The 72,089-nt window shown below is 35.7% G+C and overlaps 2 protein-coding genes and 1 pseudogene across 3 annotated transcripts; 1 reads left to right on the top strand and 2 right to left on the bottom strand.

The window, feature by feature from the left end:
* Positions 1-35,499: 35,499 nt before the first annotated feature.
* Positions 35,500-40,244, bottom strand: LOC133816767 (probable peroxygenase 3). Of its 2 annotated transcripts, none has more exons than XM_062249088.1 (7): positions 40,059-40,244; positions 39,800-39,928; positions 39,359-39,444; positions 38,608-38,702; positions 35,976-36,101; positions 35,687-35,863; positions 35,500-35,632 (listed from the first exon to the last, which is right to left on the bottom strand). In XM_062249088.1, exons 1-6 carry the CDS (start codon positions 40,174-40,176, stop codon positions 35,704-35,706), a joined length of 714 nt encoding a protein of 237 aa, XP_062105072.1. In that variant the 5' UTR covers positions 40,177-40,244; the 3' UTR covers positions 35,500-35,632; positions 35,687-35,703. The 2 variants fall into 2 exon arrangements, with proteins under 2 accessions (XP_062105072.1, XP_062105071.1); XM_062249087.1 differs by having other exon boundaries at positions 39,800-39,949; positions 40,059-40,240.
* Positions 40,245-46,780: 6,536 nt separating this feature from the next.
* On the bottom strand, positions 46,781-57,489 carry LOC133819653 (probable peroxygenase 3). Its single transcript, XM_062252952.1, has 6 exons — positions 57,265-57,489; positions 57,030-57,179; positions 56,795-56,880; positions 55,676-55,770; positions 55,262-55,387; positions 46,781-47,115 (listed from the first exon to the last, which is right to left on the bottom strand). The coding sequence occupies exons 1-6, from the start codon at positions 57,380-57,382 to the stop codon at positions 46,959-46,961; spliced, it is 732 nt and encodes a 243-aa protein (XP_062108936.1). The 5' UTR covers positions 57,383-57,489; the 3' UTR covers positions 46,781-46,958.
* Positions 57,490-58,510: 1,021 nt separating this feature from the next.
* Positions 58,511-63,849, top strand: LOC133815634 (UDP-glycosyltransferase 88A1-like; annotated as a pseudogene).
* Positions 63,850-72,089: the final 8,240 nt, after the last annotated feature.

Raw genomic sequence — 72,089 nt, 5'->3', positions numbered from 1 at the left:
CAGCTAAAACTAATCGACAGCAAGTTGGAGCATAACCCACTTCGTTTTAAGCCGAGATCGTGGCTGGAGTATCTTGCAGAACCATAGTTTCGACCTCATAACCTCGGAGAACTAACCGAGGATGAGAAAAAGTAACTAAAAAGTAAGATACAACTAAACCATTTGCATTACACGCCATATAAGTACCTTTGGGTGCATGGTAAAAGTAATATCCGACCTTGAGAAATAACAAGGTCGGAAGCGGATAATTCGAGCAACTGTGCATGAATGCATTGAACCTCGAGCTTAAATCCAAGTTATATCTGTATGGTTAAACAGCCATATATGACACTTTAATATAAAATGTGCAAAATATTTCAACTCGAGAAATGTAAAGCATATATATTAAAATGAAGTCAAAAAATAAAAATAAAAATTGTATCAGCCCAATGGGTATAAAAAATACTACATAAAAGGCTTATTACAAAAAATTCTAAGGGACGCAGCCCCGAGGCAAGAATTAAGAAGGAGGAACATTATCCTTGGCCCTCTCAGCAGTCTCCTTAGCCTTCTTAGCATCAACAGCGCTAGACTCACCAAGACGAATAGCATGACTATCCTCCTGAGCCTCCTGATCAGCCTCCTCTGCTTCAAGCTGAACATGCCATTTGTCCACGAGGTCTGCTTCAAGATGGCCTAAGAAGCTGGTGTCGAGGTCGATGTTGTTGGCCCAGATTCTGTACATGGCCATGTCGACTGCCCAATCCTTTTTCTCCTTAAACTCTTGAAGAAGACGAGCCTTTTCACCCTCAATGATCTCAAAAGTGGCGGCCTTCTCTTCTTCAAGCATGGCATTGACCTCCTGGAGTCGGGCATTATCCTTCTTAAGCTCGGATATCTTGGCCTTAAGCTCCTCGGCTCCTGTCACTTAGCTTAAGCTGAAGGTCCTTTGCCTCCTGAGTAAGAGCCATGCTCGAGTGAACTTCGTTGTTCAGCCTATAATTAAGCTGAGCATCGACAGCAAGAGCCTGATATATGGTGAACACACAAAATTAGTATATGGGCTAAGTACAAATGCAACTAACTAGCGAGAGAAAAAAGATTACCGCAGCATGGAGCTCAACACTCTTCTCATAAAGAGTGTTGCAGTCTTTGGCATTGTTCAGGAACTGCCAGTGAGGAGCGTCGAAGCTCCCGAAGCTTTGGCCTATCCTAGACATGATGTCTGAGCCTAGTGTAGCCTAGTGGGATCCAGCAGCACTGTCGATCACATACTCATCAACATGAGTAGAGATCGAGAGCAGTGGCGTCTTCGAGGACGAGGGTTTCTTCGGAGGCAAGCCAACCGAAGGATTGACTTGGTGTGCATGAGGAGTAAGAGGCAGGGTCGACGATGAAGTCTCAAATGAGCTTGGGGCTACCGAAGCCGGGGGAGGTGGTGTCTTTTTGGTCCTTTTAAGAACCTTGGTAGGCCGGTCAGTTTTTCGCGACCCTCTGAGACGCTTACTCCTCTGGGCTCCGCCACTCCCAAGAATGTTGTCGAGATCGGAGTCCGTCTCGCCTACACAGTTATACCACAGTAAGTTATCGAAAAATAAAGTAACTCAACATAATGCAAACATACATGGGATAAAAAGACAAGTGGAGAGAAACCTAACTGGAACTCTCCCCCGAGCTTGTGCTCGGCGACCACGAAATTCCCCCATCTTCAGAAGAGGCGGGCGGAGTACCTTCCCTATAGGTGGATGTTAACCTTGAAAGGTCCCCATAGTCGTTGGTCCCATATTGGACGGCTATTCCATTCCATACCTCATTCAGGCTATACATGGTGTCGTATTTCCTGAGCCAGCTATCGAACCTATGTACCTATCTACCCAAGACGATTCGTAAAAATGGTTCCTATCGTCCTTACATAATACTAACCTATTGGGTTTATGCTTTAGATGCATGAGATATATTGCATATGATGCATGAGAAACATGTGATTAGGACATGCTTTGTATACTAAGTATGATATCGCTCAGAGCTTGAGCCTCTGTGGTTGTGCATGGACCTAATTGTACTAGTGCTTGTTTAGTAAGCATGCTGAATACCGTGTTTATGAATATTGATCATGTAATATATGTTTGGTGGCATGACTTACTTGTGTATGGCACTGACTAGTCAGGGACCGACCCTAAAGTCGATGAACATGCATTGAATGGCTCTATGGCATTAATGCTGGACCGACCCTAAAGTCGAAGAACTTATAAGCGCTTGCTTGGTCTAAGACTAGATGTTCATAGCCAAGGTGTATGACCCCGGTGACTGTTTGTCACATGGCTGGAGGACGTTGTCCTTAGTTACGACTCTAGAGTCGGGAGGATGGTTATGTTGGTGACCAATCACCATGCACCTATCCTGATCAAACTTATGAAAGAACCACTTATCAGTTAAGCCCTGGTGACCCTATCGTCACATGGCTAGAGGGTGATGTACCCGCTTTTGTGACTTTTGATTATTGCCACCTATTTTTTTGGACCGTTGGTCCTGGATGATTATTATGATCATTGTTGATATTATATCATGCTTTATTGTGTTTTCTTGCTGGGCTTCGGCTCACGGGTGCTACGTGGTGCAGGTAAAGGCAAGAGGAAGCTGGACCATCCTTGAGTTGGAGAGCTTAGGTGATGATGTGTACATATGCAGCTGCTCCTCCACCACAGCCGAGGTTTAAAGTGGAACTAGGGTTAAACCCTGTTTTGCCGCTAGAACGGCCTGTTGTAAATGTTTTCTGTAATAGACTCTGAAACTATATTTTCGGGATCCCAATGTATATACTAAACATTCTAGTGAAACGTTACATCTTAACCAAAATGTTTAATCCCTAAACCGCTAATCATACTTAGTTCACGATTTTGGCCAAATGACTCGATTAGCGAGTTTAGCACTGTTTACAAGGCACACCGTAACGGTCCCTAGAGTTGGGGCATTACAAAGACCCACCCATAAAATCCAACACTCCCAGCACTCCAAAAGTCATTTCCGAAAATCCACCACTCAATGCCACTCCAAAGGTACCATTTCCCCAGGCGTTGAAACCTATTGGGAAACTTCCTGATATCCGAGCTGAAATCCATGAGCACTTGACGCAAGTGAAGATTAATCTTCCTTTGCTTCACATGATAAAACAGGTGCCCGCTTATGCCAAAATCATCAAGGATCTATGCACTGCAAAAAGGAAGCACCATGTCAAGAAGACTACTTTCTTGACTGAGCAAGTGAGTCCGGTGATTGAACAAAAGGCACCGCAGAAATATAAGGATCCCAGTTTTCCCACCATTTCCTGCCAAATTGGGACCCATGAACTCAGCCAAGCCTTACTTGATCTTGGCGCAAGTGTAAATCTCATGCCTTACTCTGTATACTCGCAACTCGATCATGGAGAAATGAAGCCAACATATGTTGTGCTACATCTTGCTGATCGTTCCACCAAAAAGCCTAGGGGTCTTGTTGAGGATGTATTAGTTCAAATTGAAAATTTCTATTACCCCGTGGATTTTCTTATTCTTGATACCCAATCTGTGGTAAACATGGAGTCTAAAATTCCTATTATCCTCGGAAGACCATTCCTTGCCACTCCAAATTCTTTGATCAATTGTCGGAATGGTATAATCAAGATATCATTTGGAAACATGACTCTTGAAGTCAATATCTTCCACATCGAGAAACAACCCCGAGAAGATGATGAATGCTATCAAACATTCATGATTGACTCTTTAATTCCCAAGGAAGTTCAATTGTGAAGAACCTTTGATAATCTTGATGAACTCCTCCTTCTGTCAAACAATGAAAGTCCTAGTTCTATTGAGTCTACTCTTGCAATATCAGATCGCATAGACTCACGCAATAGAAGGACTCGGTTTTGGCAACCTCGCTTTGAAGAGCTACTTCGTGAGAAGTCACAACCAAAAACTTCAGCCGAAGAGGTTCAAATTGTTCAATTAACCCAACTTCTTGAGGGTTTGAAACATTCCTTCTTGGGGTGCCATGGCCCTGCTTCGAAGAAGCAGAAGGAAGTTTTTGTACCTGCTGGGCGCCGCGGCCCTTGCTTCAGAAAACTCTGGGGGCCGCGACCCAAGGTGCCAAGGTCGCAGCCCTTGCCTAGTTTTCGCCCCGTATGCTCGTTTTGACCCGGGGAAGTTAGCTATGGGCCTCGGGAGTGTCCCTACTACTAGGATTAGTTTGGATTGATCTCTTGGAGGCTAGATATTGGTTTGGAAACCTATGTTGATCATTATTATTAATGATGTCCCGTGTTTGGTTATGATTAGGTGACCGCTAAAGGACTAAAGGTTGATTGTTCTCACGGGTCGTTCTTTTAATCTTTCTAGCTCGAATCTGAGGTAAGAAAACTGCACCATGTGTATATGTATGACATGCGTGGCTATTCTTGGTGCATGTCGGTTGATTATTACGTATGACATGCATGGCTATTCTTGATGCATGTCGGTTGATTATTAAGTGTGACATGCATGGCTGTTTTTGATGCATGTTGGTTGACTAGTGAACGTGACATGCATGGCTAATATTGGTGCATGTTGGATTGCTGGATATATTGCATATGATGCATGAGAAACATGTGATTAGGACATGCTTTGTATACTAAGTATGATATCGCTCAGAGCTTGAGCCTCTGTGGTTGTGCATGGACCTAATTGTACTAGTGCCTGTTTAGTAAGCATGCTGAATACCGTGTTTATGAATATTGATCATGTAATATATGTTTGGTGGCATGACTTACTTGTGTATGGCACTGACTAGTCAGGGACCGACCCTAAAGTCGATGAACATGCATTGAATGGCTCTATGGCATTAATGTTGGACCGACCCTAAAGTCGAAGAACTTATAAGCGCTTGCTTGGTCTAAGACTAGATGTTCATAGCCAAGGTGTATGACCCCGGTGACTGTTTGTCACATGGCTGGAGGACGTTGTCCTTAGTTACGACTCTAGAGTCGGGAGGATGGTTATGTTGGTGACCAATCACCATGCACCTATCCTGATCAAACTTATGAAAGAACCACTTATCAGTTAAGCCCTGGTGACCCTATCGTCACATGGCTAGAGGGTGATGTACCCGCTTTTGTGACTTTTGATTATTGCCACCTATTTTTTTGGATCGTTGGTCCTGGATGATTATTATGATCATTGTTGATATTATATCATGCTTTATTGTGTTTTCTTGCTGGGCTTCGGCTCACGGGTGCTACGTGGTGCAGGTAAAGGCAAGAGGAAGCTGGACCATCCTTGAGTTGGAGAGCTTAGGTGATGATGTGTACATATGCAGCTGCTCCTCCACCACAGCCGAGGTTTAAAGTGGAACTAGGGTTAAACCCTGTTTTGCCGCTAGAACGGCCTGTTGTAAATGTTTTCTGTAATAGACTCTGAAACTATATTTTCGGGATCCCAATGTATATACTAAACATTCTAGTGAAACGTTACATCTTAACCAAAATGTTTAATCCCTAAACCGCTAATCATACTTAGTTCACGATTTTGGCCAAATGACTCGATTAGCTAGTTTAGCACTGTTTACAAGGCACACCGTAACGGTCCCTGGATTTGGGGCGTTACAACTTGGCATCAGAGCGAGCCAATGTTTATGGTTCCTGAAGACAAGTTGGGCATGTACACTCATCACTGAAGATAGCTTCACTCAAGGAATGGTAATTATTTATGTAGTTATGTGCATAGTTGTTAAATAGAATGTAAATGCTTTACCTGTACATTGTATTAGGGAGCATGACATTCTGATAGAGCCTGGCTCTTGACAATATGATTATATGCTCCATGGAAATGTTTATGAACATGATCATTTGATTACCTGCTCCATGAATATATATATATAACTGTGATATTTGCATGCTGGAGTTGGAGGCATGGTGTGAATGTTGGAAGAGCAGGGAATATGAATAATGTTTGAATGTTGTGGGCATGTTTTGGCACTGCAAATGGTTTATGAATGTGGTGTGGTAAGATTTATCCCGTGGGGGAAATCCATTGATATGCTTATGGTGATTAATTGGTCAAGTTATTGACTGCAGATTCAATCAGCAGGTTTATATCCAAGGCAGATAATGAGGCCTGGTGGTGGCTATACAGGGGCTGGGAGTTACAGCCAGGGCATCAGTTCCTCATCTTCTCCCATGAATGTTCAGCAGATGCTTACAGATTTGCAATTAAGATTGCAGAGGCATGAGGAAGAGATTAGGTATTTGAAGCAACAGCGGAGTCTGTTGGGTAGTACCCCTTCCTTTGCTATGCCAGGGGTGGCATCAGTTTCAGCTCAGCCTAGGGTTGAGAATAGATGGGAATTCCTCTGTGGAAGATTCTTGAAGTTTTATCCTCCAGTCTTCGAGGGAGGCCTAGATCCATTCAGAGCTGAGCAATGGATGGGCATGATCAGTTCCATTCTTGATAGTATGGGGCTGGTAGGTCACGATAGGGTGATCTGTGCTACATGTGTACTGCGGGATGATGCACGGACGTGGTGGGAGGTAGTATCCCAGACACGAGACACAACTGTGATGGACTGGAAAGAATTTAGGCAGCTGTTTAATGAGAAGTATTACTGTGATGTAGCTAAGACCGCTAAGATGAATGAGTTTCTGAATCTTGTCAGGGTAATGCGTCGGTGACCGAGTATGTTACTGAATTTGATGGGTTAGCCAAGTTTTCCTTTGACACGGTACCCACAGATATAGCTCGAAAGGAAAGGTTTATTCAGGGGGTTGAATCCTGGAATAGCTCAGGGCATTAGAGTTGCCCCAGTGCATGCAGTCTCTACCTATGCTCAGGTGGTAGAGAAGGCTCTTGCTGTTGAGAGTATAGTAGTTGGGCAGCAGAGTGCTGGAGAGCATGGAGCTCAGATAGTGGTATCTCCAGTTATTGGAACAAGTAAAAGTGAAAGCTGGAAGACTCGTCCAAAATGCGCTCGGTGCAAGAGGCATCATTTGGGAAAATGCCAAGCAAAGGCGTGTTTCGCATGTGGTATGGTTGGGCATATTGTGAAGAGGTGCCCCATGTTAAAGGGTGAGCAAAGGGGGATGGACAGCTCGATTCCAACTCGAGTGTTTATTCCAGGGCAATCAGGGTCTGAGACCGAGACTAGTTCCTCAGAGATGACAGGTTAGTTTTCCTAGTTCTGAGTTTTGAGTTATGTTGTTTGGATTTGGTGTCATGTTATTCCTTTGTTAGTATTTATAGATAAGGATATAAGATGGTGTCTATAGATCATATGGCTATGATGTGATGAGAATGCAATATGGTATTGGCAACCTAAGAGATGAGTTGGGTTATGATAAAAGGATTCATCAGTGGTTTTTATGAGTTAGTTATGACTAGCTTGGGTTTGATCCAGGGTATGGAATGGTTAAGTAATTGTGGAGCAATTTTAAATGGCAAGGAAAGTATAGTAATCTTGGGCTTGAGAGTGGAGAGCCTTGTGTTGGTTAGTTTGGTGTATGGTTTTGTGTGCTTATGAAACTTGTAGCGAGAGCTAGAGTTTTGTGCAGGGGGGATGCATGGAACTCTTAGCTAGCGTGATAGATATCACTTGGATTGTAGCAGTGAGGTTAGGACAGACTGGATTAGTCTGTGGGTTCTGAATGTGTTCCCAGGTGGTCTGCCAGGGCTCCATTTTATGAAAAAAGACTAGAATGGTGATTGGTTTAGTGCCAGAAATAGAATCAGATGTAAGTATTGTTTTGAGTGGCTCAGTGGAGTTATAAGAATTAAAGGGTTAGTTGCTGAGTAAGATGGAATCCTTTAAGGTGGATCTTGGATCTGGTTAAGACCAGTTGGAGATCAGAGAGAGGAAAATTATGTAAAAGATTGTGCTGGTATTAGATTAGAGCACTGCGAGTGCTTAGTATATCTTGAGAATTGGTTTGATGTTAAGTGTTTGTGAATAAGATGAATGGTGCATTCAAAGGTTTATTTGAATAAGATTTGTGATCGTTTGGGACGATGATATTGTGGTATTTTCTCAACGGAGATTTTCCAAGGTTGAAGAGTGCCTTGGGGACAGGAGTGTCCATTGTGGTAAAGATGTTTCCGGTGCCTTGGGAAAGTGTTCTGGGTCTTTTATGGACCAGGATCCGTTAGTGGATTGTTATGACATCCTAGTGATAGAGAAAAGTAATTGCCTATACAATATGTTGATTAGAGGATCTAACCAGAACTAGAGTAGAGTTCCTGGTGGGCCAGGTGGCCAGCTTATTGTTTGAGATTATCATCTCAGAGAAGATAAAAAGGAAAGACGGATAAGTGAGCCACAGGTGGAAAAGATTGAATGGAAAGCTTTAGCTGGATTAGCTAAGAGTTGTACAGTGACAGATATGAATTTATTATGGTATAGAGATCGGACTTGGGATCCGATGGACATCGAGATTAACTGAGAGATTCTGGATGAATCCCATGTTATTCTTCTTTTCGCTTCATTCAGGCATCGTGAAGATGTAACAGGATATGAAAGCTTCATAGTGGTGGCCTGAGGTGAAGAGGGATATATTGAGGCATGTGTAAAGTTCTTAACCTGCTAGTAGGTCAAGACAGAATATCAGGAAACAGCAAGGCCATTACAGCCTTTGGGTATTTCATAGTGGGAATAGGAGAGCATCGCGATGAGTTTCGCAGTGGGATTCCCAGGTTGATGGATCGGTATGAATTGGCATTAAGTCTCTGTGAACTGGTGGTCCAAGTGAGTTTATTTTATCAGTAAGGATCGGTGAATAGTATGGCTGATCGATATACGAGTCTCCTTGTGAGAAGGATAGAGAGTCTTCGTGAACTCAAGGTCTATCTTATCAGATGAAGACTTTATTGTGTCTTCCAGGTTTTGGAAGGCGATGAGTATATAGATGGAACTCAGTACAGTTTATTACTCTTAGACTGGTGGTAAATCAGAGAGAGAGAGCGTTATCCAACTATTATTGGGGGAAACATCTTATAAGATGAATGCGTTGATGTATATCTGGATCCTGAGGTGGTTCAGGAGATTTATGAAATTGCTGAAGCTTGAATTTTGGTTGCTCATTTCTCAGAATAAGTGGGACAGTGTTATTGAACTGGAAAGTAGGAATGTGGAATTCCAGGTAGGAGAGTGTATCTTCTTTAAGGTATCGCCATGGAAGGGGGAGGAGTTGGGGCAAGCTAAGCCCTGGATTATTTTAACAGCTTGAAATCTGGATAGGACTGCTTAGGTTGATTTTGGATCAGCCTCTTCTTTGGCACTGTTAGTTGTACACAACGTATTATGTATTTCCATGCAGTGAGCATGGGTTAAAGGAACTTATGAGTTGAGTTATGAGAATCTGAAAGTTAAGGTTAAGTATTCTGATAAGGAATAGCCAGTTCAGATTGTGACAGACGTAATAGGGTTCCGATGAGCAGAATATACCATGGGTTAAGGCAATGCTATAGAGATGGTGAGGTCGAGGAAGCGACCTGAGAAATTTGAATCAATTGAGCGGAATTGTTATTCCGAGTTGTTTGAGTAAATTTCGAAGACGAAATTTCTGTAAGGAGGGGATAGTTGTAATGCCCCAAATTTCCTAATAAGGTTTAGGACCTTGATTAGGAGGCCGGGAGGGCCATAATTGATTTATTATGATATTAAATGATCATATGCATGTTAATGTGAATTATATTATTATATGATGATAAATGCATGCATATGGGTGTATTTATAATCATAGGGGCATTTTGGTAATTTGGCCTGTTGAGGGCATATTTGTAAATTTGGTGCATATTGTAACTCGTGAATGAGATTTTATTATTATGGAGATATATTCGAGCTATTCAGCATGAGACGGTCATATTTAGTGGATTAGCGGTTTTGTCATAACGGGGTCAATTTTGGGGTAATAGAAATGTTTATTTGATGATAAATTGGGAATATTTGAGATCAGGGTGAAGTTTCGGAGGTTTTGACTATAATGTCCCCGGGGGTATTTTTGGGACCCCAAGCATTAGGTTTTATTTGAGGTTACTTAAGTTTGAAGTAGTTGTCAGATAGAATGTACGATCAGAAAACCTCTCGTTCTCTCTTTTTAGTTCATTTTCGCCACCCAAAGCATTCTTGAGGAAATCTTGAGTTTTAGGAGTCGGAATCAAGCGAGGATCGAGGCATAGCAATCCTAGGAAAGATTAGAAGCTTCTTAACCAAAGGATTTGATGGAAAACAACCCAATCAAAGGTAATCTAAGTTTGAAGTTTTGAGTTTCTAAAGTTTTTAAGCTTAGAATTGGACTTTGTGAATTGTTGAGTTTTTGACTGGTTTGAACCTTGGGTTTTGAGGGTTTTGGAGTATTGGGAAGCTTGGGAACCTTGTTTTGATGATTGGGGAATGTTTAGGTTTGATTTTGGAGGCTTTGGAGTGTTTAAAATACGTTTGGGAATGGCCCAGAGTTGAGGGCCGTGGCCCTGTTCTTGGGGTGCCATGGCCCTGCTTCGAAGAAGCAGGTGGAAGTTTTTGTACCTGCTGGGTGCCGTGGCCCTTGCTTCAGAAAACTCTGGGGGCCGCGACCCAAGGTGCCAAGGTCGCAGCCCTTGCCTAGTTTTCGCCCCGTATGCTCGTTTTGACCCGGGGAAGTTAGCTATGGGCCTCGGGAGTGTCCCTACTACTTGGATTAGTTTGGATTGATCTCTTGGAGGCTAGATATTGGTTTGGAAACCTATGTTGATCATTATTATTAATGATGTCCCGTGTTTGGTTATGATTAGGTGACCGCTAAAGGACTAAAGGTTGATCGTTCTCACGGGTCGTTCTTTTAATCTTTCTAGCTCGAATATGAGGTAAGAAAACTGCACCCTGTGTATATGTATGACATGCGTGGCTATTCTTGGTGCATGTCGGTTGATTATTACGTATGACATGCATGGCTATTCTTGATGCATGTCGGTTGATTATTAAGTGTGACATGCATGGCTATTTTTTATGCATGTTGGTTGACTAGTGAACGTGACATGCATGGCTAATATTGGTGCATGTTGGATTGCTGGATATATTGCATATGATGCATGAGAAACATGTGATTAGGACATGCTTTGTATACTAAGTATGATATCGCTCAGAGCTTGAGCCTCTGTGGTTGTGCATGGACCTAATTGTACTAGTGCCTGTTTAGTAAGCATGCTGAATACCGTGTTTATGAATATTGATCATGTAATATATGTTTGGTGGCATGACTTACTTGTGTATGGCACTGACTAGTCAGGGACCGACCCTAAAGTCGATGAACATGCATTGAATGGCTCTATGGCATTAATGTTGGACCGACCCTAAAGTCGAAGAACTTATAAGCGCTTGCTTGGTCTAAGACTAGATGTTCATAGCCAAGGTGTATGACCCCGGTGACTGTTTGTCACATGGCTGGAGGACGTTGTCCTTAGTTACGACTCTAGATTCGGGAGGATGGTTATGTTGGTGACCAATCACCATGCACCTATCCTGATCAAACTTATGAAAGAACCACTTATCAGTTAAGCCCTGGTGACCCTATCGTCACATGGCTAGAGGGTGATGTACCCGCTTTTGTGACTTTTGATTATTGCCACCTATTTTTTTGGACCGTTGGTCCTGGATGATTATTATGATCATTGTTGATATTATATCATGCTTTATTGTGTTTTCTTGCTGGGCTTCGGCTCACGGGTGCTACGTGGTGCAGGTAAAGGCAAGAGGAAGCTGGACCATCCTTGAGTTGGAAAGCTTAGGTGATGATGTGTACATATGCAGCTGCTCGTCCACCACGACCGAGGTTTAAAGTGGAACTAGGGTTAAACCCTGTTTTGCCACTAGAACGGCCTGTTGTAAATGTTTTCTATAATAAACTCTGAAACTATATTTTCGGGATCCCAATGTATATACTAAACGTTCTAGTGAAACGTTACATCTTAACCAAAATGTTTAATCCCTAAACCGCTAATCATACTTAGTTCACGATTTTGGCCAAATGACTCGATTAGCGAGTTTAGCACTGTTTACAAGGCACACCGTAACGGTCCCTAGAGTTGGGGCATTACAAAGACCCACCCATAAAATCCAACACTCCCAGCACTCCAAAAGTCATTTCCGAAAATCCACCACTCAATGCCACTCCAAAGGTACCATTTCCCCAGGCGTTGAAACCTATTGGGAAACTTCCTGATATCCGAGCTGAAATCCATGAGCACTTGACACAAGTGAAGATTAATCTTCCTTTGCTTCACATGATAAAACAGGTGCCCGCTTATGCCAAAATCATCAAGGATCTATGCACTGCAAAAAGGAAGCACCATGTCAAGAAGACTACTTTCTTGACTGAGCAAGTGAGTCCGGTGATTGAACAAAAGGCACCGCAGAAATATAAGGATCCCAGTTTTCCCACCATTTCCTGCCAAATTGGGACCCATGAACTCAGCCAAGCCTTACTTGATCTTGGCGCAAGTGTAAATCTCATGCCTTACTCTGTATACTCGCAACTCGATCATGGAGAAATGAAGCCAACATATGTTGTGCTACATCTTGCTGATCGTTCCACCAAAAAGCCTAGGGGTCTTGTTGAGGATGTATTAGGTCAAATTGAAAATTTCTATTACTCCGTGGATTTTCTTATTCTTGATACCCAATCTGTGGTAAACATGGAGTCTAAAATTCCTATTATCCTCGGAAGACCATTCCTTGCCACTCCAAATTCTTTGATCAATTGTCAGAATGGTATAATCAAGATATCATTTGGAAACATGACTCTTGAAGTCAATATCTTCCACGTCGAGAAACAACCCCGAGAAGATGATGAATGCTATCAAACATTCATGATTGACTCTTTAATTCCCAAGGAAGTTCAATTGTGAAGCACCTTTGATAATCTTGATGAACTCCTCCTTCTGTCAAACAATGAAAGTCCTAGTTCTATTGAGTCTACTCTTGCAATATCAGATCGCATAGACTCACGCAATAGAAGGACTCAATTTTGGCAACCTCGCTTTGAAGAGCTACTTCGTGAGAAGTCACAACCAAAAACTTCAGCCGAAGAGGTTCAAATTGTTCAATTAACCCAACTTCCTGAGGGTTTGAAACATTCCTTCTTGGGGGACGGTGAAACCTTTCCAGTTATCATCTCGTCCAACCTTCAAAATTCTCAAGAATTGCAGTTACTCGAGCGACTACGAACGTCTAAATCTGCGATAGGTTGGACACTTGCTGATATCAGAGGTATTAGCCCCTTTAATTTTCTCACATCGAATCAATCTGTAGGACGAGGCTATCCCTCGAAGAGACCCTCAAAGGCTACTGAACCCCACAATGAAAGAAGCTGTAAAAATGATGTTTTGAAATTGCTAGACGCTGGTATTATTTACCCAGTAGCTGATAGCAAATGGGTCAGTCCTACTCAAGTCGTGCCCAAAAAATCTGGTATCACCGTGATCCAAAACGAAAAAGAGGTCCTTGTCCCCACAAAAACTGTGATAGGGTGGCACATGTGCATTGATTATAGAAAATTAAATGCCGCCTCTCGCAAAGATCATTTTCCACTACCATTCATTGATCAAATCCTTGAACGTGTAGCTGGTCATCATTTCTATTGTTTCTTGATGACTATTATGACTATTATCAAATTGAGGTTGCATTAGAGGATCAAGATAATACCACTTTCACTTGTCCCTTTGGCACTTTAGCTTTCTGGCGTATGCCATTTTGCTTGTGTAATGCACCAGCTACTTTCCAAAGATGCATGATGAGCATCTTTAGTGACATGATTGAAAAATCAATGGAAGTATTCATGGATGACCTAACCGTTTTTGGAAATTCCTTTGACACATGCCTTCTTCATCTTGAAGTTGTTTTAAAACGATGCATTGAGAAAGGACTTGTGCTCAATTGCGAGAAATGCCACTTCATGGTATCTTCTAGCATAGTCTTAGGCCAAATTGTTTCTAAAAGAGGAATTGAGGTTGATCAATCCAAAGTCGACCTTATCTCCACCCTGCCTACTCCTAAGACTGTCAAAGACGTTAGGTCATTCCTTGGTCATGTTGGTTTCTATAGGAGGTTCATACAAAAAATTACAATGATTGCTCGTCCGCTAAGCAACCTCCTAGCCAAAGATGCCAGTTTTGAATGGACACATAAGTGTGAGGAATCAAAATGGAACGCTTGTCAATTCACTCACTTCCGTTCCCATCATTCAGTCACCCGATTAGAGTCTGCCTTTCAAGATCATGTGTGATGCCAACAACTTTGCTGTGGGAGTTGTGCTAGGACAACGAAGGGAGGGGAAACCCTTTGTTGTCTAGTATGCAAGCTGAACTCTCAATAGTGCTCAAATGAACTATTCCACTACTGAAAAAGAGTTGCTTGTCGTTGTCTTTGCCCTTGACAAATTCTAATCTTATTTGATTGGATCATCTATTACGATCTTCACAGATCACTCCGCCCTTAAGTATCTCCTTTCCAAAAAGGATGCTAAGGCGCGATTAATACGGTGGATCCTTCTCCTGCAAGAATTTGATATAACAATCAAAGAAAAGAAAGGTGTTGAAAATGTCGTCGCGAACCACTTGTCCCGACTTGAATTCAGCGATCTTGCTGATGGTCCACCTATTCATGATGATTTCCCCGATGAAAAATTTCTTTCTATTGCTAAGCTACTGTGGTATGCTCACATTGTAAACTACTTAGTAACAAGTGAACTCCCATCTAAATGGAGTTCACAAGACAAACATAAATTTTTGGTCGAGGTGCACAATGTCTTTTGGGATAACCCATACTTATTCAAGTATTTCCCCGACCAAATCATGCGAAGATGCATCCACGACGATGAGGTGTCTAGTGTGCTGAATTTTTGCCACAATGATGCTTGTGGTGGCCACTTCTCTCTGAAGAAAATCGCTGCAAAAATCTTACAATGCGGCCTTTACTGGCCCACTCTGTTCAAAGACACCAATGATTTCTATCATTCTTATGTAAGGTGCCAAAAGTTAGGATCCTTATCCCGTCGACACATGATGCCCTTGAACCCAATTCTTGTTATCGAAATATTTGATTGTTGGGGGATAGAATTTATGGGACCATTTCCACCTTCTTTTGGCTACCTTTACATTCTTCTTGCTATGGATTATGTTTCCAAATGGCACGAGGTTGTACCATGTTGAACCAATGATAACGCTACAGTTGTCAAATTCTTGAAAGAAAATGTGTTGTCAAGGTTCGGCACTCCTCGCGCTATCATCAGTGATCAAGGCACTCATTTTTGCAACAAATCCTTTGAGGCTCTTATGTGCAATTATGGTGTACTTCATAAAGTTGCAAATGCCTATCATCCACAGACTAATGGTCAAGCTGAGTTAGCCTATAGGGAAATAAAACACATTCTGTAAAAGACAGTAAATCTCGACCGCAAAGATTGGTCTACACGTTCTCTAGACGCTCTTTCGGCATACCGCACTGCTTTCAAATCCCCTCTTGGGATGTCTCCCTATCGGCTTGTCTTTGGAAAAGCCTATCATTTACCTGTCGAGCTCGAGCATAAAGTGTAATGGGCTATCAAAGCCCTAAACTTTGATCTGAATGCCGCAGGTATCAATCGCAAACTCCAATTGTTCGAAATTGAGGAGTTGAGAAACGATGCATATGACAATTCTAGGATTTATAAAGCGAAATTGAAAATCGCTCACGATAAACAAATCCTGCAAAAACACTTTGAGCCAAATCAGAAAGTGCATCTGTATGATTCTCGCTTGCACTTGCACCCCAGTAAACTGCGATCGTGATGGACTGGTCCATTTATTGTGAAGTATTTCCCAACGGTTCTGCTGAGGTCGAGGACCCAACTGATGGGAGAATTCTTCGAGTCAATGGCCAAAGATTGAAGCATTATATTGAGAGTGTGAGTCCTATTGAAGATGTCATTCTTAAGGACCCAGTTTATAAACTATGAAGTTTTAAATGGTTTGTTTGTTTTTTTTATTTATTTATTTGTCCTTTTATTTTCCCGTCTTTCTATTATTGTTGTATGTTGTTTGTTTTGGGGTATTGTCACCAGGTTATTTTCGCTCTCGCCTCATGGACATGGTCATCATCCATGTGTTCTCTTTCCTTACATTTTTCATTGATTATTCATTTTGACATTGAGGACACTGTCTGATTTTTGGTTGGGGGTGGTGAGCATGCATTAGCTTTCATTTGGACAATCTTATTGTTGTGTCATTAGCATTCATTTGGAAAACATTATTGTCTTGTTGAATTTTTAAGTCAAATTTTCTCCAATTATCCCAACATGAGTATAACTTGTTGATTTGAGTCAATTCTCACTATGTTTAGCTATTAAGAAGTGATTTTCAGAGTTCTTTTGTGCACTTTCCAAACATGTGATAAATTGGTTCTTAACACAAATAGTTGAGAGAAATTTCGAGTTTAAAGTTTTTTATTTTTTGGTGAGTTGTGAGAGTTGAGAAAACAAATTTTTGAACTTTTATTGATCATTTGAGTTGCTAAAGTCACATTTTTTGAATTTAAAACATGACATTTACTAAAGGGGTGTTTTTCATTTAAGAATGAGTCTTTGTAATAATTTTTAAATTTATGTTCAATTTATTTTGTTTGCAATTTCCTTTCTTTTTTGTGTTGTCTTTTGTCAAGAAAAAAAAAAGAAGGAAAAGAATGATGAAAAAATGAAAAAAATGATGATTAAAAAAAACAACAAGAGCAACATTTTCCTCTATTATTTTGTAGTTGTTGAAAAAAAAAATTTCTATTACTATTATTTTGTGTAATTGTATTAAAAAAATTAATTTTATTATCATTATAGTTCATTTTCTGATTTATCATTTCTAGTTAGTTGTCATTTTGTTCTTTGAGTTTTCTCATGTAAATCCCAAAGGTTGTTTGTCATTTGAATTCCAATAAGTTGATTTTCCTATCTTATGATCAATACTTGTTCAAATTGCTTGTCCTAAAAAGTTTATATTTTCTTATTTGAGCGTAAAATGTTATATTTCCAACTCCAAGAGTGTGATCCTGCCCATAGAAATACTTTCAATCCCCGTGAGGAATTTTGAGTTAAGACCTTTATACTTTTGAGATTTTTCGATACTATTTGTGTTATGACTTGCGATAAAAAAGAATATGGTTTGGTGCACACACACACAACTCCAAAATCGCAACTGAAGTAGTTTAGATAGTAATTTCAGACTTCTTACTGATACTTTGAAAATGCCTAGATGATTTTGCTGGGTTTGACTTGATTATTCAACTTGACAATTTTCTTTGGGGGTTGTGATTAGTGGTGAAAATGCATATTTATTGATCTTAATGGTAAAAATAAATTAAGTTTAATTAATATTTTCATGAAATTAATATCATTTATTTTATAAATGAAAATATTTTATTATAATTTAATTTATTGTTATTTTGTATGAATTAAAGTTGCATTTTGGCATAAAGAAAAAGGAAGAAGAAAGAAAGAATCAAAAGTGAAAAAAAAAAAAACAAAAAAAAAAAGAGTTGAAAAAGTGGCATTTTTTAAAGGAATTAGGCCCAAAATGAGCTCAAACAAGCCCAAGCCCAAGATTGCCACCACCTGGACATGTGGCACGTTTCTATTGGCTGCACTTGGTCAACATTTTCAGCCACCTTGCAACCCAATTTTTGTAGGTTTTGAGTCTTGCACATTTCCATTTTGAGCTCTTAAACTCATATTTTGTGGTATTTTAGAAAAATTGCAAAATGATCATTTACTAAAATAGCTAGGTTAATATTAATAATAAGATTTGATTTTTCAAAATCATGTTTTATTATTAAGATTTCAAATTTATTTTGTAGTCCCCATTTGTAATTTAATTTCTTTTTAGTCATTTTCTCCTTCTGTAAATAAGGACTCTTCTTTCACATTTGGTATGTAATTTTTGGACTAAAAAAACTATAGCAAAATTTCTACTCACTTTCTTCTCATATTTTCTTCTTATAATTTTGTGAGAATCATTAGCATAATGGCATAATCTTCCTAGGAAGGTTAGAGATGATTTCATATGTTAGTGATGTCATTTTGCTACTTTGAGTTACTATGTTTTTAATGTAATGAGTTAATTATGTTCTTTCATCCCCATTTTCTATCTTGTTATTTTTATTTACTTGTGCTAATAGTATATAGAATTAGTCATGCTCTTGCTATGTGCTTCTAATTAGTAAAAGTAATATTGATACAAAATTTTATGTCTAATCTTCTATTGCATTATTGCCCTTGCATATTTTGTCATTTTTAGATTTTTCATAAGATTAACATTGTGTTTTTAAAGTAAAGAAACTTATAACTCAAATGGACTTTTGTTATAAAAGAATATGGACTTTAATGTTAGATCTTCCAAGTAAATGTTGGGATGTGAACTATTTACTTGTGCATTATTGTAAATCAAGTAACTAAGTAACTAAACAAGCATATGGATGATTCTTGGAACCTTTCTATTTCTCAAACTCTTGATTTCCCTTACTTTTGTTTCACTTACCTCATTTTATCTTTTCATCAAAAAGACACTACCAAAATCTCAAATCTCCTTTCATTTCTATTTTTAATTTATTTCATGTTACTAACTTTTTGTGTTATTTTCTACTAATCTTTTGATTTTAGGTTACCTCCTTCTGGATCGACCACCCGATCTATACTACTGTAATGCCCTGAATCCCTAATGTGATTTAATGGCTGGATTAGTAGGCAGGGAGGGCCATAACTGTTTAATTATTCCATTAAATGAATATATGCATGTTTATGTGAATTATATTATAATATGAGGTTATATGCATGAATGTGGGTCCACATTTGATCATTAAACTGTTTTGGCAATTTGGCCCGTTTAGGGCATATTTGTGTATTTGGGTGCGTATTGTGATTTATAAATGAGATTCCATTATTATGGAGATATATTCGAGTTATTCGGCATGAGACAATCCTATATAATGGATTAGCGGTTTTGTCATAACAGGGTTAATTATTGGGTAATGAGAATGGTTATTTGATGATAAATTGGGAGTATTTGAGATCAAGAGGAAATTATGGAAGTTTTGACTATAATGTCCCCGGGGGTGTTTTCGGGACCCCGAGCACTAGGTATTATTTGAGGTTACTTAAGCTTGAAGTATCTTATCAGATAGAACGTACGTTAGAAAACATTCCATCTCTCCTTCGTTAGCTCATTTTACCATTCAAAGCCTTTTCGAAGAAATCTCGAGTTCTAGGAGTCAGAATCAAGCGAGGATCGAGGCATAGCGATCCTAGGAAAGATTAGAAGCTTCTTAACCGAAGGATTTGACAGAAAACAACCCAATCAAAGGTAATCTAAGTTTAAGTTTTGAGTTTTTATATTTTCTACGCTTTGAATTGGATTTTGTGAATCGTTGAGTTTTTTGTTTGATTGAGCCTTGGGTTTTGATGGTTTTGGACCATTGGGAAGCTTGGGAACTTTGATTTGATGATTTGGAAGTGTTTAGGAATTTTTTTGGGAGGATTGGAATGAATAAAAACGTGTTTGGGAGTGGCTCTGGGTTGGGGGTCGTGGCCCTGTTCTTGGGCGCCGCGGGCCTAGCTCGATGAAGCAGGTGGAGAAATTTTGCCTTTGCTGGGTGCCGCGACCCTTGGTGTTGGGCGCCGCGGCCCTTGCTCCTGGAGTGGCTGGGGGCCACGGCCCAAGGTGTTAGGGCCGCAGCCCTTGAGCAGGGTTGAGCCCGTTTGAGTGTTTTGACCCCGGGAACATAGTTTTAGGCCTCAGGATTGTTCCTACTACTTGGATTAGTTTGGATTGATGTCTCGGAGGCTAGGTATTGGTTTGGAAACCTATGTTGATCATTTTTATTGATGGTGTCCCATATTTGGCTATGACTAGGTGACCGCTAAAGGACTAAAAGTTGATCGTTCTCAATGGTCGTTCTTTAATTCATTCTAGCTCGAATCTGAGGTAAGAAAATTGCACCCTGTGTATATACGACATGCATGATTGTTATTGAGGCATGTTGGTCGATAAATGTGGACATTGATTTCATATTAAATGCTAGTGGAGTTTATATACTTGTATATCGCACTGATTAGTCAGGGGCGGCACCGGCCGCATATTACTGATCTGTGAGTCAGAAACGGCATAAGCGTCTTGAACGCAGGGCCGATTAAAGATTAGATCTAATCGATATCAGCATTGAATGACTCTATAACATTAATGCTGGACCGACCCTATGGTCGATGAAATTTATAAGCGCTTGACTAGTCTATGCTAGTTACTCAGAGCCAGGGGTAAAAGCCTAGGTGACTGCTTGTCACATGGCTAGGGAGCGGAATCCCATGGTTATGACTCTATGGTCATGAGGTAGGTTATGTTGGTGACTATTCATCATGCACCTATCCTGTTTAAGCTAATGAAAGGTTCACTTATCTGTTAAGCCCCGGTGACCCTATCGTCACATGGCTAAAGGGAGTTGTACCCACCTTAGTGACTTTTGCGACTGTCACTCACCTGTTTTGGACTGAAAGTCCTGAATGGTTATTATGATCATTGTTGATATTATATCATGTTATATTGTGTTTTCTTGCTGGGCCTTGGCTCATGGTTGCTATGTGGTGCAGGTAAAGGAAAAGAAAAGCTCACCCAGCCTTGAGTGGAGAGCTTAGGTGGTGCTGTGTACATATGCGGCCGCTTGACCACCACGGCCAACGAGTTCTCAAAGGAACTAGGAGGTTTACCCTAATTTTTGCCGCTTAGGTCGGCGGGTTGTAAATTTCAAACAGTAATGACCATTTTGAGTTGTAAATAACTGGTAAACGTTCTAGTGGGCCCATGAACAGTTTTAAATAAAATATATCCTTTCCTTTTGATTGATTTTCACCTTAACCTGTTAATGACATTTAGAAGCACGTTTTTAACCAAATGACTCGGGTAACGAGTTAAATTTCCGGTTCACTGATCACCGTAGCGGTCCCGGAGTAACCGAGGTGTTACAACTACAACCACCACTTAGTGGTTGTCACGATTTGGGCGTTAAACACATATCACAAAATATAATATAAATATATAAAATTAAATTTAAATATATATAACTATCTAAACTAACCTTGGCTTGGAAGCTGGCGCTGGCAGGGAGGAGGAGGACGCCACCGCCTAGCCACCGAGGAGGACTGAGACTCCGAGAAGGAAAGAAAGAGCGAGGGAGGGAGGAGAAAAGTGGTCGGCGTCCGTCTGGGGTGGGCGGGGTGGCGTCTGGTCAAGGTGGGCAGCATCGGCGTCTGGGGCTTGGTGTTGGTGTGGTGAGGCACTGTCGAAAGGAGGGGGGTCGGGGGATCGGGTACGGGGGAGGGTAGCCCTAGTTTAGGTTAGTTTCTTTTTTGTTTTTTTTTAGGTTTTTTTTTTATTTAACATAAAACTAAAAAAAGTAAAAAAAAAAAAAAAACTGAGTAACATTCGGGTGGGTTCGGGTTACACCTGAACCCGAGATTTCTTAATTTAGCCACCCGAACCCAACCCGATGAAGCCTCGGGTTGAGCCCAACCCAACCCGACTTTGCGGGTTTTAATATTTTTTCGAGTGTCTCGGGTGCGGGTCCTGCGGGTTGTCGGGTCCAAATGTGCACCCCTAGTATGAGTTGTAAAAATCCATATAACTAATTAATTAGACATCATCAAATTCAAATTTGGCAGACATTTTTTATTTTAATAATACGTATAATGATCTGGTTATAGTATAGATTAGATTGGATCCATATATTATGAAAATCTCATTCCATCTTAGCATCATGAGTAGTGCTTGAGTTCTTCTTAGCTAAATACTCAAACAAGCTCCCATCGAAAACACGCCTCACGGTCTCTTTGCTAAAAAAGCCTTCTTCATCTTTAGCAATAGCATATAAGCTCAACCATTCCAACTTACTCGCCAACCTGTCATCAAAATTAAACTAATTATTAAAAAATTATGATGATGAAAGAAAATTAAACTAATTTTTTGGTTAATTTCGTAAATTAAAATAAAATACCAAATAATGTTTTATATACCAGCCAAATCAATCATATGCAACTCGATTGCCTTGAGTCATCTTCCAAATCTCTTTGGGTGACAATTTGTCTGGCACGGTACGAGCATACTTGCTGAAAATGTTCTCAAAAGTCATAGGAACAAACCTGAAATAATTCCATTATAAAAATAACCAAAGATAATTAATTTTCTTATGTTAATTGGGGATAATAAGTTAAACAACTAATTATATATACCAAGTTATGTAGTTCCGATTCCGGCTTAAAATTATCTTAGTTTTTTTTTTAAAGTAATTTTACACGTAATAATATAAAAGTGTGTAATGTCATGAAGGAAGTTGTTGCACTCAATTTCTTTGGATGAAACAAATGTTGCGTGAGTATGGCATCTGTCTTGACACCTTGACCATTTATTGCGACAAATACGGTGCCATCAATATCTCTAAAAACCCTATCCAACATTCTTGTACCAAACACATTGATATCCACCACCACTTTCTTCGTGAGCTAGTTGAGTCTAAACTTATTGTCTTATCTCATGTTGCATCTGAAAGTCAACTTCCTGATTTGTTTACAAAGGCTTTGAGTTCCCAAATTTTTGTTCACTTGAGAAAGTCAATAGGAGTTTGTATGTTTGAGTGATCACATGTGGCATTTGAAAATAAGCTATATAGGTTGAGATTTCATCATCTAACTTGACTATTTGCATGTGTGATTTTTTCTTCAACTTGCTTTTCACAGTCATATTTCTTGAAGTGATGTAGGCTTGGTTATGCTCAGTAGTAGTCTTACTTGATGCTTGTCTTCTCAGTCTTGGTTTTGAATTGTCTCCCCTATTAGAGATGCCTTATGTTTTAGTGTGAAAGCTACCATTGGGTCACTTTGCTCTATGTAGTTTCCTCCTTCACTTAGGACTGTGTGCCCGTGGAGAGGGCTACTAGAACGCCCTAAACTCCAGGGTCCGTTACGGTGAGCATTTTAAACAGTGTTAAACTCGCTAATCGACTCATTTGTCCATAATCGTGTAATTAAGTATGATTAGCGGTTTAGGGTTAAAAATTTTGGTTAAGATACAACGTTTCATTAAAACATTTACCATATACATTGGGATCCCAAAATATAATTTAAAGGTTAATTGCAATAAAATATTTACAACCAGCCGACCTAAGTAGCAAAATAGGGTTTAACCTTAGTTCCTCTTTAAACCCTCGGTCGTGGCGGTCGAGCTGCTACATGGTCACCTAAGTTCTCCAACTCAAGGATGGTCCAATTTTCTTTTTCCTTTACCTGCACCACATAGCACCCGTGAGCCAAAGCTCAGCAAGAAAACTCAATATGCTCATGAACAGTGTTAAATGTTACTAAATCATAATAGGCATGCCTAGTAATAATAGCTCTATTCATGCATGCAAATAAGTACAAATAATGATTATGGATCCTACCCTCCTATATGGATGACTATCAAGTCAATCATAATTAGATGAGTGATTAACACTTTGAGATTCTGATAATCATGTTGGGGCTTGTAGCCCTAATCAGATGAGTGATTAACACTTTGAGATTCTAGTAATCATGCTGGGGCTTGTAGCCCTAATCAGATGAGGGACTATGGAGTCACAAACTTGGGTTTTGCACCCTAATCAGGTAAGTGACTAATGAGTGAGTCACGAACTTGGGCTCAGCACCCATATCCATGTGACGTTGCAATCACCTGAGCCTTTTGGCTCTGGCTCTAAGTAACTAGCATTTAGACTAAACAAGCGCTTTTAGTTTTCATCGAACTTAAGGTCGGTCAAGCATTAATGCTCATGATGATTCATTCAACGCTTATGTCTATTTGATCTAATCTTTTCGGCTTGCGTTAAACACGCTAATACCATTCTTGACTCATACATCAATTCTATACGACCAGTGCTCAGTACTACTATTGAACTTGACTAATAAGTCACAGCTTCACAGTCAATACTGACACCATTGTCGATTCCTGACTCATAGGTTAGTTCCATTCACAAGCAATCAATGCACTCAGTCATACATCATATGTCAAATATCCAAATGTAGGGCATATACTATGCTTACTTAATAATCACTAGCATAATTATGATCATGCACATTTACAGAGACTCAAGATCTAATCAATTTCATATTCAATATTCATGGCATGCCCTAATCACATGTATCACATGCATATACTGGGTGCAGTTTTCTTACCTCTAGATCGAGCGAGAAATAACAAATGAACGACCCTTGAGAACAATCGATCATTTGATCCCCCAGCGGTCACCTAGTCATAACCAAATATGAAATCCAATTAACGAAATCAACAATAAGAGGTTCTTGACCTAAACCTCACTCCCGGGACCTCGAATCATACTCAAACGATTAGTAGATTCGATCCCGAGCCTTAGGAAATGAAACCCCGAGCCAAAAACCCTCAAAAGTGCCCAAAATAGGAACCAGGAAAAACTGGGTAGTGCTGCCCCCTAGCGCTATAGTGCTACAAACAGATTTGGATGGCCCTGGACAGCGCTGTAGCGCCCTCCCTTGGGCGGTGTAGCGCTACAACCAGGGTTTTTCAGCCCTGGTTTTTCCTCCTTCGAGTTCTCCATTTACAGCCCTCAAAACATGCTTCCAAACCTCATTCAAACTCCCAAATGAACCCAAATATCCAACATACAAGTCCTAGGCTTCAAAACCTAATCAACCTTTGCCAAAAACTCCCATCAATTCTCAACTTTCAACTTCAAAATTCCAACTGAAACTCAATAAGAAAACAGAGCAAAATAGAGTTTTCCATGGTTAAAAACCTACCTCAAGCTCAGAATTACACCCTCTTCAATGGTAGAACATAAACCTAGACCCTCAAGGCTTGGTTCCCTAGCTTGGTTCCTCAAATGGAGCTCAAATTTTCAAAGAGAAAATAAGAAGAAATGATGAACGGGAGAAGAAGAAGAAGAAGAGCTTTGTTTTCTTAAGCTTTCTACAACTTCTTAAGGTTGATATATATCCCTTAGGTCAAAAGACCGAAATTTCCCCAAGCCTATTTAAAACTCTTAACAGCCACCAAGGGAAAAATCGTCATTTCTCCTCTATCTCGTTAATCTTAATTAACGTCATCCAATTCATGTTATTCCTAATATTCCCAAATGCCAATAAATCATGTCCCATTACCCTGTAATTCTCGATAATATACTAATCATCAAATTACCACGAGACTCACCCCGAGCCCCGAAATTAACCCCGTTATGACCAAACCGATAACTTGCATTCAAATATTGTCTCATGTTGAATGACTCGAACAAATCCACATTATAATGTGGCCTTATTCATAATTCACCAACATGCATGAAAATATACAAATATGCCCTCAACGAGCCAAATTACCAAAATGCCCTTATAATGAAAAGTGGACCCATATGCGTGTATTTATCATCATATAATAATATAATTCATATAATCATTTAATGGCATAATGAATCAATTATGGCCCTCCCGGCCTCTTAATCATGGTTTTGAACCTTATTAGGAAATTTGGGTCATTACCGCTACCTATGTGCTTGGCTCTCTAATTGGTAATTGTTGAGGGGATTTCTCCAAAAAAAAAATATACAAAAATTAATAATAATTTTGAGAGAGAGTTTGCATGGTACTTCTATAGCAGGCAGCTCATGGGGACACTTCACACACAAATGGAGATTGACTTTCTCTGCATCTGTCTTGCTGAGATTGATATTGTGTCTTATTAAGTCTCACTTTTTCATCTGTCAGGGTCTATGTTACAACATGCTATATGTCTGTTTCAATAATGTGTAGAAAGTCTTTCATTTTGCTTTGTGTCTTTTAACTTGATGTTTATCTTTGTCAATATTGTGTTTAGTTTCATGCAATTTGTTCTAACTTAAATATTTCAAATTCTGTGTGTTCTCATGTGTCCAAGCAGTTGATCTTACTTTTTTTTAAAATAATAATAAAAAAAATCAAAAATATATATCTTGTGAGTCTTTGGTTTTGTCGTTTCTATCCCTTCTTTTTCTTTTTTTTCTTTAAAAAAAATCAACATAAAAAAAAAACAATTCAAAAATTTTGTTTCTTAAACTTTATTGGGTATCACCTTTTTTTTGTTCTCTTTTTTTTTCCTCCCAAAATCCCTCTCTCTCCAACCTGTGCCCTTCCCTTTCTTATTATCCGATGTCGATTCCAAATGCCAACCGCCTCTACGCCCTTTGCCGTCGCAATCGCCTTCCCACCCCTTCCCCTGAATCCTTTGACTCCTCCGCTCCTCCCTCTCCCGACCACCCCGCCCTCATCGACTCAAATCCCACCCTCCCAGAAACCCAACTCCCACCACCCCCTAAACCCCGACTCCACTCTCCCCGACCCCAACCTCTCTTCCATGCTCCCCACCCCCATTAACTTGTAACGTCTTGGTTACTCCAAGATCGTTACTGTAGACTTTAAACAGTGCTTAACTCGCTAAACGAGCCATTTGGTTATAAATGTGCATCTAGGTGTTATTAATAGGCTAAGGTGAAAAATCTCGATTCAAAAGGAATGGATATATTTTATTTAAAACATAAAACAGCACATGGGCCCATAAAGCTGTTTACAATGTTATTTACAATCCAAAACGGTCATTATAGTGTAAAAATTACAACCAGCCGACCTAAGCGACAAAAATAGGGCTAACCCCTAGTTCCTCTGAAAAACACATTGGTCGTGGTGGTCAAGCGGGCGCATATGTACGAGAAAAAGGGAATATGATAACCAACAAAAAAAACAACAAAACCCCAAAAATTAAAATTCGCAACATAAAATAAAGACAAATTAAAATAAATCACACAAAAAAGAAAGATAAAACCTAATCAGTCTGTGGTAGACAAAAGCATCGCTCTCAGGTAAGTCTACCAACTACATATTTGTGTACTATCCTGTATCAAAAATGAATTTTCTTTTATCCTGCGTCTAAAATATAGAAGCGTTAGTAACATTTTCAGGATAAAGAAAATGTTTGGGTTCAAAATCATGGAGGAAATTGGGTGATTGTTTCATTGCAAATATGTGTATGATTTCCTCAACGATTAAGTCTATCACATCAGTATGATAGCTCTCATTTTGCTTTGGAGTAGTTGGAAGAATTTTGGTACGGGAAAGAGTTTCACTCCAAATGGCAATAACATCATCCTCGTCGGGTTTAGAACTGAGAGTAGGGGATGGTGTTATGGCCTCAGGTTGGGACGGTAATTGACTTAAATTATGTGAAATAATAGCGTTGGTCAATTCTGAAAGTTGAGTACTAGTTTCCCTAAAATCTTCCACAAATTGTCTATTGATTTCTCTTTGCTCCTCTATAAATGTGTGTAAAGTGTCCTCTAGGGAATTTGTATTAGTGTAGACATTATATGGAGGTTCATGTGGGAAGTTAGGAAAATTTTGCTCAAAATTCATGTGAGGCGATGCATGGTAGTTGTACTCAGACTTCCAACTAAAATCTACGGGGTTGGTCCAACTAGAATTATGATTCCTATGGTCGACTCTTTCAAAGTTACAATAACGTTCATCATAATCTACCTCGGGAACTTCATAATTTTCTCTTTCAAACTTAGTTTCTAAGACCTCAAGTTCTCGGTATTCTCTTACACTAAGTTTGTAGGCACTCCTAAAACGGCTAGTACCCTCAGTAGAATTATAGTTGTTTCTAACTGAAGGATAATACATCAGAAAATACAGCTCGAAACATTTCTTCTCTTCATCATTCTTATTTTTTTTTAATTTTGTTTCTATGATTTTCTTATTATTATTATTATTATTTACTTGTTTTTAGGTCGATTTGAGGTTTTTAGAACGATCTCACTTAAGACCCGCACTTTATCTAGAACTCCCCGAAGTTGCTAGATAATTGTGGAGGGTTCACAATTCACAAAAACGATCATCTTACAACCAACACTTACTAGAACTCCCCGAGGTTACCAAGTAAGCATGGATGGAACTTTATTCCAATTGGCCTTTAAGCAAAAATTGCTTATGTTGACAAAACAAGCTTTGTTTTTATTATTATTATTTTGTATTTTATGATTTTTTTTAAGATTTAAAACCTAAAAAAAAAACTAATAACAAAAAATAAAAGATAAATAAATAAATAAAGATACAAATCTAACAATAGAAAATAACAAAAAAAATATTTAAACAAAAGAAATAAAATACTCACAAAACCGAAAAAAAGAAATTTTAGGAAAGGAAAAATACTAATAAATTCTAAGAAAGTAACTTTTTTTTTTTTTTTTGCAAAGATGAAGAAAGACTAACTAAGTAACAAAAAAAAGTTAAAGTAATCCTACAAACACATAAAAAAAAATAACTCAAAAGTAAGATAAAAAAAATGTAACAAATCCTAAACACAAATAATAAAAAAAATGAAAACTAAACTAGCAAAAGATAAACAACCAATTTTTTTTTAAATTAATAAAAAAAAAGAAATAAAACAAAATAAGCTATAAAAATTAAATTAACAAACTAAATACACACACAACAAGCTTTTAATTTTTATTTTTTTGCAACAATAATGAATAAAAAGAGGGAAAAAGAAAATAACACCAAAATAAACTAAGAAAAATAACAACAAAATAAACTAAGAAAAAGAAAGGATAACAATTTTTTTTTAATACAACAATGACACAAAAAAAATTGAAAAACTAACTAAAAATGAACAATAATAAAAAAAAAAATAATGATTTTTTTTCTCTCTTTTTTTTAGGGTAAATGAGATAAATCTAATAAAAATACCCTAGAGAAATATAAACAAAATTTATTGAAAAACTTTTTTTCACTATTACCTCCCCGGCAACGGTGCCAAAATTTGTTTAACGCCCAAATGTGACTTCCACTTAGCGGTGGTTGTAGTATAAATCGGGCAGTCGATTCGACAAGGAGGCAAAGAAATAAAGTTAATCAATAAATAAAGTTTAGAGATAAATAATATGAGGAAAATAGAACAAATGATATTTTTGTTGTTTTTTAGATTTGAAGATTATAAATAAAGATAGAATAAAGTGTCATGTAACAATAGGTACAAGTAGGAAGGATCAAGAGTCACCAATATGCATATTTATTTATTTGGATCTTTGATTCACAAAAATACACAAATAAATAGTTCACATTCCAACTATTCATTTGGAAGATTTAACATTGAAGCACAAATATATTTCACAAAAATGTATTCAAGTGATTACTATTCTTTATCATGGAATGATGAGATAAATCTTATGAGAAATCTAAAAATGACATTATACCATTGGCAATAATGCAATAAAAGATTGGACATAAAACCTAACACAAATATTACTTTTACTATTTATAAAATACATAGAAAAAACATGACTAATTCTATATAGATTTTAGCAAAAGTAAATATATATGAATGAGATGGAGAAAATGATAAAGATATTATCTATATTATTTTCACTAATTTGATAGAGTAATGATATGTGCACCCAAAATATACACCAAAACATTACATACAGTGATATGGCAGTTTGGCCTAAACAATCACATTTATTAAAACTGGGACCCACTGTTTTAAAAAGCAGTGACACGTCACTGTGTGTAATATTTGGGTGCATATTTTGGGTGCACATATCATTACTCAATTTGATAATACATAGAAAGTGCATGACAAAATCTATATACTATTAGTAAACATAAATATAGACAATAAGATGAAGAAGTAGAAATGAAAGAAAATAAATCACTAAAATATATAAACTTTAAGCACATGGTGAATCAAAAATACCAAACAAAGTCATAGTGCATATAGGATCATCCTAACCTACCTAAGAAGGTTAGCCTATTATGCTAGACATTCTCATGAAATTCTAGAGAAAAAATATGAGAAATAAGATTAAAATTTGGTAGAGTTTTGCTACCTAAAAATTACATAGAAATTGTGAAGGAAGAGTCCGTATTTATAGATGGAGAAAATGACTAAAAAGAAATTAAACAACAAAATTGGGTTTACAAAATAAATCTGAAATATTAATAATAAAATATGATTTTGAAAAATAAAATCTTATTATAAATATTAACCTAGTTATTTTGGTGTACGGTCAAAATGCCATTTTTCTAAAGCACAAAAAAAAAGGAGCTGTAAAGCTCAAAATGGCAATTTTGTAAGGCCCAATACCCATAAAATATGGGTTGAAGGTGGCTAATGGCAGAAGTGGGTTTTGACCCATTCCTAGCCAATGGGGAGGCACCGCGTAGGCGCTGGCTGGGACTGATTCGGATTGGGCTTGCTGTATTTCGTTGGGTCACTGGGTCTCTTTGGGCTGCTGGGAAGGGGCTGCTGAGGAAATGGGCATGCGTGTGTGAGAAGCTGGCTGAAGGAGGATTTGGAGGGTCACGTTGGAGTGAGGTTGTTGGGCAACTGACATGTGGCGCACGAGGAGGCAGCAACTAGGCATCTAGGCAACGCGTGGCAGGTCGTGAAGATGACACCTGGCAGCTGGGCAAGGAGAAAAAGGCTGGGCTTGGGCCAACGGGCCTGGGCTTCTCCTTCAGATTGGACCACTTTCTTTCAAGAAAAATGCCACTTTCTATTCTTTTTTTTAGATTTAATTATTTTATTTTGCTTCATTTCAAAGTGCCAAAATACAACTTTAATTCCTACTAAATAACAATAAATTAAATCACAATCAAATATGTTCATTTATAAAATAAATCATATTAATTAAAACTTAATTTATTATGACTATTAAAATCAATAAATATGTATTTTTCACCACTAATCATTGAACCAACTAAGTAACTAATAAGTCACGAATTTGGGCTCTGCACCCTAAGCCATGTGACATTACGGTCACCTGAGCCTTTTGGCTCTGGCTCTAAGTAACTAGCCTTTAGACTAGACAAGCGCTTTTATTTTCATCGAACTTAAGATCGGTCAAGCATTTCATGCTTATGTTGATTAGATCTAATCTTTTCGGCTTGTGTTAAACACGCTAATACCGTTCTTGACTCATAGGTCAATTCCATATGACCAGTGCTCAGTACTACTGCCGAACTTGACTAATAAGTCACAGCTTCACAGTCAATACTGACACCATTGCCAATTCTGACTAATAAGTCAGTACCACTTACAAGTAAGCAAGACTGTTAAGCATTTAATATGCAATCAATGTTCACATATAGAGCACTCAACATGCCTCATCAATAATCATGCATGTCACATACTGGGTGCAGTTTTCTTACCTCAGGCTCGAGCGTAAAATAATTTAAGAACGACCCTTGAGAACGATCAGTCCTTAATTCCCTTAGCGGTCACCTAGTCATAACCAAATATGAAATCTCATTAATAAAATAAATGATAAAAGGTTCATGGTCTAAAACCCCACTTCCGAGACCACTCCCACGCTCTCGAGACTTCCAATCCACCCAATGGGGTGGTGGAACCATCCCCCGAGCCCCCAAAGTCCTCCCAAGCCCTAAAAATGGGCTTTGCTGAAACAAACCTAGCGTTGGGGCGCTCATGGGTAGCGCTGAGGCGCTGCCCCAAGTCAGAGAGCACCTTAAGCTCTCTTCTGCCTAGTGCTGGGGTGCCAGTTGATAGACCAGAAAAAATCTGGTTTTCTCCCCTGTGTTTTCCCCTGAATACCAAGCTTCAAAACCAACCTAAACACCATCCAAACTTCTAATTTAACCCAAAAACCTCATCAAAACCCAAGCTTTGAACCATTTAAAACCACCTCAAATAGCCACTTCTATAATCAAAACTTCAAGCTTAAAACTAACTTAAAAACAGAGGAAACCAAAAAAACAATGGCTAAAACCTTACCTTCATCACAGGTTTGAATCCCCTTCAATGGCTGAACACTAGCCTAGAACCTCAAGCTTTGATTCCCAAGTTTGAACCCTCAATCTTAGCTTCAAAAAATTCAAAGGAAAAGAGATAAGAGATGATCATGGAGGAGGAAAGAACTACTCTGTTTTTGCTTCAGCTTTATCCCTTCTACAGCCATCTATTTAAAATATAACCTATGGTCAAAAGACCAAAATGCCCCCAAGCCTATTTATTTCCTTAACAGCCACCAAGGGCAAAAGTATCAATTCTCCTCTAATCCCGTTAATTATAATTAATGTCCTCCAATTCCTGTTATTCCCAATATTCTCAAATAATAATTAAATCATATCTCATTACCCTTAACTCCCAGTAATGTACTAATCATCAAATTTCCCCAAGACTCACCCCGAGCCCGGTAAATAACCCCGTTATGACTAAACCACTAACTTACATTATAAGATCGTCTCATGCCGAATAGCTCGAACAAATCCACATTATAATGTGGTTTCATCCATAATCCCCAACATGCATGAAAATATACAAATATGCCATCAACGGGCTAAATTACCAAAATACACTTACAATGCAAAATGGACTCACATGCATGAATTTATCATCATATAATAATATAGCTCACATAATCATGCATATAATCATTTAATTGCATAATAAATCAATTATGACACTTTTGGCCCCCTAATCCAGGCCTTAAACCACATTAGGGAATTTGGGTCGTTACATAACCCCTCTTCCTTCCCACCTTCAGTCGTACCTTCTCCACCCCATGACTCCTCCCCTCCACCCCGTCCACCCTCCCCACCACTCCATGATCGCTCTCCTCCACCCCGTGCCCCCTCCCCTCCACCTCCACTCAAACCCACTAGCATCGCCTCTCGCACCCGAACCCACCAACAAATCCCTGTCATTCCCTTTACTCCATCCAAGCCTCCTGGTCGGGTTAAGACGTTGGCTCACAAACATAAGCCATCTCTTGTTGTTGTCCCTGAATCATCCTCGGTCTCTCCGCCTCCATCATGTCCTGCCAAGAAGCCCAAGTTCGTGCCCCCATCTGCACCAAAGGCATCGTCTTCCTCTCAGATCTCCAAAGGCAAGGCTTATGCCTCCTCATCCTTTAGAGGTAGCGTCTTTCTGAACGACACCTATAAAAATCAGTTCACTGAGACTATTTCTTCGAGAAAATTACTGCCTGAGCGATTGTTGGATTACTCGGAGTTTACTTATGTGGGCTTGTATGACATTATTGACTTTCATGGGTGGAAAGAGTCTGTGTCTGCTCTGCGTCTTCCCTGTCCATCTTTGGTCCATGAATTTTATTCTAACCTCTCTGCTGATGTTATTGATCCAGTCTATGAAAATTTTTGGAAAGTGTTTTTGCGTGGCAATTGGATTCTGTTTACTCCATCGGTTATTGAAAAATGTTTACACCTGCCCCTGCTTGATGAGCCTACATTCTCTGCTGACTTTAATCCAGACATGGATGAGGTTGCTCGCACTCTCACTGGCAACCCTTCTTCGACTTGGCCCACTTCCAATGCGGTTCTTGTTGCTGACCTCACCCCTCTCTACCATATTTTGCACGTTGTTGCTGTCTTCAATTGGCAGCCCACTGCTCACAAGTCCACAGTTGGGGCTAATCTGACTCGTTTTCTCTTTGCCGTGGGTACTTGCCAGACTATCAATTTACATCACTGTCTGTTTCAAGTTATATTGGAGGTTGCCATGTGGCCTGGGGTATCTAGGATTTTGCCCCTGCCTTGTCTGATTCAACGCGTCGCTCACTGTTTCTCTGTTGTCCCTTCCAAGAGCTTGGACACCTGCATCTTTCTCAAGGCCATAAACTTGGCCTCCACTAGGTTCAAAGCTAAGAAGAAAAGTCCCTCAGCTAAGGATCCTATGGCTGTCTCTTCCTTGGGTGTCAAACAATCCTCATGGAAGTATCACTTGTTTGACTAGATTCATTCTCTCAGCACTGAGTTTCGGTCCTTCAAATCTGAGTTCAGATTGGCCCAAGCTCAGAATCAAGCATTTCAGTCTGCAGTTCTCAGCCACCTTGGTCTACCTCCTCTCTCAGTCCCGTCCTCCACTACTGATGACTTCTTTGAGGCAGTACCACCATCTCAGGGGGAGCAAGTCCCTAGTCCTGCTGACACTCAGACAGTGCCTCCTATCACTCCCCCTCAGGGGGAGTTTGTTGTGCCTTTGGGCACCTTCAAGCGTGGCAAGAAGAAAAAACAACTTTCTTCCTCCAAGTAGTTGTAGTTCGGCTTTGGCATGCCTTCTAAACACTGAGGGGGAGTTTCGTTACATTCTCCTTTGTTATCTAACATTGTCTGTCGTCCTTTTAGCTGTGTTTAAACTATTTTTACTACCTGCTGCCTATGAATATTCTCTGTTGGTATCTAATTGTATTTTGAGTAGGTGATTTTGTTATTAGCATCCTGATATGACAATTTATCTAATTTAATTAGCTATTGTTATCAAATCTGTCTGTTTTTGTTGTTATTTCTTGTCAGCTTTGTGTGCTAAAAGTATAAATCAGTTCACTGTTCATATGCATGCCAAAGGGGGAGTTTGTAAGTGTTATTTTTTTCATGCATTGTTTTTCATGTTTAAACATTGTTTTTCATGTTATAACACTAAAAGCCTAGTAGCACGCGATTTCTATTTCAACACATAACTTGCTTAGCTGGTTTTCTATTTTTAGCCCTAGCATATATATTCGCTTGGTCCGATTTTTCCTTACCTTTTTTAGCAGCTAAAAAGTGTCTTCTCCAAGAAGCATTCTCTGTAAAAGGTTTGAAGCTCTTGATGCTTCATTGTTCATTACCCATGGCGTTTTGGTGATTCCTCACCATTTATCTCAATTTTTCTGGTGTAAACCTTGAAGGGATTTCAAGATAAGTCTCAAGGGGAGCTTGAGCAGTAGATGGAGGGAGTCCAGCCGCTGAAGGGAGTCAAGCAACGTTCAAAACTAGTAGGAGGCTGATTGCTTTGAGACTTTCACAAAATAGGGAGTTGTTTGTTGTTTGTAAACCAAATTAGAAGATAGTTTTAATTTGTGTTTTTGTTGTTTGTATTTGTAATAACTTTGATTATTTTTGTGAATTTGTTTCATCTCTGGACTAAGTCTCATGGAGTAGGTTGCGAGAAATCATGACTGAACGATATAAAAATAATTGTGTCATTTTCATTATTCTTGCACTTAATTATGATTCAAATCTAATTTTAATTTGATAAATTGATTGTGTAATTGACTAAGTAGTTAAGTAGCAGTAGTTAACTAACTTTCAATTTCCATCATATTTTCTTTTATCTTTTCTGGAACCAACAATCCTAATAAAATTAATTTGGTGAACATTTGCACTTTTATTATTGGAAGTCTTCAACCACTCTTTTGATTTTTTTCAACAGTAGTATTGATATTTATTTTCATAAAGCTATGTGATTTTGACCCCATTTTATGTAATTGTTCTCTATGAAATGTGACCTCTATTTTTACCTTGGCCGTGAAATTTTTCTAATGAAAACTATCATTACCTAAAAAGGTAATTGAAATTTGCACACTAATTGACAAAAAGAATCATTTTTTTAAAGAAAAAAAAACCAATTAATCTCATTTGTTTCTTTAAATAACACAAATACGCAACTTAGTATCTATTCTCATCTTTCTCTGGTATGGCAAGAGTTGTAAACATCCATATAACTAATACAATATACAACTAATTAATTAAACATCATCAAATTCAAATTTGGCAGTCATTTTTTATTTTAATTATACATATAGATAATGATGTGGTTATAGTACTATAGATTAGGTTGGATCGATCCATATATTATGAAAATCTCATTCCATCTTAGCAGCATGAGTAGTGCCTGAGTTCTTCTTAGCTAAATACTCAAACAAGCTCCCATCGAAAACACGCCTCACAGTCTCTTTGCTCAAAAAACCCTCTTCATCTTTAGCAATAGCATATAAGCTCAACCATTCCAACTTACTCGCAAACCTGTCATCAAAATTAAACTAATTGTTTTAAACTAATTTTTTAGTTAATTTCGTAAAATAAAATAAAAATACCAAATAATGTTTTATATAAATATATATTTATTTATATATACCAGCCAAATAAATCATATGCAACTCGATTGCCTTGAGTCATCTTCCAAATCTCTTTAAGTGACAATTTGTCTGGCACAGTACGAGCATACTTGCTGAAAATGTTCTCAAAATTCACAGGAACAAACCTGAAATAATTCCATTATAAAAATAACCAATGATAATTAATTTTCTTGTGTTAATTGGGGATAATTAATAAGTTAAACAACTAATTATATATACTAAGATTATCTTATTTTTTGTTAAAAGTAATTTTACACGTAATAATATAAAAGTGTAATGTCGTGAAGGGTGCCTGCTATTGACTCCCCTTATTTTTTTCTTTCCACGCATCTTTATATTAATTAATTAATACCAAATATATAATTTTGATAAATGAATATAAATGTTTTTTTTAAGAGGCAAAGCCATACACAAATGAAAATTACCATCACACAGTGGACGCCACCAAACTTTGGCATGATCCAAAGTCAGAGCCAATTTGGCTAAGAAATGGGCCACTGAGTTACTAGCTCTATTACAATGATCAATAGAAAAAGCATAAAACTCTTACCGAGCATAGAAATATCTTATAGGAGCAACTCTAGCCACACTAGTTTAATCATTTTTTAGCTAAAATAGTTAAAAAGTAAGTTATTTTGTAATTTTCATCACTACAAAAGGCTAGCCAAATTTTAACCATTTAACTTTTACTTTTTTGCTCTCCAATTGTAAAGAACCTCCACCACTAATTAAACTATATTATTATTTTATTAATATTTTAATAAAAAGTATATTTATTGAACCAAAATGTATTCTATAAAAATAAATTAAATTATTCAATAGCTATTTATAATAGAGAGTGTTATTGGAGATGTTAAATAAAAAATGGCTCTTAAGAATTCTCAATGGATGAGCTAAAATGTGATATTCTTTATAATATAGAGAAAAAATAGTTAAGTAGTCTTTCAATAGGTGATGTAAAGTTATATTTTTTTACCTAAATGAATAGTATTTCTCTATATGTAGTGAAACACTATTCATCAAGCTATAAATATTTTATTATTTTTTTATAAACTTTTGTATATATATGAGTGTGATACTATTATATTTAATTATTTTATATCTTAAAATGAATAAAATATTTTAAAAAATAAAATATATAAATGATGTAGAGAAAAAATAGAGAAGCAGATGTATGGTATAATGTAAAAGTTTGAGATAAATTATAAAATTGTATGTTTTGGTGATATATATTGTAATACACTGTCTCTATAATATTTAGCTAAAACTCATAAAAACATCTTCCATCAGCTCCTTTATATAAATATTTATAATAGATATACACAAACTCTAATTAATTCATATCTACGTTTACATAACATTTACATATCATTTATATAATATTTTAATATTATTATTTTTCTTTATTAGCTTTCTCTCTCCATTTAGAATATATTTATTATTTCTTTTTTCTTTTTCAATTATTTTATTTTACTTTAAGTAATAAAATATATTTAAAGATATAATATTTAAATGATGTAGAGAAATATATAAAGAAGCTGATGTATTGTATAATGTAAAAATTAGAGGTAAAATAGAAAAATGTGTATTTTGATGAGATATTTTAAAGGATGGAGTAGAGCACTCATTGGGAATGCTCTAAAATAACTTTTTTAGCTCAAATTTAACTAAGAAGTATAAAACATAGTTGGAGTTGCTCTAAAACAATGTCAAACTCAGCAATAGGTTCCTTATTATTTAAATGTTCTTCTTAAATATTAAGAAATAATACAAATTTATGAAAAAAAATTGTAATTCAAATTATATATTTATATTTGTTTTTATTTGGAATTAAAAATTGTAAAGAAATGATACTTTTAATTGAGAGTGCTAAATATGTTTTAATTTTATTTAAATAATAAACCATAAAAGTGAAACAAGTTAAAAAAATAAAATTACTTGCTAATAGGTAATTTTATACAAAAAGTGTGTGAAAAGAAATTTTAAAAATTTATTATAAGTTTATTTAAAAATAAGTGTGAAGAATATATATATATATATAATAAGTATATTTTTATAAAATGGGTGTGAATAAAATAATACGTACATGTACAGTGATCTTCTTATTAGAGAAAATATCTCACATGGAAAGTGTGTGATTATATTCAATAATTTATATCAATTTGGTTTTGAGATGGAATCTCATACTTCTTACCATGTACTCTTTCCTACTTTCTAAACTATTTTTCACTACATTCAACATGGTATCAGAGCCAAAGAAAAGAGAATCAAAAGAGTCATTTGTGATTCGGGGATAGTGAGCCAAAAAGAGCCAACAAGTCACTTGCGATCAAGCCGTCCAAGATTGGTGAACAAAAATATCCACCAATCTTAGAGAAAATATCTCACATGGAAAGTGTGTGGTATATTCAACAATTTAATACCAATGGTATAAATTGTTGAATATACCACACAGTTTCTACGTGAGATATTTTCACTAACACTTCTTTCATATGGAATTTAATATTTTTAAAAATAGCGTCACGATCATATCTCACTATGTGTACTATTTCGTGCATATTCTGAGTCCAATTATCATTACTTTATATGTAATTAAATAATGGTATATATTCTTAGTAACTTAATTATTACCTTCCTTCTGTGTCATAAGCCCCAGAATCAGAACCGTGCTTGGATGTATGAATGTTGTCAATGTATACAGGAAATAAAGGATTGGGCAGCCATCCCTGACATTAATAATTAATCAATATGGTTATAATTAGTTCCGTTAGTCATTGATATAATTTTTTTTCCCTCTAAGAGTTTATATATGAAAAAAAAGTACTAGAGCAATTAGCACTATGATTTTATTAATATATTGAGGTGAGAAAACTTTATTCAAGGCTCCAAGCAAGCCCTATCATATTATGAAATTCAACAATTCAATATTTGAAAGTATAATCAAACAAATATAGAGATACATTAATAATTAATTTGTAGTCTTTTCCAATTTTGGACCTCTTTTTTTTTGTTGGGCTTTCAGTTTAAACAATTACAAACAAAATATTAAGTAGCAATTCAAATTTGGTCAACAATAAACTTAAAAATAGTCTGAATTTTTGCTGTTAATCTGCTATGACAGATTGTGTTTGTAGAAGGAAAAGGAAAAGGAAGTATATATCTAACTATTCAAACTGTTGAGATATGAGATGTGAAGACACTATTTGATGCTAATATACAAAACAGAGGATTGTGTTTGTTTGTAATTGTTTAATAGGGAAAGTCTAAACTACTATTAAGAGAACATAGATTTTCAAAATCATATAAACCCTTCAAAAATTGGGTAAAATCCTCTTTTTTTTTTTTTTAAATAATAATGTTAATGCATGAAAGAAATACTTACAGGAAGAGTTGTATAACTGAGTGCCAAATGGATGAACACAGCCAAACCAAAGGATGCAATTGGATTGAAACCAACTGCACGCATTCCTGTCACAATGGCCAACGATCATATATATAATTCATTAGTTACAAAATGACAATAATAATAATAATAATAATAATAATTAAATGTGATAGATAATTAATATTAATCGGTGAAAATGAAATGTTTTTAGAAATTATTTTACATTATTCTGGTCTAGTTCTTATAATTTTTTGTAAAATAATTTATGTTTAAAATTTCGATTACTTAGTGCGAATTTTTTTCTAAAAAATTTTGATCAATCTAGAGACCAAAACTTCAAAACATAAAGCATTTTACCAAAAGACCATTATTATTATTATTATTATTATTATTTATTGATCCATGAACTGGCTAGTTTGCTATTAAGTAACTACATACCAACATAAGTTTCCCAAGGATAAACAATGCGATTGTTATCTTGGTCAAAAAATGCAACGTGTTGCTGAAGAAGACTCATATTGTTGTGTTTATGGCCTTCTGTTCCATTTGGATGCTCTCCATCTACAGCTACCAATGCTCTTGCCATATCTGTTAAGAATATTTTGTAAATCAAAGTATACAAAGTAATATAATTTAGTATAATACTACTAGTCTTATATACAAACATATATATGTACATAGTTATATATAGACTCACAAGGCTTAGGGAGTGAAGTTTCGAGGTCTGTTTCAACTTTTCTTTGAGAAGTGATTGGTGCTAATGGAGCTTCTGTTGCCAATGCTTCCATTTCCATTGTCTCCGATCGCTCTGCCATTCTATTCTTCCCTCTTCTCTTTTATGGTCTTTTCTTAGTATGTATATATATTTATATGCTCTTTCTCTGGTAGCTTATAACTGGATGGTCTGCTCTTATAAATACAAAGTTAAATACTCAACTACTAGAAACATCTTTCTCTTTTTTTTTAAAAAAAAACAATTAGTGGGGTTTTGAACTTTGACGTGCCACAGTTGTGAACTACTTTATATTTATTCATCAATGTAGATCGCTGATTATTGTATGTAGTACTCATATTGTTTTCCTTATTTATTTATTTATATATATATATATATATGCATGTGTACATGTTGAATGAAGTGTCTCGTTTACTTAAATTGGCAAAAGTAGTACTAATAATGACTTGTTTATTATACTAGCAAGGCCACAAGTAACTTTAGATTAAAGTATTTTGCCAAGTTATTTTATATTTTAGGTAATAATTATAGGGAGATTCTCTTCCACCGACTTAAAAAAGTACCCTGTCCGTAGATTTATTATATATTTTTTTATCGGTGAATAATTTTTTATATAATATTTTTTTTTATAAAATTGTATTTTGTAGTTATTTAGAGTATTCTGTAAATTTTTAGAAAATTTAAAATAATTTATAATATCAAAAATTAAGTTTAAAATATATCTTTGTATTCGTGCTTAATTTTTTTTATAAGAGTAAAAAATAATATATATAAATTTAATTTTTAATATTATAAATTATTCATAATTTTTTTAAAATTTATAAAATACTCTAGATAATTACATAATGCACCGTTATAAAAGAAATAGCATTAAAAATGACTCATGAGCCGAGAATAAACAAAAACCCATGAACCGAATAGTACTCTTTTTTGAAGTTACTCCAATAAAATTTCCCAATAATTATATTTATATATATTGGGAATGGAATATTCATTATCGGCAATATCATCAACAATTCCAATTTCCAATGTCATGGAATGGAATGGAGTGAAAAGACGTTTAAAAGATATAAATATCTAGATATTTGTTAATTTAAATAATATATTTATTAGTTTAGAATTGATTTTTTTTTTAACTTATATATACGAATGATCAATGTTAAATTAGAAGTCGAACAAGTCATTAAAATTGCAGAAGACTAAACTAAAATAAAATACATTTTAGGAATTTTTTGTTCTTTTTACTAATGTGAATTAAAGTGTATAATAAATTATGCGACAAACAATAGATTAAATACATTTATGCATTAATGCCACTGTTGTCTTTTTTTTTTTTTTTTGGACTAAGAGCACCTCCAATGGTAATACTAGAGGTGTTGCTATAGCTAAATAGGGGTGTTCGTAGTGCGGGTGGTATAGTTTTATACTAATTTTTTGGACCGCACCGCATATACGGTTTGAACAACTTTCCAAACTACAACTCATACCACATAGACCTCAAACCACATAAATCGCACCGCAAAAATGCGGTGTGGTGCTGTGCGATGTGGGCGGTTTATACCTATCGGCAAATAATTTAACAATTAAATATTATAATTAAGAAAGATTCATAATAAATCTCATAACCATAGAGTGTTTAACAAAATAAAAATAATTAAATGTATAACAAGCTAATAAACTTTAAGCAAAATAATAAAAATATAACAAACTAATAACAAATAAAAAATGTAATATAAAAGTAAATATTATTTTAATTAAGGAGAAATATATTTACATTGAAGTAGAATATGTGTTAGCATCCTATGAAACATTATATTTCTTTCTAGATATTGTGTATATTATATTATACTATATAAATATTTATTTATTAACTTTAAATGTAGTAAAATTGAAAAAAATAATATAAAAAAATTAATATATATAATGATGCGGTACGGTGTGGTTTGAACCGCATTTATAAAATTTAAAACTGCAAACACTCCCACACCGCGCGGTTTGGAAAAAATACAAACCGCATGACTGTATCGCGAAGGGTTCTAAACCGCAAATTGCGATCCAGTGTGGTGCGGTGTGGGTGTTTTTATGAACACCCCTATAGCTAAATGTGGGTTCTATGTCAAAAAGTGGATCCCAAGTTAGAAAGTGGCAAGGAGAGATTGCCAAATTTTGACAACATTACTTCTTATTTTTTATTTTTATAAAATTATTTTTTGTTTAGGTGCATGAGAGAGAATAGCCAAATATTAATATTTTAATGTTTTTTGCAACTTTAGAGAGTGTCTGACGCTCTAACAGGTGCAAACTTGCACAAAATTTAATATCCTCATATAATAATAATAATAATAATAATAATACATGTATTCATATTAATTTGAGATATTTTTTATACAATCTTCCTTTATCCAACTAACACAATTTTTTTTATACAATCTTCCTTTTATTAAGTTATTCATATATAAATAAAATTTTATTTTATCATATTCTAATAATTTATTCTTTTATTTGAGTTTTATTTTATTATCATGTCAATACATTATATATATATTGAATAAATGCACATTTTACATAACATTTTTATAGTATATTAATTAATTCTAAAAACATATAGTTTTATTTTTTTATTTGGATTTTTTTAATGTTAATTTTAATCAAATTTATATATTATTTGTATGAAAATAAATATATTAATGGATTTGAAGTTAGATATTTTTGTCTTTATTAAGAAAATTTTGAGTAAAAATAGACTTAAGGGGCCATTTTTTACTTATTTTAAAACTAAGGGTTATATTTTGTAATTTTCGAAACTCATGGTTAAAAGTGTCATCGGCGTAAACAAAAGAGGCTAAAATGGTAATTTTTCTTGATTTAAGTATATTTTTAATAATTTTTGTCATTTTTAATTAATTTTAAAATATTTATTAGTTAGACCAATAAAAATATGACACGTGGTAAGATATTCTTTCAAATCAATTTTAATTACTTAATTACATATAATTGAGGTTAGTTTGGTCATATTGATAAAATTTGCTAACTAAATTTGAGTCTAGAATACATTTTATCTACTTTTTCCATATTACAAAGTATCAGATGATTATTGTTGAGAAATTGGGTATCAATTCTACATTTAGTTAAAACACATGGGTACCAAATGAGTATATTCTGATATGCATAAATCTATATTGTTTTGCTTTGATATTATGTAGCTTTCTAGCTAAAACTTTAAGATAATTTTATTATATAAATAAAATATGGTTTTAAATTATAATTGACTTCATAGTAGTATTTTATGATATCAAATTGACATTCTTTAAATGATATTTAATCTAGAGTGTTACAAAATTTTCATATCTTAAAAAAGACTTAAAAATATTATAATTACATTTTTATTTTATTGTTTAATTAATAATATTTTTTGGAGCATCTGTGGTAAGGTAGTCATTTTTACCCTACTAGTACAGCATGTTCGCTTTATGGGCTTGTGAGGACATTTTTATCTCAGGTTTTTTTATGATGACGTTCATTGTGGTTATAATGAATCTCATACAAGTTTTTGAGAAATTTCGAAGAAAAAAAAATTACAATGTCAAAAACATAATTCAAACAATTAATTTTATATGCTTATAAAAAAACAAATACGAGTGCAACAAGTTATTTGAATTCTATTTCCAGTTTGTATTATATTTAATTAATAATAATTTTATAAAAATTTATAAATATAATATAATTTTTTATTAGATAAATTTGAGTTATTTTGTCATAATAAAAATTATTTATACCAAAATTAGTGAATTTATATGTAAGTTGAAATATATTTATTTAAAATTAATTTAGATATGTTATTTATTTAAAATTATTATTTTATATTTGAAAAATTGATTTTTAAAAATTGGCAGCACATCCTTGAATGTTCTTTGCCACTAGTTTATATAAATAGATTGGATAGGTTGATTTTGACAGTTTTATTCGCCAACTGAACCAGTCTAATAAATATTCAAGTAAATTTTTAAATCCAATTCTAATTGAAATTAGATATCTAATTTTATCATCGAGTTTATATGAATGATAGTGTTGGACTTTCCTTGATGATTGGATGATGGAATTTTAATTATAGTCCTACACTTTTTATCTTCGTCCTTTAATAATTATTTTATGTGAATTAGGGCTGAATATTTAACCCGCAAAATTCAAAAATCTGACTAATCCAACCGACTCAAACTCACAAAATCTGAAAATTTTGGGTGCACCCAAACCGATCCGAACACATTTGGGTTCGAGTTTAAATTTCTTATGGTATGCAGGTTCAGGTTAAACCTAAAATCCGAAAGGGAACCTGAAATTATGTTTTAATATTATGATTTTATTAATTTTTGTTTTATAATTTTTGTGTGAAATAAAGTACTTGTCTAACAAAAAACAATTCAACAATTATACTTTTGAATGTGGCTGTAAATTATTATATTTTGGTAAAAATACATGACAAAAGTTTTAAAAAAAACTCAAAAAATGACATTTTTGTAAAAAAAAAAATGTTGTCAAAGCCCATTCAAGGCTCAAACCCGACCAAACCCGACCCGAAAACTCGAAATTCGAAAATACCCCAAATTTGAAAATGTATCGGACGAGTTCGGTACCATTTTCGTGTACCCGAACCCGACCAAACCCGAACCTAACAACCCAAAAATCCGAAAATCCGCCCGATGTGCAACCCTAATGTGAACATATAATTTTATTAAAGTATTTGAGAGTTTTCTGGTACACCTCGTAAAAGGCACACAAGTGCAACTTTTTCTGTTTGCACTACTTAGATAACTTTTTGAGTAAATGTTTTGCATTGAAAATAATGTTTAAATAAGTTATTGTCTACTTTTATTAAAAAAATCAGTCTTACTTGTAACAAATAATTTAAATTTTGTTTCAACAAAGTAAATTATTCAAAATTTATTAAAATTTATAAAATGCTCTAAATAATTATAATATACACACAGTTATAAAAAAAATTATATAAAAAATCATCCAAATACTAAAAATAGAAAGAATGTACTGGTGTACTCTTTTTTGGGATGCTTGGAAGAAACCCCAAAGTTTTTTTTTATGTTTGTGAAAAGTTTAACTTTAGTATATGTTCAACTTCAAGGTATCTTATTTTCTTGTAGAATTATTTCCATCATATTTTCTTGTATCTTTTCTGATGTTTGTACCTTCTACGATGGGATGCATCGAGAGAGAGATGAAGGAATGCACAATCCAATAAAGTTGATTTGGTTAACATTTTGGCACTTTTATTGGAAATCTCTACTGATTTTTTTCAACGGTATTGATATTTATTGGCGATAAAAAATTTCATGAAAATTTTTATCATTACCTAAAAGGGTAATTGGAATTTGCTACGACACTTTCATGTCATGTTTAATGCAAGGCGATGCACTAATTGACAAAAAGAGTTCCATTCCAAACAAAAAATAGTAATAAAAAATGAACAATTGAAGTTTTACTTTTAAGAAGCCAACATAATTTTTTTTATTTTATTAAAATAATGAAAAATACACGCAAACACGTAACTTATCTAAAAACACAGATTTTAGTTGGTGTTAGTTGTAACTTATTACTTACCAGTACGTACATTTGAGTTGCTGTTAGTTGTAAAAATCCATAAATGATACAATAAATATATCATTAATTAATTAAATAATAAATATGATTTTTTTTCCCAAAATTATTACTACTTACCATTCATGTTTTCTGAATTTTTTACATTCTTAAAAATTCTCTTTGAATTATGCAACATTACTGAATTATGAGACTTCTATTCATTTATGAGTGATGCGGCTGACAGAAAATTTATTTGGCAGTTTGGACATTGATGTGGCAGACATGTATAATTCAATTAAAAAATTAATAAAAAAATAAAAATTATATTTGAAAAAAAAATTATATATATTTTTTACTTCTTTTTATTTAAATATTAAAAAATTATATATAATAGTAACTTTAATAGTATTTTATTTGAACTATTTGTTTTAGTTTTATTTGCATGTACAATAAATTTTTTGTTTGATTGATTACACTTCAATTTTTTTTCTTAAAGCTGATGAATTTTAAAAATTAAATACATAAATAAATAATATTTTATGAATTGGAGTAGAAAAATATGATTATAATAAAATTTTAAATTAATAAACATTATATGATTATAATATGACCACGACCACTACTACGTAATAATTTACAAAAAAAAAATTAGAAATATCACTTTTCTACTAACCACATCATCATTTTCTACTCCAATTCATAAAATATTATTTTTTAAATGTTTAATTTATTTAATTTTTAAAATTCACCATCTTGTAAGAAAAAAATGAAACATAATTAATCAAACAAGAAATTTATTGTAAATGCAAAAAGAACTAAAGCAAAATAGTTCAAATAGAATGATATTAAAGTTATTGTATATGATTTTTTAATTTCTTTAATATTTAAATAAAAAGTAAAAAATATTTAAATAAAAAAAAAAGAAGTAAAATATTTTTGTTTTTTTTTAATTTTTAAAATATATTTTTTATTTTTTTATTAAGTTTTTAATAGAATTATAAACGTAAAACTGGCATGACAATATCACGCTAATGCCCAAACTACCATACCAACCTTCTGTTAGCCACGTTACTTAGAAATTAACGAAAGTCTCATAATTCAGCAATAGTACATAATTTAAGATGGATTTTTAACAACGTAAAATACTTGGAGGGCACGAATTACAAGTGTTAATAGTTGGGGGGGGGGGGGGCAAATTTCGTACTCATTTTAATTTTATTTCTTAATAATACATATAATCAAGTGGTTATAGCTTCAATCCTTATTATGAAAATCTCATTCCATCTTAGCATCAGTAGTGCCTGAATTTTTCTTAGCTAAATATTCAAACAAGCTCCCATCGAAAAGACGCCTCACAGCTTCTTTGCTCACAAAACCCTCTTCATCTTTAGCAATAGCATACAAGCTCAGCCATTCCACCTTACTCGCTAACCTGTCATTAAATTAAACCCAAACACTCAAATTTTATATAATGTAGACAGAAAATAATATATCATTTTAATGCCCTCATTAATGATAGCTAATTAGTAATCTTATATTTTAGAAAATTATAATAAGAACAGTAATAGTTTTAGGGAAAATCTCTCATACATCGTACGTTTTGTGTTGTACTTACACTATTAGAATTTTATATGGACTAATATAATTACAAACATAATTCCATTATCACAATCATTTTCTAGAGTGCCTACGAATAGTTAAATACCATAATGGGATGGTTAATATTAATCTAGCAATTGAGGCACATGGTAGCACCCTAAAAACTATAGGTTGGCCCATTAAATCATAGTCCACCATATCTAATAATATAAGCCCAATAGGCCCAATATATCCCTTAGGGTAAGAAGGCATACGAGACATATATATAGAACATATGTGTTGTTGGGTAAATAAAGACGTATGTGGTTTTGGTAAGGGTTGCTTTCCATAAGCTCTCTCTTGCATTGTTTTTCTAATATTGTTTTGTGTAGATCGTGAGATATTCAAGGATGAATATTGGAGACTCAATGTCAGGTATGTTTCATCTCTATATATTCAATTCAATGCTCTAAATAAAATGTGTTCCTGGATTGTTGTATGAGCATGTAATGTTGATTTGAATATGAGTTATGGATTTAATGCTCATAATATTGTTTTACAATTAACAATTGGTATCATGAGCAAGGTCATTTGATTTTAGGGCTTGAAATTTTGATATATACCCATTTTTTCAAAATCTAATTTTTCACATGAAATTTTGAATATCATTGTTGGGCTATGTAGAAAATTAGTATATTAATCATCAATGGGTTCAGACCATTTTTTGACAAAATTTTGGGGAATTTTTTGAGTGTTTTTCGGCCATGGATACCCATTTTTTTTCCAAAAACTTTCATAGATAAATGTATATATGTTTGTTGGTTTTGAGAGTTTTTTAATCCAAATGGAGGCCGGAAAGTGAAAGAGGATGAGACGTGGAGCAAAACCCCTCAAACGGAGTTCGATTTGGTGGTCGGAGATGGCCTATCCGACCGGGTCATGAACCGGGTCGCGTAGACCCGAGAAGCAGACCCACGGGTCAAATTTGGGTGACAGGGACGATAAAAACGACATGTCGTTTTGCCTCTGTCATGCAAAAAACGACATGTCGTTCGTACGGACATGAGCTTCCTTCAATGCAAAATGACATGTCGTTTTATGTATCAGGGGTCGAATTTTTGTATAAAAAAGGACAAGTCGTTTTTTGAAAACGACACGTCGTTTTTTTAAAACGACGCGTCGTTTTGGCATGTGAGGGTCGTTTTTATAGTGACAAATGACAAGTCGTTTTTGGTAAACTACAAGTCGTTTTTGGTAAACTACAAGTCGTTTTTTGGTAAACTACATGTCGTTTTCTAAAACTTTATTTTTGGGCGCGTGAGGGGTCTTTTTTTGGCCAAATTTTTACCATTTCACTCCTATTCTCATGTCCTACTATTTGTATATGTTTATGCACAAGATTAATCCATGAATTGTATTCATAATTGTATTTGTATTTAATCTTTTGTGGCATGAATCTTATTATATATTGTCAACAATTATTGTTTATTTTCTTGCCTGTCGTAAGAATAAGCATGTGAATTGTTTAGTAAAGAGGAACATTTAAATAATTATTTATTTAAATTTGTGTTTTTTCCTCCAAAATTACATTAAGATCCATATAAGTAATTAATTATCCTATCGATAATAATTGCTTGGTAAGGATGCTTAATATGGTGAAGAAAATTTATTAAACATTATGAATCACAATTTATCTATCCTTTCGATAGTAAATTAATGTATTTGATTATAATGTTTAATAGATTGTTCTTACCTGTGTATGAGTTCTATTTTGTATGTTTGTCTAAGAACTCTAGCATACATAATGATCATTTGTTATTTTGCGATCATATATTGATGAGAAAAGAGCACAAATGACATGGTTTATCATAACATGTATTTAATATTTATTGCTCTTGTTTCTCATTCAGCTGTAAGCACTCCTAGATCTCCTGCCGTCTTGACGCTGAATGCAACCAACCACAAGCAGTGGATTGAAAATATCACGATGAACTTGACCTTCATGAAAATGGACTTGGCCTTGAGAATTGATGAACCATCTAAGCATGCTGATGATGCTACTGAGAAGGTTAAGAAATCTTACGAGGACTGGGAACACTCCAATCGTTGTTTCTTGATGCTTATGAGATATCACATGGACGAATTCATTCGTGATAGTATTCCCAAGTCTGAAAATGCAAAGGATTTTCTTGCTGCCATTAAGGAAAAGTATAAGAAATTCTCAAAGAATGAGAAGAATGAACACTTGAACATGCTGCATCACACTGTTTACGATGGTTCAGGTGACATTAGGGCCCACATTGACAAGCTCATGGGCCACTATCATAAACTTAAGGCCATGGATATGGACCTTGGTGAGGATTACATGGTGTGGTTGGTGATGGAGAACATTCCATCTCAGTTTGATGCGATCAGATCAAGCTATAATGCTCAGAAAGAGCAATGGACTGTTGGGGAGATGTCTGCTATTCTTGCCAAGGAAGAGGAGGACATGAGAAAAGGTAGGGCAAGAAGTATCTCCATGGTGACGAACCCAAACAATCCTCACAAGAGAAAGTTCACTTCCAACAACTCTAGTGACCAAAAGCATCCTAAGAAGAAAGCCAACCATCCTAAGGGAAATGGGCAAGCTAGCTCATCTTCAACTGGTCATAAGAATGAGTTTTTCAAAGGGAAGTGCAACTTTTGTCAATGCTTTGGGCATAAGAAAGCTGATTGTCGAAAGCTCAAAGCTCACTTAGAGAAGAAAGGTAATTGTCTTGTGATGGTTTGTTTAGAGTCCAATATTATTGATGTGCCCTCAAACACTTGGTGGTTAGATACTGGAGCTACAATTCATGTTACAAATTCCTTGCAGGCAGTGACAAACCGAAGAATACCGAGTAGGTTGGAGGAGCATGTATACATGGGAGACGATACTAAAGTCAGAGTTGAATTTTTTGGGACTGTTAGACTGCAGCTAAATACTGGGCATTTTTTGGAGTTGCATGATGTTGCTTGTTTACCCTCTATTAGGAGGAATTTGATTTCTGTATCTATTTTGGATAGACTAGGTTATAGTCTTCATTTTGAAACTGGAAAATTGACTTTGTATCGTGACTCTATGTTGGTTGGAAATGGAACTTTATGTGGAAACTTATATAAGCTTGATTTACATGATGTTGTTCCTGTTACTTCTACTTCTTCTTCTCTTAATGCTATTGTTGGGTCAAAACGTGCAAGATCAGATTTGAAATCTTCTATGCTTTGGCATAAACGTTTAGGCCATATTTCTAGAGATAGAATGGAGAGATTGGCGAAGGATGGTGTACTTCAGGATCTTGATTTCTCTGATTTCACTGCATGTGTTGATTGTATAAAAGGAAAGTTGACTGCCAAGGTTAGAAAGAGCAAGTCAAACAGGTGCACAGATGTATTGGAGACTATTCATACTGATATTTGTGGGCCTTTTGTTCCACCTGCTATGGGTGGTTATAGATACTTTATCACCTTTATTGATGATTTTTCCCGGTATGGTCATGTTGAGCTCATTCGTGAAAAATCTGAATTTTAGATGCTTTTAAGATTTTCAAGACGAATGTTGAGCTTCAAAAGGGAAAGAAGATTAAAACTGTCAACTCTGATAGAGGTGGAGAGTATTATGGACGTTATGATGAAACTGGAAGGAACCCCGAGCCTTTTGCCAAATACTTGCAGGAATGTGGTATTGATGCAAGATATACAATGCCAGGGATGCTCCAACAGAATGGAATCGCTGAAAGGAGAAATCGCACACTTCTTGACATGGTGCGCTGTATGTTGATTCATTCTAGCTTGCCATAATTTTTATGGGGTGAGGCATTAAGAACTGCTGCTTATATCTTGAATCAAGTACCTAGTAAGTATGTCCCAAAGACACCATATGAGTTGTGGTCGGGTAAGAAACCAAGTTTGCGTCATTTTCATGTTTGGGGATGTAAAGCTGAAGTAAGGCCCTATAACCCACAATCTAAGAAACTTGATCCGAAAACTATTAGTGGCTACTTTGTAGGTTACACTATTGGATCGAGGGGTTCCAGGTTCTATTTTCCTTCTCACACCACCAGAGTGATAGAATCAGATAGAGCTGTCTATTTTGAAGAAGAATTTAGTTCAAGTCAAGGGTCAAGAGAAATTGTATTCAGGGAAGAACGTGTTTATGTCCCTGTACCTGTTGCTTCCGCTTCCGCTCCTGTTAATGACCCTGTGATTGAACAGATTCTGGTAGAAACTCATGATGAACCTCAAAATCAAGACCAAGGTGAAAATCTTGATATTGGGGATGATGAAGCTATGGTGAGAAGATCACAGAGAACCCGCAGGTCTGCTATTCCTAATGACTACCTTGTCTATTTACAGGAACATGAGTTTGATGTAGGAGACACTTTTGAGCCAGTTACCTATCAAGAAGCTATGAATAGTCCCCAATCTGTATTGTGGATGGATGCAATGAAAGATGAGTTGAATTCTATGTCACAAAATGAAGTTTGGGAGTTGGTTGAATTACCCAAAGGTTGCAGACCCATTGGATGCAAATGGGTGTATAAGATCAAACGTGACTCGAATGGGCAAGTGGAAAGGTATAAGGCTAGGCTTGTGGCTAAAAGCTATAGCCGGAGAGAAGGTATTGATTTCAAAGAAACCTTTTCACCTGTTTCCACCAAAGATTCGTTGCGAATTATTATGGCTATAGTTGCTCATTTTGATCTAGAACTCAATCAAATGGATGTGAGGACTGCCTTCTTGAATGGAGATTTATTTGAAGATGTTTACATGACTCAACCTATTGGTTTTGAGAAGTCTGGCAAAGAACACATGGTTTGCAAGCTCAAAAAGTCTATCTATGGGCTTAAACAAGCATCAAGGCAGTGGTATCTCAAGTTCGATATGATTGTCACTGCAAATGGCTTCAAGGAGAATGTTGTAGATCAATGTATATGCATGAAGGTCAGTGGGAGCAGTTTCATTTTTCTAGTATTGTATGTTGACGACATCCTGCTTGCATCTAATAATTATGATCTGTTGTCTGAGACAAAACAACTTTTGTTTAGCCATTTTGATATGAAGGATCTTGGTGAGGCTTCCTATGTGCTTGGGATTCAGATTCTTCGGGATAGGGCTAATGGTATTCTTCGTTTGTCTCAGAAGACTTACATTGATCGGATCTTGAAAAGATTCAATATGCATGCATGTTCTCCTGGGAAGGCACCGATAGTGAAGGGTGATAAGTTCTCAAAGGCCCAATGTCCACAAAATGATAAAGAGAGAGATGAAATGAAAGTCATTCCTTATGCGTCATTGGTTGGTAGCTTGATGTATGCTCAAGTATGCACACGCCCTGATATTGCTTTTGTTGTCGGCGTGCTGGGTAGATACTTGAGTGATCCTGGTCTTAGCCATTGGAAAGCGGCTAAGAAAGTCATGAGGTATCTTCAGGGTACAAAGGATCATATGTTGACTTATCGGCGAGCTGACACTCTTGATATAGTTGGGTTCAGTGACACCGATTATGCAGGATGCGTGGATGATAAAAAGTCCACTTCAGGCTACATTTATATGACGACTAAAGGAGCTGTTTCATGGAAAAGTGTCAAGCAGACACTCACAGCTTCTTCTACGATGGAGGCAGAATATATGGCGTGTTATGAGGCTACTTGTCAAGCAATATGGCTGCGGAATTTCATTTCAGCATTGAATGTTGTAGACTCTATTTCGAGGCCGCTGAAATTGTATTGTGATAACTCCGCAGCAGTAGTTTTCTCTAAGAACACTAGGAGTACTTCTCGCTCAAAGCATATTGATGTAAAGTACTATTTTGTTAAAGATAAAGTCGATGAGTCCCTCATTTCTATTGAGTACACGCCTATCACTAGCATGTTGGCAGACCCACTAACGAAAGGCTTACCTATATGTGTGTTTTCAGAACACGTTGCCTGAATGGGATTGTCAGGAGCCTAGCTTGTTGAGCTCAGTGGGAGTTTTGTTATTTATGTATTGAACATGCTAGTATTTTGTATGGATTGCTTATAGCTTGTGTTTTATTCTGAACATGCATAATGATAATTGAAGTCACTTCTTCTTGTTGCTATTACGTATATATGTTTATATATGTATATACTATTGTTCAACAAAGTGACAGGTACAAAAGAAGATGAATGCGCATAGTCTCAATCAATTGTACCTCATGCATGTTTGGTTTGATAGTTAATGGTTGTTATGATATTTAAATGTCTATAGGGCCAAGTCATATGTAATATTTGTATCATATCGGTATAATATTATGTATGATTTATTTGATTGCCATATATGTGTTAGACAATATTATGGTGGTTTGATTATATTGTCCAAGCGGGAGAATGTTAGAATTTTATATGGACTAATATAATTACAAACATAATTCCATTATCACAATCATTTTCTAGAGTGCCTACAAATAGTTAAAGACCATAATATGATGGTTAATATTAATCTAATTGCAATTGAGGCACATGGTAGCACCCTAAAGACTATAGGTTGGCCCATTAAACCATAGTCCACCATATCTAATAATATAAGCCCAATAGGCCCAATATACCCCTTAGGGTAAGAAGGTATACGAGACATATATATAGAACATATGTGTTGTTGGGTAAATACAGACGTATGTGGTTTTGGTAAGGGTTGTTTTCCATAAGTTCTCTCTTGCATTATTTTTCTAATATTGTTTTGTGTAGATCGTGAGATATTCAAGGATGAACATTGGAGACTCAATGTCAGGTATGTTTCATCTCTATATATTCAATTCAATGCTCTAAATAAAATGTGTTCCTGGATTGTTGTATGAGCATGTAATGTTGATTTGAATCTGAGTTATGGATTTAATGCTCATAATATTGTTTTACAATTAACATACTCCAACCGCTATTTTTCGCGCATGGATAGTTAAAATTTTAATTTTTTTATGGCAGTGCATATTGTAGTTATTTACATCATTCTGTAAAATTTCAAATAATTTACAATGTCGAAAACAAATTTCAATAAATTTGTTGCATGTGTACATGTTTTTTTATACGCATGAGAAACAATCTATTTTCACCCTATTTCAATACTTTAAATTATTCAAAATTATCCAAAATTATGGATAATATTCTAAATAACTACCGTATACACTTTCATTAAAAATTATATAAATATATATTAAATTCTAACTATCTTCCGGCGAAAAATGACACTGGGGTGCAGCACAAAATATTTGATGCGCTCGAGATTATCATATTTTGTTTTATATAAAATTATCTATTAAAATATATGACACATACATTAATTTCTTTAGATAATTATAATATTATATATATATATACTAGATACCAACAACAACAACAACATGCATATTGCATATTTGTTTGTTTAGTTTTATTTATATATTTTATTAATTATTTTTATTAAATTTATATTAATGTTATATAAATTCTGAAATAAATATCTTATTTTAATTAAATAATTTATTTAATTTTGTTTAAGTTTATGTTTGTTTAGTTTTTGAATTTGGGAGTGACAACAAAAGATTATATATTATATATTTAATGTAATATTAAATATTATACGTAGATTTTAAATTTAAGTTTTTTGCTAATTTAAAAAAATAATAATTTGTTGCTAATTTACAATAGATTATATTATATGTTTAATACGATATTATTCTAATAAGTGAGTTTAAGTTTAATTAAATTTTATTTAAGTCATAAAAATGATGATTTTATTATTTTTAAATAATTATCATTGTAAAATATCTCTAAAATATCTAAAAAATATCATATTTTAATTTTTTTAATTATTTATTTTATTTTATTTAAGTTTAAGTGTTTACAAATTACCGTTAAATATAAGAATATTATGTTAAATATAAAAATATTCTGTTAAAGTTAACATTAAAAAAACAAAAAAACCATTAAAATAAAAAAATTTCATTATCTACACACTTATTACGCAGAAGAGATGCATACCAGCCAAATAAGTCATATGGAGATCGATTGCCTTGAGTCATCTCCCAAATCTCTTTTAGTGACAATTTGTCTGGTACAGTACGAGCATACTTGCTGAAAATGTTCTCAAGATGCATTGGAACAAATCTGAAATTTGAGCATAATATATAAGTTATAAACAACGTAATATTCTATATAAGATTATGTGGTTCCGAATCCAGCATAAAAATAAGTATGGATTTTTTTATGTAAGAAGTAATTTTACACGTAATAATACAAAAGTGTAATTTCATAAATAATAAAGATAATTTTGTGCAAAAAATGGTCCAAATTTTGTAGAAATATAGTACTACAGTACACATATATATTCTTGACTTTTATATGTAAATTAAATAATGGGTATATGTTGTTAATTAGTAACTTATTAATTATTACCTTCCTTCCGTGTCATAAACCCCAGAATCACAACCGTGCTTGGATCTATGAATGTTGTCAATGTATACGGGAAACAAAGGATTGGGTAGCCATCCCTGAAATTAATTATTAATAATTATGGTTATAATTAGTTGCGCTAATCATTCATTAAAATAACTATTTATGTTTTATATTTGTTATCATTTCTTTCCTTAGATTATATATGAAAAATACTAGTGCAATTAGCACTATGATAAACTCAAGAGGCTTCAAGCAAGCCCCATGAAGATATTATGAAATTCAACAATTCAATATTTGAAAGTATATAAAACGTATTAACATATCAACTTTCAAAAAATTAAACAAATATGGAGATCTGCTGGCAAATTAATTTGTAGTCTACGATTTTATTTCTTTTTTTTTTTTTATATATTTACAGTAAATACTTAAATTTTTTTGTTAGCAGCAGAAATACTCAAAGCTATTAAAAAGCTGTACATTTCCTACCAAATAGTTAAAAAAAGATAATATAAATGTATTTTAAGTTATAAAAATATACAACAATAATCTATTTTATATAATTTTAATAATTTTTTATAACTTTAAATACATTTGTATTGATTTTGTTTAACTATTTGGGTATTAAAGGTGCAACATTTTAACAACTTTAGGTATTTTTGCTACAAAAAAAAAATTGGATATTTAAATATTACATTGTAACAATTTTGAATATTTTTTCAGTCAATTTTTTTTATATATATTTAAATGTTACATTCGGTAAAACATTACCCTTATTTTTAAAAAAATACAATTTTGGAACAATAGTTTTAAACAATCACAAGCATGTTTGTAAATTAGTAAAAACAAATTAGCATCCTCAGTCTAATATTAGTTAATAATAAATTCTCTTGTATAATATTGAGTTGAAAAAAAGTAAAAAAAAAAAAATCAATCGGTTGAGATGATGATACTATTTTTTTACTAATATATATATATATATACTTGTTAGAAATTGAATCCAAGCTCATGAAAAAAAGAGCAAAAATTATATAAACCCTTCAAAAATTGTGTAAGCCTTATATTTTAATAAAAATCTGAAAAAAAAAACAAAAATAGAGTTATAATGTATGAAATACTTACAGGGAGAGTGGAATAACTAATTGAGGAATTAATAAGCATAGCCAAACAAAAGGATGCAATTGGATTGAGACCAACGGCACGCATTCCTGATACAATGCTCACCCATCATAATTAATCCATCATTAAAAACCAAATCACAAAAATTACAATAATAATCCATCATCGAACCATGTACTGGCTATAGTTTGTTATTATTATTATTATTAATTAACTATATATATATATAAATATATACCAGCATAAGATTCCCAAGGATAAACAATGCCATTGTTATCTTGGTCAAAAAAAGCAGCATGTTGCTGAAGAACACTCATATTGTTGTGTTTATGGCCTTCTGTTCCATTTGGATGCTCTGCATCTACAGCTACCAGTGCTCTTGGCATATCTATTGAGGAAATTTTTGTAAATTAAGTGATAAAATACTTCATTCTAATATTCTAATATATATATATATATACACATATACTCACAAGGCTTAGGGAGTGAAGTTTCGAGGTGAGTTACAACTTTTCTTTGAGAAGTGATTGGTGCTAATGGAGCTTCTGTTGCCAATGCTTCATTTTCCATTGTCTCTGATTGCCAAGCCATTCTATTCTTCCTCTTCTCTTTTATGGCCTTTGCTTAGTTTCTTTGTATAAATATATACATAATATTTGTTTGCTCTTTCTGATCGATGAAAATGTGGCAGATTATAATTGGATGGTCTGCTCTTAATTATAAATGCAATGTTATACTCAACTAAAACATTTTTCTTAAAAAAAAGTGCTAGATTCACATCAATGCATCAGCTATAAATACGTACGTAGTACTCATTTTGTTTTCTTTTTTTTTTCTTAGAATTTAATGTAACAAAAGCTCGGCAATCGATAATGAATTCATATCCACATGGATATATATATAGGCAACTAGGGCCACAACACGAGTAACACGAGTAACTTATTTAGATTCAAAGCTCTACCAAATTTTTGTACGTAAAGTCAGGGAGGTTCATCAATCGAATTTATGACTTTATAATTGAGGTTTTTTCAAGAATATATATATATATTTTACTTTTTTAAGATCTCTAATTTTTTTTCAAAATTACTAACTTAAATTTTCAAAAATACGTTTTTTAAAGTTTTATATTTACAAAATACGGTATCAATGAAACAACTAAAAAACAACAATAGGACAACAATTAAACATTAACTCACTGCATATTAACATGTTTTTTTTTTAAAAAATCAAAATATATATGCAAACAACTAAATAACAAATAGACATCAACACAACAACAGAACAACTATAAATAAACTTAAATAATAAAAATCAAAATGAAAAAAACTATACATAAAATCTAAACAACACAAAAACGACAACCACACAACAAATATAGTGCAACTCATTACATTTTTTAAAAACAACACACTGCAATACAATATCGAAAAAACAACTAGAAAATCACAATTGGACAACAACTAAACATCAACTCACTGAATTAAAAAATAACTAAAAAACAACAATAGAACAACTAGAAGTCAACCCATTACATACTAACACATCTTTTTTTATATAAAAAAATTCAAAATATATCAGAAAATAATTAAACACATTGAGTACTGTGCAACTCTGGGTAACGTGATGGATAAAATTATATTTAGTTTAAACAAACTGAAACGAACCTAATATACTACCATTCTCATTGGTGTTATTACAATTGGAGTCATTGGGCAGAAGATGAAGTCAACCATAGTCTTATACCCAGCTATTTACCCAAAAATGGTTTTTGATGACGTGGCAAAGAATTCTTACACATGGATTGACACGTGGCGGAATTGAAGGACAAAGGTGTTGTTCGGCCATCAACCAGGAGCACACCTCATCGCCAGCATTAAATTTTTGATACGACCAGGCTGATCGTGAAGCCCGATTTATTTCCTTCTTAAGTTGTAATCTAATATTAACTGCATTTGAATATTTCTTCATAATTATCCTTGATACGCGATTATTAAGGAAAGATAGGACACGTTAGCATGTGTAACCCTCCTTGAGCCTATAAATATGCATGAAATAGCTCAAGGAAGAGACTTTTTTCATTAGCTTTTTTGCTTGATATTGAGAGAGAAAGAGCTATAGTGATTGTTCATCATTCTATTGTAATCCTTCCAAGGTTTGTGAAACTCAAAGAACCCTAGTTCTTTGATCACGACTTTGAAGTTCAATAATAACAATACACAAAGTGGACGTAGGTTGTTACCAATCTTTGGGGTCGAACCACTATAATTCCTTGGTGTTCTTTCCCTTTCTATTAGATTATCTTTTCAAATGTCATTCCATATTTTGTCATATATTTGACTCCATGTCGTTGGCCAATTCGAGGGTCAACACCAGCACCAGCCATAGGCCATCTAATCTCCATGGTGGAGCTCGACAAGCTCATACTCACCTTCAAACCATCACTCTCCATTCACATCCTCATAACCACCACTCCATACAACTCTGGTGACACTGCTCCCTATATCGCCACTGTCTCTGCCACCACTCCTTCCACCATCTCCCCCCCCCCCCCCATCAACCTCCCTCCCTCCATCGCAGCCCCTTCGCCCCACCACGAAAACCTCCTCTTCGAATTCATCCGCTTCAACAAGCCTACCGTTCTTCAAGCTCTTAACTCCATCTCCAAAAACGACGTCATTCACGCATTCATCATCGACTTCTTCTGCGCCGAAACACTCACTGTCTCTACCCAGCGCAACATCCCTTCTTTCTTCTTCTACACTTCATCGGCATCTGACTTAGCCGCCTTTTTTATTTGCCGAACCTTCACCAAAATACCCTTCAAGATATTCCTGGAGTACCACCGATCCCATCTTCCGACATGGCAAAGCCGATTCTCGACCGCCGTGACAAGGCCTATGATAATTTTCTTGCATGCCTAGCTTATTTCTCTAAATCTGCTGGAATGATTATGAACATGTAACGCCCTACTTCCTTAGAGCCGTTACTAAGTGAGTTTAAAATGTGCATTTAACTCGCTAATCAAGGTTTTAGGTCAAATAGTGTAATTAAGCCATAAACAGAGGAAAAACTCTAGAAACAATTCTATTTCATTGAAAATCATAAAAGTTTAACACCTGGGATCCCAAAACACAGTTTAGAAACATTTACAACATATAAATTGAACCAAGTCGACTAAACGACAAAATCTAGGTTTATTTACAAACATCTCCCAAAATCCACTGGCTGTGGCGGCCAGGCTGGCCAAACATGTACACGCCGCTCATGCCTGCTACACTCAAGGTTGGCTGGCTTTCACCTTGCCCTTACCTGCACCACAGAGCATCTGTGAGCCGAAGCCCAGCAAGAAAACCTAAAACAGATAACATATGCAAAACATACACCAAGTATATAAACTGGCCATCAATAGGCTAAACACATACGACCTAGCCATCCCAGGCGCTTTACCAGGCCCTGGGTTCGCGGTCCACACCGTGAGGATATCCCAGATTATCCTTTTAGGGACTCGCCCTGGCAACTCGCACTCCACATGCTCAACGTTGCTCCCGGCCCCTTGCCGTACTCGGCCTTGCACTCAATGTGCCTAACGTCGTTCCCGGCCCTTTGCCATTCCTGGCCCCTGCCGACCTCGGCCTACATCGTTCCCGGCTCTTGCCGATCATTCACATAATTGCACACATAGCATAATAAACAAGAACAGAATACTAGCAAATACAACCAAAGGGCTACGCCCTGCAATTCAAACACGTTGGGCTCAGCCCTGCACACAAGCTCTACGGGAACAAGGTTTTTCTTACCTGAGTCCCGAGCTCTCCGAGCACCGATGTCCCGAGCACAGTCCTCTAACTTGAGCCTCGCCGAAACCCTAGTCACAACACATTAACAATACCCATCCATCAAGTTCTAATCCAATAAATAACTTTGAGCCATAACCCTAACCTCCGGGACCTTGAATTCTATCAATCCGGGTGATAAAATCCATCTCGAGCCTTAACCATTGAGTTCCCAAGCCTAAACACCCTTAAAACACACAAGCTGGTACTAAGATTCGCGGCCTTACCCACAAGCGCCGCGGCTAGCCTCGAAGCAGAGGCTAGCACCTCACTGACACCCACACGGGCCACGGCGCACATCACCAAGCGCCGCGGCGCGCATGAAACTTCTCGACCTCCCACGGCCGCGCGCGCACACGGGCCGCGGCATGCCCTCCTAGGGCCGCGGCCATCTCCTCCAAACCCAGAATTCTTCACCTTTCTCCTGCATTTTCTTCAAACCAAATCATCCTATAATCAAGCTAACAGTTCCAGACAATCAACCCCAATATTCTAGGCCAGTTTCAACATCAAAACCCAACAAAACATGCTCCAAAACTCAGCTAAAGTACCCAAGAACATATCAAATTCTACCCACATGCATAACCTAAAAAAACACAACTGAAATTCAAGCATAATCCCCATAGTTAGAGCTTACCTTTGATGTGTTATGCTTCTGAACTGGTTCCTCAAATGCTTAGCCCTTAGCTCCTTAACTCCAACAGCCCAAAGTCCTCAATTCTTGACTAGTTCCACCAAAATTCTCCTTTGATATGCCTTAGAGAAAAGAAGGTGTGTAATGCCCCAAATTTCTTAATAAGGTTTAGGACCTTGATTAGGAGGTCGGGAGGGCCATAATTGATTTATTATGGTATTTAATGATTATATGCATGTTTATGTGAATTATATTATTATATGATGGTGAATGCATGCATATGGGCTCATATTTTAATTGCAAGGGCATTTTGGTAATTTGGTCGTTGGGGGCGTGATTGTGTAATTTCATGCATATGGGTGAACTATAAATTTTACCACATTATATGTGGATTGGTTAGAGCCATTCGGCATGAGACAATCATGGGAATGCAAGTATTCGGTCTAGTCATAACGAGATTAAGTTCGGGGCTCGGAGTGAGTCTCGGGGTAACTTGGTGATTAGAACGTTGCCAGGAATTAAAGGGTAACAGGATGTGAATTATTGGTATTTGATAATTTTGAGATTAGCGGGAATTGGAGAGCGTTAATTATAATTAACGGTATAGGTTGGAAAGGACAATTTTGCCCTTGGGGTGGCTTTAGGAACCTTAAGTGACCTAGGGGTATTTAGGTCATTGGATTGGATTTATATGGACTTTAAGGCTATAGAAAAACAGAACCAAAACAGAGTCTCATCCTCATATTCTTCTTCTCTCCCGTACATGTTCTTCCCTTCACTTTTCTTTGAATTTTGAGAGCCCAAATTGAGGAGTTAAACTAGGAGATCAAAGGTGGGAGCTTAGGAACTTGATTCAGCCATTAAAGGGGATTCAAAATCGAGTTTGAGGTAAGTTCCAGCCATTAGTTTCATGGTATACTCTGTTTTGGCTTTAAACTTTCAGCTTGTGATTTCTTGGTGGTTAGTTGGAATTAATGGAAGTTTATTTGATGTTTAACTTGGGTTTTGATGAGCGTGAGTTGTAGATGATGTTTGGGGGTTGAATTGGGTGTTAGGTTGAGGTTTGGGACTGGTTTGAAGGTTTGGTTTCGAGGGAAACGCAGGGGAAAGAAAATCTGATTGTTGCTGGTTTGCATAATGTGCCGCGGCCTGGCTAGGGTGTGCCGCGGCCTGAGTGTGTTTCTGGGAAGAATTAGGCTTCTGTCTGAGGGTAAGCCACGGCATGGCTATGGTGAGTCGCGACCCATCAGGGCATTTTTGGCCAGAAATAGATTTTTAACTTGGGGATGTTGGCCTTAGGCCTCACGGTCGATCCTATTACCCGGTTAAGTGTGGATTGATGTCCCGGAGGCTATATATTGGTTTGGAAACCTTTGCTTTCATTTTCATTGATGGTGTCCTATATATTTGGTTATGACTAGGTGACCGTTAAAGGACCAAAGGACTGATCGTTCTCAAAGGGTCGTTTCTTTTATTAATTCTTGCTCGAACCCAAGGTAAGAAAATTGCACCCCATATGTGACATGCATGGCTATGATTGATGCATTTTGGATGTTGAATGTGAACATTGATAGACGTTCTAGTGAAACGTTATATCTTAACCAAAGTTTTTAACCCCTAAACCGCTAATCATGCTTAGTTACACGTTTATGGCCAAACGACTCGATTAGCGAGTTTAGCACTGTTTGAAATGTGCACTGTAGCGGTCCCTGGAGTTGGGGCGTTACAAGGTGAGAGAGGGAGAGTAATGAGAAGCTATCCTCAACTGGGAAGGAAAGTATATGTCAGTTTCTCCAAGTTTCTAAATGATTCTTCCTTTTTGTTTTATTCAACTTAAGTCTATGTGGTTACCTCAAGGTTCAGGGTACCCAAATGTCCCCGAGGGAAAAAATGGTAAATTTGCCAAATATTCCCTCCTAGACATTCTAACCTCAAATATATCTCCAAATATTTATTTTCATAACCCGATAACCCCATATAATAACTAATACCCAAATTATCCCTTGACTCGCCCCGAGTCGGATTCTCAACCCCGTTGTGACTTTCTGGCTAACCGCTCTCCAGGACTGTCCCGGATCGTGCTGCGCAAACATATCACATATGTATATAGCATTTATCACATTTGTACCCCTAATATCCAGACGGGGCCCACATGCACATTTAACTCAACTAAACATGAATCATTATCATATATACACATTAATTCATGTATTAACAAATTAAATCATTTGTTGCCCTCCAAGCACACTAATCAAGGCCCTAAGCCCTATTAGCAAATTCGGGTCGTTACAGAACATGTTTGACTCACTTGAGCCGAGAGCCATCAAAGCCATAACAAACGGCTTATGCGTCCCCGAGGGTCGTTCTCCTCCCATCCATTGCATTGGACCGTTGACCATACCAAAGAAGGAAGAGGAAAAGTACGGTCCGAGTCACTAAGGTGGCTCGACTCACAACTGAGTCGAAGCGTTGTATTTCTTTGTTTCGGAAGTCTGGGTTCATTTACTACAGATCAATTGAGAGAAACAGCCACTGGGTTGGAGAGGAATGGGCAGAGGTTCTTGTTGGTGATGCGTAGTCCGGTCTCCTGATCTCTGCTGTCCTCTCCACCGGGTTGCCCGTCAGACTGGGTTGCCCAGCGGTAGAGGCCAAGGTGACTTTGAAGGTGAGGTCGATATGGACGTAATGCACAGCAAAAATGGAGAGCCAACCGTAATAATGTAAATATATAATTGAGAACGTAAATTTGAAAAAAAAAATATCATGCAACAGTAAAAATGTGATTAGTGGTGAAAAATACACATTTATTGATTTTAATAGTCAAAATAAATTAAGTTTTAATTAATATTTTCATAGAATTAATATGATTTATTTTATAAATGAAAATATTTGATTATGATTTAATTTATTGTTATTTTGTAGGAATTAAAATTGTATTTTGGCACTTTGAAATGAAGATAAAAGAAAACAATTAAATCTGAAAAAGAGAAGAGAAAAATGACATTTTTCTTGAGACAAAGCCAGCCCAATCAGAAGGCCCAAGCCCAACAAAATATGCCTTTTTCTCCTTGCCCAGCTGCCAGGTGTCGTCGTCCAAGCCTGCCACGCGTCCGCAACCTTGCACCTCTCAGCATCCCAGAAGGCCCAGCCTGTGCGCTCTTTTCCCACAGGCCCAGCACCCCAACGTGGCTTCAGCCATGCGCCCAGCACTTCAGCATCTGAAGCTCCCCCAGCAGCCCACGCAAGCCCAGCAACCTTCAGCCAGCTCCTCCAACGTAAGCCCAACGTCGAAGCAATCCTCCTTCAGCTCCCAGCTCCAGCGGCCCAAACAACCCCACCTGGTGACCCAGCCCAGGTTCAAGCCTCCTTTCCCCCAGCAGGCCCAGTAGCCCTTCGAAGGCCCAACTCGCCTCAACCCAGCCGCCCATGTGACACGTTTTCATTGGCTGGGAATGGGTCAAAACCCACATCTGCCACCAGCCACCTTCAACCCATATTTTGTGGGTATTGGGCCTTGCAAAATTGTCATTTTGAGCTTTAAAGCTCATATTTTTTTATGCTTTAGAAAAAGGGCATATTGACCATACACCCAAATAACTAGGTTAATATTTATAATAAGATTTGATTTTTCAAAATCATATTTTATCATTAATATTTCAGATTTATTTTGTAAACCTCAAATTGTTGTTTAATTTCTTTTTAGTCATTTCTCTCTCTATAAATAGGGACTCTTTTTTCACAATTTCTATGTAATTTTTAGGTAGCAAAACTCTACCGAATTTTAGTCTCATTTCTCATATTTTCTCTCTAGAATTTCATAAGAATGTCTAGCATATATGCACTATGACTTTGTTTGGTATTTTTGATTCACCATGTGCTTAAAGTTTATATATTTGAGTGATTTATTTTCTTTCATCTCTACTTCTTCATCTCTATTTCTTCATCTTCTTATCTATACTTATGTTTACTAATAGTATATAGATTTTGCCTAACACTTTCTATGTATTATCAAATTAGTGAAAATAATATAGATAATATCTTTATCACTTTCTCCATCTCATTCATATATATTTACTTTTGCTAAAATCTATTAGAATGAGTCATGCTCTTTCTATGTATTATATAAATAGTAAAAGTGATATTTGTGTTAGGTTTTATGTCAAATCTTTTATTGCATTATTGCCAATGGTATAATGTCATTTTTAGATTTCTCATAAGATTTATCTCATTTTTCCATGGTAAATAATAATAATCACTTAAATACATTTTTGTAAAACACATTTGTGCTTCAATGTTAAATCTTCCAAATGAATAGTTGAGATGTGAACTTCTCATTTGTGTAATATTTATGAATCAAATATCCAAATAAATAAGTATGCATATTGGTGACTCTTGATCCTTCCTACTTGTTAGCCATTGTTACATCACACTTTAATCTATCTTTATTTCTAATCTATACATCTCAAAAACAACAAAAATATCATTTGTTCTATTTTCCTCATATTATTTATCTCCTAACTTTATTTATTGATTAACTTTATTTCTTTGCCTCCTTGTGGAATCGACCCGCCGATCTATACTACAACCACCGCTTAGTGAATGCATGTTTTGGGCGTTAAACAAAATGAAAGTTTTGAGACAAAAATAGTGTTTTATGTAAATTTTCCTTTATAATTTCCTCCTACTGATATAGTACTGCTTGTAATTTTTTATGTTTTAGGTGATAACTATATCTAAACATTTTGGGGATATTTAAATTTTCTATATATATATATTTGTAATTTGTATTCTCTTTCTCAGCATTATCATCATTCCACCAAACCTTATAATGATGAAACATTATCACATGGAATGGAGAACAATTCACATTATATTATTTAGGCAAAAGTACCGAAAGTTTGGGTTTTGTATGCAGCATATACCCAATGTTTATTTTTAGTGGCAATAGTACTCATAGTACTCAAAAGTGTTTTTCAGTTTGGTTTCCTACATTAGTGGCATCTGGGTGTACACGTGTACGCACCAAATAATTCAGAGTTTTAATTAAATTTAAAAACTTTTTTAAATCTATTTCCAAAATAATTAAATTAAATCTATTTCCTAAAACAAATGAAAATAATAACTAATTAAATTTAAAACATTTTAACAATTAAATAAATGGGACCTAAATAAATTAAACATTCCCCTTCACATCAGACGAAGAAGAACAAAAAGCCCTAAAAAACCATTCGAACGTGGCTTAGGAAGCCAATGCCGTCGACTTAAAGCTCCTGGAAGAAACCATCGGTCGAGGGTTTGTGGCATTTTAAATGGCAGCGAAAGGTTCATTTTCATCTTCTTCGAGTGTGCACAATCAAGGAAGGAATATGGATGAATTTGATTGTGTGAGCTACGATTGTGGATTGCAATCAGTCATGAGGACTTCATGGACCAAGCAGAATCCTCGAAGAAGGTTCAGAACTTGCTCCAGAGTGAAAGTAAGTTTCAATTTTTTGTTTTTTATTGCGTTTTGCAATATATTGGTGATTTTTGCTTTCTGTTTTTTTAACTGTTGCATATATTGCTGCAATTGTAGCTGTGAAGACTCAGAAATAAATAAATAAATAAAATAATATTATTTAAGTTTTTCTTTTAAGTGGTGGGACCCACTTTTTTTTTCCTTCCCTTTTCTTCTCCCTCCCGACCATTCTTCTTTCTTTCTTCTTCTTCTTCTTCTTCTTCTTCTTCCTTGCTTTTCTCGCGGCAAGCCACGGCAAGGGCACCAGACCCAACCACCGCTGCCCACCATTTCCAACACGCGCCGGTGCTGCAGCTTCCCCGACCGGCGATGACAGCAACTCCAAAGTTTGGTGACCATCGGAGCAAGGACGCGCCCGTACACCCACTCCGAAGTTTTGCTGTCAAAACTTTGAGGTGACTTTCCAGCGAACTCCGATCACCATTCGGCGAGTGGGTGGCATCGTTGGAATCAACGACGCGAGAGGAACGTCGCGTACTAAGTCATTCTGGTCAACTCACCATTTTTCTCCGACGAGATTTTGGGTATCTTCGCCCCTTTGGAAGCATTTTTCGGCGACACCAAAGATCATTTGGGCGAAGGAGCTATACTTTCGTGATGTACTCATTGAGAGGATCGTTTTGATATATGCCATGCATATATTCGTTGACGTTTCCGATACACCGCTCATTGCCGCCACCAACTGCTGCTGTGCACCGCTTATGTGAGGTTCTGGAACTTGAAATTTTAAATATGGTCATGTTATATATCGTTGGACACGATTTTGAACAAGGAATGCAATGATGATAATCGTTTGCTCATTTGATGCACGTAGAAAAATGTGATATAAAATCGGACTAAATCACTTTAGGATCATCGTTAAGCTTAGGAGCGTCGCTTTGGGCTTGGATTGAAAATTCTAAGGAGGTAGGAACTCAACTTGACTATTGGACTTATTTTACTCCTATTAAATTACATTAAACATATTCCAATTTTGATATTTATAAAATGTTTGAAAAATGGAAAACTTAATATGCATGTTTTCTGTTCTTTTCTGAGGTCACTGATTGCCAAAAATATTTTTTTTCACTTATTTATGCAGGTTATGATTTTTGGGTTTTATTCAAAGGCAACCCGATTTTCTAAAATATAAAGGGAATATGTTTCTTTCTTTTCATGTGTACCTGCATTTGGTTATACCGATGAGAGCCATAGTGATCATGATTTGTGCATGTTGTTGTTTCACGACCTAGTCTCTGTGTCATCATAGGTAGATCAGGTGTCCACTCACCTGTAGGTGTAAAGACGTAGCATCTGTATACAAGAAGTGTTCTGAGCCTCCCCTTGTGGTAGTTATCAGGTCGGGCTACTCGGTTTAGGATGTCGGTTTTTCTATGGTGGGTAACGGGAACTAGGGATCCAGTGGACAGTGTGATGTGCACTTATAGCTATGCTCTTATGATTATTTGTGGTTTATCTCTATTTGGGTTTATAAATGATGATATATGTTTTGTTTTCAAAGTGATTAGTAGTGAAAAATGCACATTTATTGATTTTAATGGAAAAAATAAATTAAGTTTAATTAATATTTTCATAGAATTAATATAATTTATTTTATAAATGAAAATGTTTGATTATAATTTAATTTATTGTTATTTTGTAGGAATTAAAGTGCATTTTGGCATAGAAAAAAAGAAACAAAGAAATAAAGAGATGAATCTGAAAATCAAATGAAAAATGGCATTCTTGAAGCCGAAAAGGCCCAATTTGAAGGCCCAAGCCCAGCAAAATCTGTCTTTTTTCTCCTTGCCCAGCCGCCACCTGTCGAGCCCCTGCCACGCCACCTATCCGCCTGCTTCAGCACCCCAGCCTCTCGACCCGCGCTCCAGCAGCCTCACTGCAGCAAGCCCAACTCGCCTCCTTTATCCCCAGCGGCCCAACGAAGGCCCAGCCCGAGTCCAAGCCATCTCCTTTAGCCCCAGCGACCCAACTCGCCTTAGCCCAACTTCAGCCTTTCTCCTCCATCAGTCAGCGCCACATGGCGCACTCCCATTGGCTGCCCCTGGGTCAATTTTCCAACTACAATAGTCATTCCAGCCCAACCAATCATGCACCTTGGGCCATGCACATTGCCATTTTGAGCTTTAAAGCTCATCTTTTTTGGTGTTTTTGAAAAATAGCATTTTGACCATACACAAAAATCACTAGGTTAATATTTATAATAAGATTTGATTTTTGAAAATCATATTTTATTATTAATATTTCAAATTTATTTTGTAAACCCCAAATTGTTGTTTAATTTATTTTTAGTCATTTTCTCCCTCTATAAATAGGGACTCTTCTTTCACATTTTCTATGTAAGTTTTAGGTAGCAAAACTCTACCAAATTTTAGTCTCATTTCTCATATTTTCTCTCTAGAATTTCATGAGAATGTCTAGCATAATAGGCTAACCTTCTTAGGAAGGTTAGGATGATCCTATATGCACTATGACTTTGTTTGGTATTTTTGATTCACCATGTGCTTAAAGTTTATATATTTGAGTGATTTATTTTCTTTCATCTCTATTTCTTCACCTTGTTATCTATATTTATGTTTACTAATAGTATATAGATTTTGTCAAACACTTTCTATGTATTATCAAATTAGTGAAAATAATATAGATAATATCTTTATCATTTTCTCCATCTCATTCATATATATTTACTTTTGCTAAAATCTATATAGAATTAGTCATGCTCTTTCTATGTATTTTATAAATAGTAAAAGTAATATTTGTGTTAGGTTTTATGTCCAATCTTTTATTACATTATTGCCAATGGCATAATGTCATTTTTAGATTTCTCATAAGATTTATCTCATCTTTCCATGGTAAATAATAATAATCACTTGAATATATTTTTTTTGAAACATATTTGTGCTTCAATGTTTGTTATCCCCAAAAATTGGAGTTCGATGACGTGGCAATAGAAATGACAAATGGCAAGGAATGGTTGGGTGATCTGGCTTAGGAGTGACCCGGTAGACCAGTGAAGAATTTTTGACTGGCCAGTCACATGTTTGTCTGCCCAGGCATGACCATGTCCGACCAGTCACATGTTTGTCTGCCCATGCATGACCATGTCCGACCAGTCATGTGTTTGTCTGCCCAGGCATGACCATGTCCGACCAGTCATGTGTTTGTTTGCCCAGTCATGACCATGTCCGACCAGTCATGACCATGTCCGACCAGCCAAGTGCATGTCTGCCCAGTCAAGTGCATGTCTGCCCAGCCAAGTGCATGTGTGCCCAGCCAAGTTCATGTCTGCCCAGTCAAGTGCATGTCTGCTCAGTTAGGTGCGTGTCTGCCCAGTGAAAGTTTGGCCGACCAGCTTGAATGTGATATGGATCGACTAGACAGAGCAGGGCTACGTAAAAAATCCCAGAAACGGCTTCAACAGGAATCGGTCTTGGCTTGCGCGAGAATCTCTCAATTTATCCCATGAATATAGTATACTGTTATATTTTGAATATTATTGTAAATTAAATATAATGAGAATAGCAAAATATCCCGATTATGGGGGATATCATATGTACGATCCTTAGCCTATAAATACAAGGCTTATGGCATCATAAGGAGGACTTTTGGAACTTTTGATTCAAGTTCTTATTTTCTAGAGAGAGAGAGTACTTGTATTTGAGAGAATTCTTGTATTCTTGTAATCTGAACTGAAGAAACTCAGTTGACTCAGGTTCATTTGATCTTGAGTGCAGGTCTATAATCACAACTCTAAGTGGATTAGGCTATTACCAACACATTGAGGTTGAACCACTATAAAAATCATTTGTGTCGTTTATTTCTCTTGAAGGTTTTTGTCGTTTTTGACGTCTACACGTCGTTGGCCAAAAACGCGGTCAACAATGTTAAATCTTCCAAATGAATAGTTGGAATGTGAACTACTCATTTGTGTAATTTTTATGAATCAAAGATCCAAATAAATAAGTATGCATATTAGTGACTCTTGATCCTTCCTACTTGTTACCCATTGTTGCATCACACTTTAGTCTATCTTTATTTCTAATTGTTGACCACGTTTTTGGCCAACGACGTGAGAACGTCAAAAACGATAAACCTTCAAGAGAAAATAAACGACACAGACGATTTTATAGTGGTTCAGCCCCAATGTGATGGTAATAGCCTAATCCACTTAGAGTTATGATTATATATCTACACTCAAGATCAGATGAACCTGAGTCAACTGAGTTTCTTCAGTGTAGATTACAAGAATACAGGAATTCTCTAAAATACAAGTATTTTCTCTCTCTAGAAAATTCAGATCAAAAGTTCCCAAAAGTCCCCTTTATGATGCCATAAGCCTTGTATTTATAGGCTCAGGATCTTACAGATGATATCCCCCCATAGTCGGGATATTTTATTATTCTCATTATATTTAAATTACAACAATATTCAAAATGTAACAGTACACTAAATTTGTGGGATAAATGAGAGATTCCTGCATTTACCAAGACCGATTCTTGTTGAAGCCGTTTCTGGGAATCTTGGCGTAGTCCTGCTCTATTTAATTGATCCATATCACCTTCAGTCTGGTCAGCCACACCTTTACTGGGCAGTCATGCACTTGACTGGGCAGACATGCACTTAACTGGGCAGAAATGCACTTAGCTGGTTGGACATGGTCATGACCGATCGGCCAAGTTCATGCTTGGTCGGACAAAGTCATGCCTGGGCAGGCAAGGTCATGCCTGGGCAGACAAGGTCATTCCTGGGCAGACAACCATATGACTGGTCGGACAAGGTCATGCCTGGTCGGTCATGACACTTACTGGCCAGTCAAAATTCTTCATTGGTCTACCGGGCCACTCCTAAGCCAGATCACTTTATCACAACTCTGAGGAGCCAATATATATTAAACGACTATTAACGTGTCGTTTACGGACCATGCACTGCCATTTTTCACCTCTATTGCCACGTCATCGATCTCCAATTTTGGGGATAACATTTGCCCCCAAAGTTTATTATACGATTTTCTCGTATGATAAACTTTTCTTCTAGCAAAATGTTCTTGAGGTCATTCAAAAGATCCTATCCGGTTGATAACTTTTACGTAAACTCCCACGACTGAACTTGTCTTGTGATTTCTTCAAAAAAAAAATTTGATCTTGGTCTTGTTGTAGTATATGTTTTGGATGATAAATGGTGTTTATGCTAGATGGAATTTAGGGCTTTGCTTTTTGGAATGGGTTTATGGTATGTTGGGGTATGGCCGATTGGCCATTGTTCTTGGAATTGTTTGGAAATTCTAGTCCGATCGGATGGGACTTAGTCCGAGTGGTT

The sequence above is a fragment of the Humulus lupulus genome, chromosome 2 (assembly GCF_963169125.1).
Source record: "Humulus lupulus chromosome 2, drHumLupu1.1, whole genome shotgun sequence".
Classification (NCBI taxonomy): Eukaryota; Viridiplantae; Streptophyta; class Magnoliopsida; order Rosales; family Cannabaceae; genus Humulus; species Humulus lupulus.
This window is presented reverse-complemented; position numbering and strand designations above follow the sequence as displayed.

Coding starts and splice junctions, on each gene's coding strand:
- LOC133816767 (XM_062249087.1), bottom strand. CDS start 40,176: ATGGCAGAGCGATCGGAGACAATGGAAATGGAAGCATTGGCAACAGAA. Junction 38,703..39,358: donor TCAGTTATACAACTCTTCCT/GTAAGTATTTCT, acceptor TATTAATGTCAG/GGATGGCTGCCCAATCCTTT. Junction 35,864..35,975: donor GCATATGATTTATTTGGCTG/GTATATATAAAT, acceptor TTTTGATGACAG/GTTTGCGAGTAAGTTGGAAT.
- LOC133819653 (XM_062252952.1), bottom strand. CDS start 57,382: ATGGCTTGGCAATCAGAGACAATGGAAAATGAAGCATTGGCAACAGAA. Junction 57,180..57,264: donor AACTTCACTCCCTAAGCCTT/GTGAGTATATGT, acceptor TTTCCTCAATAG/ATATGCCAAGAGCACTGGTA. Junction 55,388..55,675: donor GTTTATGACACGGAAGGAAG/GTAATAATTAAT, acceptor CTCAAATTTCAG/ATTTGTTCCAATGCATCTTG.